General features: G+C 43.3%; 1 protein-coding gene and 1 pseudogene across 1 annotated transcript in view; both read right to left on the bottom strand.

Moving 5' to 3' along the window:
* Positions 1-15767: 15767 nt before the first annotated feature.
* On the bottom strand, positions 15768-51318 carry LOC135527166 (RNA helicase aquarius-like; annotated as a pseudogene).
* An 18850-nt stretch (positions 51319-70168) lies between these two features.
* LOC135525722 (zinc finger protein 770-like) overlaps positions 70169-72089 on the bottom strand; it is a 4496-nt gene continuing 2575 nt past the window's right edge. Inside the window, exon 2 of the mRNA XM_064953522.1 lies at positions 70169-72089. This exon is cut by the window's right edge and continues 1967 nt beyond it. Within this exon, the coding sequence (XP_064809594.1) occupies positions 70475-72089 (1615 nt within the window). The 3' untranslated portion in view covers positions 70169-70474.

Genomic DNA, 72089 nt, shown 5'->3' with positions numbered 1-72089 from the left:
CCAATCGAGAATCTGTGGAAAGAACTGAAAACTGCTGTTCACAAATGCTCTCCATCCAACCTCACTGAGCTCGAGCTGTTTTGCAAGGAGGAATGGGAAAAATTTTCAGTCTCTCAATGTGCAAAACTGATAGAGACATACCCCAAGCGACTTACAGCTGTAATCGCAGCAAAAGGTGGCGCTACAAAGTATTAACTTAAGGGGGCTGAATAATTTTGCACGCCCAATTTTTCAGTTTTTGATTTGTTAAAAAAGTTTGAAATATCCAATAAATGTCGTTCCACTTCATGATTGTGTCCCACTTGTTGTTGATTCTTCACAAAAAAATACAGTTTTATATCTTTATGTTTGAAGCCTGAAATGTGGTAAAAGGTTGCAAAGTTCAAGGGGGCCGAATACTTTCGCAAGGCACTGTAAATTGCACGACAACGCCAAATGGGATTTTCTGGGTGTGATTAGAAAGGAAAAGATGACCTATTTTAACTGAGTGTATCCTCCAGGTCCCCTTCCCATAGCTGTGTATAAATTATATGACTGGGACAATGATCAGAAACCAAGTCCACTTGTGTATGTCTACCTTTACAATAAAGTCCTTAAACAAGTCAAATATATACAGTACCAGTCAAAAGTTTGGACACACCTACTCATTCCAAGGTTTTACTTTATTTTTAATATTTGCAACATTGTAGAATAATAGTGAACTATGAGCGTACAAAGCTGTCATCAAGGCAAAGGGTGGCTACTTTGAAGAATCAAATATAAAATATATTTTGACTTGTTTCACACTTTTTTGGATACTACATGATTCCATGTGTGTTATTTCATAGTTTGATGTCTTCCCTATTATTATACAATGTAGAAAATAGTACAAATAAAGAAAAAGTAGGTGTGTCCAAAAATGTTTGACTGGTACTGTTTTTACACAAGATAAAATGTACAAATAATTGTGCTCTATATATCTGCCTGGTACACTGAATGTAGGAGAGTAGGATAGAGACTGATGAGTTCTCAGCTGCTGCTGATTAGGAGGGAGAGTTTAATAAGTACTTGCCCAAGACAAACTTCATCTTACCAAGGCTTGTAAGTCAACCCTGATTCAATCACTGATAGGGATGCAATGGAAAGAAAACGAGGGGGGATATGGGGAAGGTGGATTCTCGTTACCATGCGTAGCGGATACTACAACAGAAGGCATCATGGGCTGGATGTTATAACATTGGTTAGAGCGAGAGGAGACTAAGAGGTCATTGGTCAGGTTGATGTAGCTTAATGGTCTCCTCTAAACAGACCCTTGTGTAATCTGAGGATATTATGCCCCAGAATTGACATCCCAATAGAGTACCCCAGTATGAGTCATAATACCCATAAAACATAGAGGTCAAACAGGGAAATGGTGGCAATCTTTTTCCCCCCATTCATTTTTCCCATAGGGTTTGTAGAAACACATAAAATAAGGGCTGTGTTTTGTGTTTTGATAACCGTGTACATCTCTAGGACAAGGTGACTGATCAACATATTTGCCTGTATTAACCCCCCAAAAATTAAATGCTAATGTGGCTATCAAAAATAACTACAAATACCATGATGATCTGGACAAGACAGCCGAATCGAGGCAAAGGTAAGATTCTCTGGATTAACTATCTAATGTTAGCTAAATGTAGTAATGTCCTTTAGTAGAAGTTTCTATAAATAGACTAGAATTCTTTAATCAAATCTAATTTTATTTGTCACATGCACATGGTTAGCAGATGTTAATGCGAGTGTAGCGAAATGCTTGTGCTTCTAGATCCGACTATGTAGTAACATCTAACACGTAATCTAACAATTTCACAACAACTACCTTATATACACAAGTGTATAGGAATGAATAAGAATATGTACATAAAAACATACATGGATGAGTGATGGTCGAACGGCATAGGCAAGATGGTATAGAGTACAGTATATACATATGAGATGAGTAGTGTAGGGTATGTAAACATTATATAAAGTGGCATAGTTTAAAGTGACTAGCGATACATTTATTACATCCACATTTGAATTATTAAAGTGTCTAGAGATTGAGTCAGTATGTTGGCAGCAGCCACTCAATGTTAGTGATGGCTGTTAGTGATGGCCTTGAGATAGAAGCTGTTTTTCAGTCTCTCGGTCCCAACTTTGATGCACCTGTACTGACCTTGCATTCTGACCTTGCATTGTGCAGACCTCACTACCCTCTGGAGAGCCTTATGGTTATAGGCAGAGCAGTTGCCGTACCAGGCGGTGATACAGCCTGACAGGATGCATCTCGATTGTGCAACTGTAAAAGTTTGTGAGTGTTTTTGGTGACAAGCCGAATTTCTTCAGCCTCCTGAGGTTGAAGAGGCACTGTTGCACCTTCTTCACCACACTGTCTGTGTGGATGGACCATTTCAGTTTGTCCGGGATGTGTACGCAGAGGAACCTAAAACTTTCCACCTTCTCCACTACTGTCCCATCGAGGTGGATAGGGGGGTGCTTCCTCTGTTGTTTCCTGAAGTCCACGATCATCTCCTTTGTTTTGTTGACGTTGACGTTGAGTGTGAGGTTATTTTCCTGACATCACACTCCGAAGGTCCTCACCTCCTCCCTGTAGGCTGTCTCGTCATTGTTGGTAATCAAGTCTACCACTGTAGTGTGGTCTGCAAAATTGATGATTGAGTTGGAGGCGTGCATGGCCACGCACTCATGGGTGAACAGGGAGTACAGGAGAGGGCTGAGGAAGCACCCTTGTGGGGCTCCAGTGTTGAGGATCAGTGGGGTGGAGATGTTGTTTCCTACTCTCACCACCTGGGGGCAGCCCGTCAGGAAGTCCAGGACCCAGTTGCACAGGGCGGGGTCGAGACCCAGAGTCTCGAGCTTAATGATGTGTTTGGAGAGTACTATGGTGTTAAATGTTGAGCTGTAGTCGATGAACAGCATTCTTACATAGGTATTCCTCTTGTCCAGATGGGTTAGGGCAGTTTGCAGTGTGATTGCGTCGTCTGTGGATCTATTGGGGCGGCAAGCAAATTGGAGTGGGTCTAGGGTGTCAGGTAGGGTGGAGATGATATGATCCTTGACTAATCTCTCAAAGCCCCTCATGACGACGGAGGTGAGTGCTACGGGGCGATAGTCATTTAGCTCAGCTGCCTTAGCTTTCTTTGGAGCTGAAACAATGGTGGCCCTCTTGAAGCATGTGGCAACAGCAGACTGGGATAAGGATTGACAAACCAGCTGGTTTGCGCATGCTCTCAGGACGCGACTCAGGATGCTGTCTGGGCCAGCAGCTTTACGAGGATTAACACGTTTAAATGCTTTTCTCACTTTGGCTGCGGTGTAGGTTTTGGTAGCAGACCGTGTCGTTGGCACTGTATTGTCCTCAAAGCGAGCAAAGAAGTTGTTTAGTTTGTCTGGGAGCAGGACATCGTGGTCCGTGATGGGGCCGGTTTTCTTTTTGTAGTCCGTGATTGACTGTAGACCCTGCCACATACCTCTCATGTCTGAGCCGTTGAATTGCGACTCTACCTTGCCTCTATACTGATGTTTAGCTTGTTTGATTGCCTTGATGAGGGAATAGCTACACTGTTTGTATTTGTTCATGTTTCCGGTTGCCTTGCCCTGATTAAAAGCAGTGGTTCGCGCTTTCAGTTTCGCACGAATGCTGCCATCAATCCACGGTTTCTGGTTGGGGAAGGTTTTAATAGTTGCTGTGGGTACAACATCACCTATGCACTTGCTAATAAACTCGCTCACCAAATCAGCGTATTCATCAATGTAATTGTCCGACGCTATGTGGAACATATCCCAGTACAAGTGATCGAAGCAATCTTGAAGCGTGGAACCAGATTTGTCGGACCAGCGTTGAACAGACCTGATCATGGGCGTTTCCTGTTTTAGTTTCTGTCTATAGGCTGGGAGCAACAAAATGGAGTCGTGGTCAGATTTTCCGAAAGATGGGCGGAGCAGGTCTTTGTATGCGTCGCGGAAGTTCGAGTAACAATGGTCCAGGATTCTTTACGCCCGGGTAGCGCATTTGACATGCTGATAAAATGTTGGGAGTCTTGTTTTCAGATTAGCCTTGTTAAAATCCCCAGCAACAATGAATGCAGCCTCAGGATATGTGGTTTCCAGTTTACATAGAGTTCAATGAAGTTCATTCAGGGCCATCGATGTGTCTGCTTATAGACGGTTGTGATTATAATTGAAGAGAATTCTCTTGGTAGATAATGCGATCAACATTTGATTGTAAGTGATTCTAGGTCAGGTGAGCACGTTCCTGAGTTCCTGTATGCTGTTATGATCATACCAAGTCTCGTTAATCATAAGGCATACCCCCCCACCCTTCTTACCAGAGAGATGATTGTTTCTGTTGGCGCGATACGTGAAGAAACCAGGTGGCTGTACAGACTCCGATAGCATGTCTCGAGTGAGCCATGTTTCCGTGAAACGAAGTGAAACGAAGAAGGTTACAATCTCTGATGTCTCTCTGGAAGGCAACACTTGCTCAGATTACGTCTACCTTGTTGTCAAGAGACTGGACATTGGCGAGTAGTAAACTTGGGAGCAGATGCGCGATGTGCCCGCCGCCCAACAACCTGCCCGCTTGACCCTATCCCCTCCTCTCTTCTCCAGACCATTTCCGGAGACCTTCTCCCTTACCTCACCTCGCTCATCAACTCATCCCTGACCGCTGGCTACGTCCCTTCCGTCTTCAAGAGAGCGAGAGTTGCACCCCTTCTGAAAAAACCTACACTCGATCCCTCCGATGTCAACAACTACAGACCAGTATCCCTTCTTTCTTTTCTCTCCAAAACTCTTGAACGTGCCGTCCTTGGCCAGCTCTCCCGCTATCTCTCTCAGAATGACCTTCTTGATCCAAATCAGTCAGGTTTCAAGACTAGTCATTCAACTGAGACTGCTCTTCTCTGTATCACGGAGGCGCTCCGCACTGCTAAAGCTAACTCTCTCTCCTCTGCTCTCATCCTTCTAGACCTATCGGCTGCCTTCGATACTGTGAACCATCAGATCCTCCTCTCCACCCTCTCCGAGTTGGGCATCTCCGGCGCGGCCCACGCTTGGATTGCGTCCTACCTGACAAGTCGCTCCTACCAGGTGGCGTGGCGAGAATCTGTCTCCTCGCCACGCGCTCTCACCACTGGTGTCCCCCAGGGCTCTGTTCTAGGCCCTCTCCTATTCTCGCTATACACCAAGTCACTTGGCTCTGTCATAACCTCACATGGTCTCTCCAATCATTGCTTTGCAGACGACACACAATTAATCTTCTCCTTTCCCCCTTCTGATGACCAGGTGGCGAATCGCATCTCTGCATGTCTGGCAGACATATCAGTGTGGATGACGGATCACCACCTCAAGCTGAACCTCGGCAAGACGGAGCTGCTCTTCCTCCCGGGGAAGGACTGCCCGTTCCATGATCTCGCCATCACGGTTGACAACTCCATTGTGTCCTCCTCCCAGAGCGCTAAGAACCTTGGCGTGATCCTGGACAACACCCTGTCGTTCTCAACTAACATCAAGGCGGTGGCCCGTTCCTGTAGGTTCATGCTCTACAACACATATGTCAGAGTCAAGGCCCGCGGGCCACATCCGGCCCGCGAGAAGGTTTTTTACGGCCCCTGGGATGATCTTGATTTATTATTAGAACCGGCCCGCAGACCGCAGCAAGCCGGCAGCCCGCAGATCTTTTACACGCACCAATACTACATTTCCCACAATGCAACGGTGACGCACCGAGCAGTAGGCTGCTTCATTTCAATATTTATTGGCACAGCAGTCGTCAGCATCACAGTAAAATTAACTTTCAGATACCCATCAAAAATGGCAAAACGGAAGGTGGACACTGAGAACCGGGGTTTCAAACAAGGTGGGAGTCGGAGTATATGTTCACGGAGGTAGCTGGAAAACCTGTGTGTCTTCTGTGTGGAGAAAGTGTGGCGGTACTGAAAGAGTATAATCTGAGACGACATTATGAAACGAAACACGCGGACAAAAACAAGAATATGGACATGGAACAAAGGCTACAAAAGGCAGAGGAATTAAAACGAGGCCTCAAATCTCGACAGGCTCTGTTCAAAAAAGCCAAATCACAAGGCCAGGCTGCTGTCAAGGCCAGTTTTATTTTGGCAGAAGAGATCGCTAAATCAGCCCGGCCATTTACGGAGGGGGATTTCATCAAAAACTGCATGATTAAAGTTTGTGACGAAGTTTGCCCAGAAAAAAGGCAACTCTTTTTAAATGTGAGTCTGAGCAGAAACACCATTGCCGAGAGAGTAGACCAGTTGTCCATCAATCTAAAAGAGCAGCTTGTGAAAAAGGGAAAAGATTTCATTGCATATTCCTTGGCTGTGGATGAGAGCACCGACATTTCTGACATTGCCCAGTTGTCAATTTTCAAATTTGTCTTTTGTGTCTGTTGAAAATTAAAGATTACTGACAGAGCCATAAGAAAATATTGCTTTATTTATCTGATCATATTGGAATATATTTGTTAGGTTTTCAGTAGGTTCAATTAGGTTCACTAGACTATATGCGTCATTTAAAAATTTTTCAATGAACATTCGAACAGTCCGGCCCTCGGCTTGTAGCTAAATTTTTTATTTGGCCCTCCGTCCATTTGACTTTGACACCCCTGCTCTACAACATCCGCAGAGTACGACCCTGCCTCACACAGGAAGCGGCGCAGGTCCTAATCCAGGCACTTGTCATCTCCCGTCTGGATTACTGCAACTCGCTGTTGGCTGGGCTCCCTGCCTGTGCCATTAAACCCCTACAACTCATCCAGAACGCCGCAGCCCGTCTGGTGTTCAACCTTCCCAAGTTCTCTCACGTCACCCCGCTCCTCCGCTCTCTCCACTGGCTTCCAGTTGAAGCTCGCATCCGCTACAAGACCATGGTGCTTGCCTACGGAGCTGTGAGGGGAACGGCACCGCAGTACCTCCAGGCTCTGATCAGGCCCTACACCCAAACAAGGGCACTGCGTTCATCCACCTCTGGCCTGCTCGCCTCCCTACCACTGAGGAAGTACAGTTCCCGCTCAGCCCAGTCAAAACTGTTCGCTGCTCTGGCCCCCCAATGGTGGAACAAACTCCCTCACGACACCAGGACAGCGGAGTCAATCACCACCTTCCCGGAGACACCTGAAACCCCACCTCTTTAAGGAATACCTAGGATAGGATAAAGTAATCCTTCTCACCCCCCCTTAAATGATTTATATGCACTATTGTAAAGTGGCTGTTCCACTGGATTTCATAAGGTGAATTCACTAATTTGTAAGTCGCTCTGGATAAGAGCGTCTGCCAAATGACTTAAATGTAAATGTAAATGTCTATGGAGCCTGACCAGAAGACCGCTTCTTCTGTCCCTCTTGCGGCGCCGCTGTTTTGGGTCGCCGGCTGGGATCTGATCCATTGTCCTGGGTGGTGGACCAAACAGAGGATCCGCTTCGGGAAAGGCGTATTCCTGGTCGTAATGTTGGTCAAATTGACGTTGCTCTTATATCTGATAGTTCCTCCCGGCTGTATGTAATAAAACATAAGATTTCCCGGGGTAACAATGTAGGAAATAATGCATAAAAAACTAAATACTGCATAGTTTCCTGAGAACGCGAAGCGAGGCGGCTATCTCTGTCGGCGCCAGAAACATGGACAATTCTGTGAACTGTCTAGTGCAAGTTTTAAATGGACGCAATACCTGTTAGCAAAGGTATCAGCTAGAGCTGATGTGCAGGAGTTTGAAGGGATTTGTAGTTTTTCATGTCTACTTTGATGCCAATTAGCATTTACGAATCTGAGGATAAATAGAGCAGAATACAGTGCATTCGAAAGTATTCAGACCCCTTCCCTTTATGCACATTTTGGTCCGTTCCAGCCTTCTTTTAAAATGGATTATAAAAAAATGTTCCTCATCAATCTACACACACAATACACCATAATGACAAATGTATTAAAAATTACAAACAGAAAAACCTTATTTACATAAGTATTCAGAGCCTTTGCTATGACACTCGAAATTGAGCTCGGGTGCATTCTGTTTCTATTGATCATCCTTGAGATGTTTCCACAACTTGATTGGAGTCCACCTGTGGTAAATTCAATGGATTGGACATGAATTGGAAAAGCACACACTTGTCTATATAAGGTCCCACAGTTAACAGTGCATGTCAGAGCAAAATCCAAGCCATGAGATCGGAGAAATTGTTCATAGAGCACCGAGACAGGATTGTGTTGAGGAACAGACCAGGGGAAGAGTACCAAAAATGTCTGAAGCATTGAAGGTCCCCAAGTACAGTGGCCTCTATCATTCTTAAATAGAGGAAGTTTGGAACCACCAAGACTCTTCCTAGAGCTGGCTGCCCGGCCAATCTGAGAAATCAGGGGACAAGGGCTTTGGTCAGAGAGACGACCAAGAACCCAATTGTCACTCTGACAGAGCTCCAGAGTTCCTCTGTGGAGATGGGAGAACCTTCCAGAAGGACATCCATCTCCGCAGTACTCCACCAATTAGGCCTTTATGGTAGAGTGGCCAGACGGAAGCCACAGCTCAGTAAAATGCATGACAGCCCGCTTGGAGTTTGCCAAAAGGCACCTAAAGTACTCTCACACCGTGAGAAACAAGATTCTCCGGTCTGCTGAAACCAATACTTAACTATTTGGCCTGAATGCCAAGCGTCACATCTGGAAGAAACCTGGCATCATCCCTAAGGTGAAGTATGGTGGTGGCAGCATCATGCTTTGGGGATGTTTTTCAGTGGCAGCGACTGGGAGACTAGTCAGGATCAAGGGAAAGCTGAACGGAGAGATCCTTGATGAAAACCTGCTCCAGAGTACTCAGACTAGGTCAAAGGCTCACCTTCTAACAGGACAATGACCCTAAGCACACAGCCAAGACAACGCAGGAGTGGCGTCAGGACAAGTCTCTGAATGTCCTTGAGTGGCCAAGTCAGATCCCGGACTTGAACCCAATCTAACATCTCTGAAAAAAGACCTGAAAAAAGCTGTGCAGCGACGCTCCCCATCCAACAGAGAACGGACAGAGAATGAGAGGATCTGCAGAGAAGAATGGGAGAAACATGTCAGATACAGGTTTGCCAAGCTTGTAGCATCATACCCAGGAAGACTCGAGGCCGTAATCATTGCCAAAGGTGCTTCAACAAAGTACTGAGTAAAGGGTCTGGATACTTATGTAAATGTAACGTCAGTTTCTTAATTTTAATACATTTTCAAACATTTCTAAAAAACAGTTTTTGCTTTGTCAATATGTGTAAATTGATGAGGGGAAATGTTTTAGAATAAGGCTGGAACAAAATATGGAAAAAGTCAAGGGGTCTGAATACTTTCCGAATGCACTGTATTTTGGTAAAAGTCCCATTGTCCGAGAGAGATTTACAAGGTTATCAAAACGTCACACCAGAGTAAGCCTACAAAAAACACAGCCCTTATTTTAAGTGTTTCTAATATCCCCCATGGGAAGAATGAATGGAACCATTTCCCTGTTTAACCGTAAGGTTTTATGGCTATTACGACACCTCCACTGTGGGGCTCTATAAAGACTGGATGGACATATTCATCCTGAGTGACAGGGAATTCTCTTTTCAGGTATGAACCTGAAGATGGGTTTTAGACCTGAATAAAGGGGTTTAGCTCTGTAGGGTTTTCAGGTCTGGCTGTAGTAATTTACCTGTAGCAGGAGGGATGAAGGTCTCAATCACCAGGATCTGAACTGTTTCCTCCATCAGGATGTTGTCATATTGAAAACAGAAGATAAGAAGTGTACCTGTCGAGTTGCCTCTGACTCGATTTATTCTGGATCAAAAAGGGTGTTAGTGGGGGTGGCAGGGGGCGTATCTGCATTTTAAATAACATTTTAGAGGCCCCACCTCCTACAACAGCAGGTACTTGGAACAGTCCAGTCCGCTCATCAACAGCTCAAAGGCACAGAACTCCTGATTGGGGGACGGGAAGTGACCAACCACCCACACACGCACAGTAGTAAGATGACTGCTCAGAGGTCTGGGGTTAGGTTTAGAGGTTAAATTGTCAGCATGGACAGGTAGTGACAACTGGTTCTAAGGGCTGCACCACAGTGAGCAAATGTTTGTCATTAGATGATACATGATGGAAGACAATCATCCTTGGATGTAAAAGTGAAGAGTAGTATAATTAAGCAATAAGGCCCGAGTGGGTGCCTCAGAGGCAGGCTGGGTGAGAATTTAAAGGGTATGGGTTAGTGTTCAATAGAAGCTTAGTGAGCAGCGAAGCACTTCACAACAGATTCCCTTCCAAGGCCTGGTCTGAATAGGAAAAGCACGATTGGGGGTGTTTTACCGGAATAAAAAAGCGGAGCCTTTGAGTGCACTAGAGAATACTCATATTAGATGCTATTTTAACATTAATATTAAACCCAATCAAAACATGCAATATTAATTAGCTCTAGTTTAAATGCCTGTGGCTCCTCAGCGGTTGAAGGGTGAAATGAAGCCGGATTTCTTCCCTCCCTGGGCAGATTCACTCAGACTGAAACGAGCGAAAGAGTGGAGGAAAAAAATATAGGATAAACGGCATAGGGATGGATGTCGAGCAATCCAAGCGGTCGATGTCTGTACATGCTGAGTTCATTCAGGGAAACTGACCGTGTGCGTGTGTATGCGTGGGTTCGTGCGTATGATGGCATCGTCTGCTTAGATGGCATCTCATAAACACAACCTTAATCTTTAAAACACTCCTTGTAGGCAACAGACACCGAGGCGGATCACTTTCCTTCTCCTGTGATTCTAGAGGGAGAGTCTAACATCTCTGAGCGGGGGGAGACAGACATATCTCTGCAGCACAATAATGGAAGAGGCTGAGCTGAGGTAACACAGTAAAGTGCTCCAGTCTGATGTGATGCAGCCAGTGATACGGGGGATGCCAGATAAATCAAGACCACACATGTTAGGATATTACCTCCATACAATAACTTCTTTAATGCATCTATAAGGCCTTCGTGTGGCTCCCATAAATCTCTAATGTTATTGTTATCTCTATATAAAGACTGGATGCAACCAGGAGGGGCTGAATACGAGTGTGCTTATATGTCAGCGTTTCCGTTAGCCTGTAATAGCCGACTTTTGGCCGCTAAAAAATGTAAAAGCTGATAAATAAAATCACAGCCGGCCAATTGTCCTGGAGAATAAGAAAAAATACCATTGCGAAATAATGCTTTTAAGCCTATTCATTAATGGAAACACCAATCGATGTAAATACATTTGACGGGTCATGCTCATCGGTCTATTAGTTAATTTGCATAATTATGTTGAATTAAATTAGCAAATGTACACTATATTCATTATGCATATCATTTATTACATGCTTATAGCATATAGAAACAGAGCCATTGAGTGGAAAATCTGCCAGACAGTGTGAGAGCTGCTGCTACAGAATCTCAAACAGAAAATGTATAGGCAATGGAAGGCAGGCCTCATCAGCACATCACACACCACTTTGAAATGAGCTGGAGGCAGTATGCATTTTGAAAACATATACTTGTGATTGTTTTGATCACGAGTACTGGAATATGTTCCGGTCAGCCTCAGGGAACAACATTGACTTATTCGCTGACTCGGTGAGTGCGTTTATCAAGAAGATGTTGTACCCACTGTGACTGTTAAAACCTACATTAACCAGAAACCGTGGATGGATGGTGCTATTCGTGCAAATCTGAAAGCGCGATCCACCGTAATTTAACCATGGAAAGAGGTCTGGGAATATGTCTGAATATAAACAGTGTAGTTATTCCCGCCCAAAGGCAATCAAACAAGCGAAATGCCAGTACAGGGACAAGGTGGAGTCGCAATTCAACGGCTCAGACACAAGATTTATGTGGCAGGATCTACAGAAAATCACGGACTACAAAAATAAATCCAGCCATGTCACGGACACCAACGTCACGCATCCAGACAAACTAAACAGCTTCTTTGCCCGCTTTGAGGATAATACCCAGCCACCATCATGGCTCGCTAACAAGGACTGCGCCCCCCCCCCCTTCTCCGTGGCTGATGTGAGTAAAACATTTAAAGATGTTAACCCTCACAATGCTGCTGGAACAGAAGGCATCCCTAGCCACGTCCTCAAAGCATGTGCAGACCAGCTGTCTGGTGTGTTTAAGGACATATTCAATTGCTCCCTATCCCAGTCTGTTGTCCCCACATGCTTCAAGATGGCTACCATCTTTCCTATACCCAAGAAGGCAAGGATAACTGAACTAAATGACTACAGTTGCACTCACTTCTGTCATCATGAAGTGCTTTGAGAGACCTCCACTGTACCGGCCACCCTAGACCCACTTCAGTTTGCATACCGCAACACAATCACCATCACACTGCCCTATACCATCTGGACAAAAGGAAGACCTATGTAAGAATGCTGTTCATTGACTACTTTATTTTATTTTTATTTTATTTCACCTTTATTTAACCAGGTAGGCAAGTTGAGAACAAGTTCTCATTTACAATTGCGACCTGGCCAGGATAAAGCAAAGCAGTTCGACACATACAACGACACAGAGTTACACATGGAGTAAAACAAACATACAGTCAATAATACAGTATAAACAAGTCTATATACGATGTGAGCAAATGAGGTGAGATAAGGGAGGTAAAGGCAAAAAAAGGCCATGGTGGCAAAGTAAATACAATATAGCAAGTAAAACACTGGAATGGTAGATTTGCAATGGAAGAATGTGCAAAGTAGGAGCAAAATAAATAAATAAATTAAATACAGTAGGGAAAGAGGTAGTTGTACAGCTCAGCATTCAACGCCATAGTACCATCCGAGCTCATCATCAAGCTGGAGGCCCTGGGTCTCAACCCCGCCCTGTGCAATTGGGTCCTGGACTTTGACGGGCCGCCCCCAGGTGGTGAAGGTAGGAAACAACATCTCCACTTCGCTGACGCTCAACACTGGGGCCCCACAAGGGTTCATGCTCAGCCCCCTCCTGTACTCCCTGCTCACTCACGACTGCATGGCCATGCAAGCCTCCAACTTAATCATCAAGTTTGCAGATGACAACAATAATGAGCTTGATTACCAACAATGACAAAACAGCCTACAGGGAGGTAGGAGTGCAGTGTCAGGAAAACAATCTCTCCCTCAACGTCAACAAAACAAAGGAGATGATCGTGGACTTCAGGAAACAGCAGAGGGAGCACTCCTATATCCACATCGAAGGGACATCAGTGGAGAAGGTGGAAAGTTTTAAGTTCTTCGGTGTACACATCATTGACAAACTGAAATGGTCCACACACACAGACAATGCGGTGAAGGCGGCGCAATAGCGCCTCTTCTAACTCAGGAGGCTGAAAAAATTGGCTTGTCACCCAAAACCCTGACAAACTTTTACAGATGCACAATCAAGAGCATCCTGTCGGGGTGCATCACCGCCTGGTACAGTAGCTGCACCACCCTCAACCGCAAGGCTCTCCAGAGGGTGGTGCGCTCTGCATAACGCATCACCGGCGACAAACTATCTGCCCTCCATGACACCTACAGCACCTGATGTCACAGGAAGGTCAAAAAGGTCATCAAGGACATCAACCACCCGAGCCACTGCCTGTTCACACCGTTACCATCCAGAAGGCAAGGTCAGTACAGGTGCATCAAAGCTGGGACCGAGAGACTGAAAAACAGCTTCTATCTCAAGGCCATCAGACTGCTAAACAGCAATCACTAACTCAGAGAGGCTGCTGCCTACATTGAGAACCAATCACTGGCCACTTTAATAAATGGATGTTGTTGGGGAACTGTTCAATTACTTGTTAGATATTACTGCACTGTCGGAATTAGAAGCACAAGTACTTCGCTACACTTGCATTAACATCTGCTAAGCATGTGTATGTGACAAAAAACATTTGATTTGATTTACTTAATTGTTTGAAACCTGAACATTTACTACATATTATGAGGCATGTCTTATGAGGCATAGCCTAGCCAAAATTAGACCATTACCGTGGTGGCAATTATTTTATATAAAAATTATTCAATTGTCCAGTAGCCAAAGGCATAATCCTAGTCATATTAGCAACCCATGCTAGTTGTTGCATATATTTATTTCCCGTCTTTCAAAAAAATGTACCCCTTTTTTCTCCCGAATTTTGTCATATCCAATTACGATCTTGTATCATCACTGCAACTCCCCAACGGGCCTGGGAGAGGCTGTCAGGTTCTTAATAGAGAGAGTAAAAAATGAACGGACGACTATGAAAAGCTCCAACCAAGTTTATTCACCCACTGGGTCAAACAGCTGCAAAGACAAAGACATAATTACACAAGCACATATATTTATACCTTCCTCCTAATGCTGAGTCTCCTCCTTACACATCTGGACAGCCAATACATCTCTGTCCTAGACAGGACTTTAGTGATGCCTGTTCTTTCTCACTTTATCTTACAACTCCCCAATTCACAGCTGGCCTATTGACTTGAACCAGACTGTCGCCCTTCTCCTCTCCATAGAATAGCTGATGTCTAACAATAACATTTTCTGACAGAATGTAAACTTTCTCACTCAGAAGATTTCAATACCCTCAGTTCTGATATGATGAATAAGGATATTTCATATTTCAAGTTAAGAACTCAGTACCCATCATGCGTTCTCCAAAACATGACCCGCCAAACCGCGCTCCTTAACACCCGGCCACTGTTTTAAAAGTGTTTTTTATTTTTTATTTTACCCCTTTTTCGTGGTATCCAATTGTTTTTAGTAGCTACTATCTTGTCTCATTGCTACAACTCCCGTACGGGCTCGGGAGAGACGAAGGTTGAAAGTCATGCGTCCTCCGATACACAACCCAACCAAGCCGCACTGCTTCTTAACACAGCACGCAATCCAACCCGAAAGCCAGCCGCACATGTTCTTTTAATATGAATTAGCATAATCTAAATGTGATTTCTGTCATTCTGAGCTCGGTGGGTGGACACCCAGATCAGGTTACGTACCCAATGCATATGGGTCCGGTAAATTTCTCAAATGTCCGGTAAATTATGTGTAGGATATGTATGTGTAGGGAGTGCAGGGTGAGTGAAAGGCCCTATAACCTTCCATCTGCATCTGGGGAGACAGACCGCAGGTCCTGTGTCACTGCCAATGGGGTCAGGGGAGGAGGGGGAGGGGGCACGGGGTGACATGTCACCAAATCACCATGTAATTCCAACCAATGTCTCACAGAACACACTCAAACAGAGGGAATGAGTGAGTGACAAAGAGGGTGGAAAAGAATGAAAAGGAAGAATCTCACTATATCCCCATCACATTACAAACTCCTAAAATCACAACAGAAACACAAAAAAACTGTTGAAATATGATGCAGTGCGATGTCACAGTGGATACTTCTCCAGTAGGAGTCAGAATCTAAACAATCACGTGAGCCTGGGCAGACCTGTCATGGCATCAGTTGTGGAAAGAGAATCACATGTGTTCAGCGTTCCAACTCCCACTTCACCACACACACAAAGATGGCTAACGACCCGTGAGCAACATCCGAACTGCTGACATGGTGTGTGTGTGTGTGTGTGACATAATTAACCTCTGACTGGGATGAATATGGTATGTGTGTGTTTGTTCAAGAGCCTGTTTGTTTGTGACATGTTTATCTCTGACAGAGTGAGGATCTTCATGGTGTATGTCCCTTTAGCTAGGTAAACATGTGATGTATGTGTGTGTGTGTGTGTGTGTGTGTGTGTGTGTGTGTGTGTGTGTGTGTGTGTGTGTGTGTGTGTGTGTGTGTGTGTGTGTGTGTGTGTGTGGCCTGCCTCCAGCTGGGTAAATCTCTTCTTGATGTGTTGGTAGCAACCCTCAGCGAAGTCCATGTCTTCATCATAGGAGCAACCGTGGAACACAGGCTCGGGGGCGTTGGAGAAGTACTTGTGGAAGGGGAAGTGTGTGGCCATGGCTTCGGCCTTCACCCTGCTTAGACCTGACCTTGGAAATGTACTCTTCCCAGTGAGACATCACCTGCAGCAGGGAGAGAGAGGACAGCAGCAGACAGCCCCCCTGGATGTTACAGGTCTGGTTCTTTTTGGTATGCCGCACACGTGCATTCTCACTCAAAGACAAACACAGTTGCGTCACATACAAAGTAGGACTGGATGATATATTTAATTAATTTGTTTTAGCTCGATATTCCAAATGCATTAAACAATTATATAAGATATTGAACTTGATTTAAACATCTGAACAAGTTGACAGGCTAGCATGCCAGCAGCATACCACTGCTGGCTTGCTTCTGAAGCTAAGCAGGGTTGGTCCTGGTCAGTTCCTGGATGGGAGACCAGTAGCTGCTGGAAGTGGTGTTGGAGGACCAGGAGGCAATCTTTCCTCTGGTCTAAAAAAAAAATGTCCCAATGCCCCATGGCAATGATTGGGGACTCTACCCTATGTAGGGTGCTGTCTTTCGGATGGGACATTAAACGGGTGTCCTGACTCTCTGAGGTCATTAAAGATCCCATGGCACTTATTGTAAGAGTAGGGGTGTTAACCTCAGTGTCCTGGCTAAATTCCCATTCTGGCCCTTAAACCATCATAATCCCCAGTTTACAATTGGCTCATTCATCCCCCTCCTCTCCCCTGTAACTATTCTCCACTATTCAACTGTTCTACCTTGTAAGCTAGCAAATATATCCAAGTTGGCTAAACAAAGATATTTGTAAAGTGTTGATATTTTGGTTCAGTATACACTGAAATGCAATAAAATCAAATTAATTACTTAAAAATCATACAATGTGATTTTCTGGAATTTTGTTTTAGATTCCATCTCTCACAGTTGAAGTGTACCTATGATAAAAATTTCAGACCTCTACATGCTTTGTAAGTAGGAAAACCTGCAAAATCGGCATTGTATCAAATACTTGTTCTCTCCACTGTATATGCACACACACACACACACACACACACACACAAAACATTAGGAACACCTTCCTAATATTGAGTTGCACCCCTCCTCCTTTTGCCCTCAGAACATCCTCAATTCGTCAGGACATGGACTCTACAAGGTGTCGAAAGCGTTCCACAGGGATGCTGGCCCATATTGACTCCAATGCTTCCCACAGTTGTGTCAAGTTGCCTGGATGTCCTTTGGGTTGTGGACCATTCTTGATACACAGGGGAAACTGTTGAGCATGAAAAACCCAACAGCGGTGCAATTCTTGACACCAACTACCATACCCCGTTCAAAGGCACTTAAAATCTTGTCTTGCTCATTCACCCTGAGAATGGCATATATACACAATACATGTCTCAAGGCTTAAAAATCCTTATTTAACCGGTCTCCTCCCCTTCATCTACATTGATTGAAGTGAATTTAACAAGTGACACAATAAGGGATCATTGCTTTCACCTGGATTCACCTTGTCAGTCTATGTCATGGAAAGAGCAGGTTTCCTTAATGTTTTGTACACTGATGTGTAGATAGATGTCCTAGCCTACCTCTTTCAGGTAATGCATTCAATGCAGTATTAGTCTTATATTTAGCTGAATGAATGATGGGTTATGCATTAGCCTCTACTTATAGCCTCTGTCTCTTGCGCAATACACACTTGCGCTCCGCTGACCTCTCTCCTTAAATACCTTTCCTTAGCTCGTGTAGTCCCATGAAAGAAATACTAGAATAGCATGCTCTACATTTTTGTTGTTTCTTATACTAATAGATCATTCGAAGAGGGATGCAAGCTCTTGTGTGCAGCATGTTAAATGCAGCATGTTAAATACAGCAGCCAATTGAACTCACAGGGAGTTTGAAAGAGAACTCGATGGCGGTAAGCTATAGCAGTTATTTGTTCATAACCATTCAATAGCCGTGAAGAGAAATGACAGCCGTCTGCATCTTATTCTAGTCCTATATTATTCAAGCATGTCATTACAATGATGAACATGAGGACAACTAAACTTATTTCATGTAAACTCAAATTCGCAAGTCTATAATTGTAACTTTGTAGGCCGCATGTCCTGCACTAGCATCACGTTCTTTCCCAGCTTCATGGTTTGAATGAGGTGTGTAATTCCAGTCCATATAATACAGTATAATACAATAAAGGACAGTAATACAGTCCATACAAAAAGATTAGCCTACTGGAGCTAGTTTAATTTATTTACCCAAGAGAGCATAGCTACATCTATGGGCGTTTATGTTTTCTGTCGTGTGTAATGTGCGGTAGCTTATATATGATAGGCTATGTATTGGATAACGGCGCAATCATTTGGGCTTTTTTGGGCTTGGGCTCGGGCTCATTCAATGGGGCGGCAGGGTAGCCTAGTGGTTAGAGTGTTGGACTAGTAACCGGAAGGTTGCGAGTTCAAACCCCCGAGCTGACAAGGTAGAAATCTGTCGTTCTGCCCCTGAACAGGCAGTTAACCCATTGTTCCCAGGCCGTCATTGAAAATAAGAACTTGTTCTTAACTGACTTGCCTGGTTAAATAAAGGTGAAATAAATAAAAAATAAAAAAAATTAAAGGTCTTTAATGTAGGGCTCATAAAATGTCTTCAATGTATAGGTCATCAGGCTCAGGTAGCATCAGGCTTGAATTTTAATGACAATTAAAGCTCTTACCAAATACAGACATATTTCTATATGTTTTAAACTGAACATTTGTCAAATACAATATTCAACCCTACTCTCCCCTCTACACCCTACTGCCAGCCTCCCTGCTGTGTCTTCCAGTCTCCTCTTACTGACAGGATGCCGCCTCAGTGAGATATCCACTCCACTCTTCTTGATTTTAGATCTGGGCTATTTTATGAGCTCTCTCAGGTCCTCTTAAGATGACAGTTGCCTTGGGTTGTCTCTTCTTTGTTAAAAAGGCTCTGTTGTCTATTCTGGGCCTTTCTGCTGATGCATGCTGCCACAATCGAGATGCATCCTGTCGGGCTGTATCACCGCCTGGTACTGCAACTGCTCCACCCACAACCGTAAGGCTTGCCAGAGGGTAGTGAGGTCTGCACAACGCATCACTGGGGGCAAACTACCTGCCCTCCAGGCCACCTACACCACCCGATGTCACAGGAAGGCCAAAAAGATCATCACGGTCATCAACCACCTTGAGCCACTGCCTGTTCATCCCGCTATCATCCAGAAGGCGAGGTCAGTACAGGTGCATCAAAGCTGGGACCAAGAAACTAAAAAACAGCTTCTATCTCAAGGCCATCAGACTGTTAAACATCCATCCCTAAAATTGAGTGGCTGCTGCCAACATACTGACTCAAATCTCTAGCCACTAGCTCTCACTAGTCACTTTAAACAATGCCACTTTATATCATGTTTACATACCCTACATTACTCATCTTATATGTATATACTGTACTCCATACCATCTACTGCATCTTGCCTATGCCGCAAGGCCATCGCGCATCCATATATTTATATGTACATATTCTTATTCATTCCTTTTTCCTTTACACTTGTGTGTAAAAGGTAGTTGTTGTGAAATTGTTAAATTACTTGTTAGATATTACTGCATGGTCGGAACTAGAAGCACAAGCATTTCACTACACTAGCATTAACATCTGCTAACCATGTGTATGTGACCAATAACATTTGACTTGATCCAGAACTGTCTGTTGTGGCATTTATTTTGGTAATTAGGTGACACAAATAAATGGAGGATATGGTATAATATTTTGGTATTTGATATCGAAGCGGATTTGAAGTGGAAGGAAGATACTGACACTTATTGCACTGGGATGAGATCGGCAGCATCTCACCCCCTTTCATTTTTATTTTAGTGACACATTTTATTACCAACTTTTGCAGGTCGGGATATCAGAAATGACTAATTAATCTGGAAAATGCCTTACCTTTAGTCTAATGTCACACACATTCACATCTATTATCCCCAAACACACCCCCCTCCTGTACTGACCTGGTAGAGGTAGAAGTGTCTGTCGGTCTCACAGGTGTAGGTCCAGACTCTCTTGCAGACTGCCCACCTCTCTGAGCAGCTCCAGCCTCCTGGCCAGTACGTCGTTCACACGCCCATACCAGAACACAGCATATACCACATTCATCCATAGTTTACCTTGAGAAAGCAAACAGTATCAGGTCCATTTCAGTCAGTTGAATTGAACCATAGAAGAGTGGTTATATTCCTGGAACTCATTCCAACAACCAACCATTCTCTCATCGTACCTGGAGGCCTGGTACAGTATCAAACTAGTAACAACCACCCTTTACAAACACTGTTATGCCATATTCCTAGGATGATAATAGCCTCAACCTTCCCTGAACATTGCCTGCCTGTCCATAGCCAGATAAGATCAGTGTCGTGATCTGAGGGTCATATCAAGTCATTCCGAGGAGAAGTGTTAATGTTGCGAGGAGAACTGAAGCCTAAACCTGTGACATCACAGCCTAGGGAAAATAGTTCCAAACCCTTCATGCACAAATCAGTATCAGCTGCAAGCAACAAGCCAGTAGGCTTGAAGTGAATAATCAAATCTAAAGTTTAAGAACCCTGTAACGACGTTCTTCGTTTGTCGAAAGAGAGTCGGACCGAAATGCAGCGTGTTGGTTACTCATGTTTTTAATGAAACAAATGACGATACAAATACAAAACAACAAAACGGAACGTGAAACCTAATTACAGCCTATCTGGTGAAACTACACAGAAACAGGAACAATCACCCACGAAATACACAGTGAAACCCAGGCTACCTAAATACGGTTCCCAATCAGAGACAACGAGAATCACCTGACTCGGATTGAGAACCGCCTCAGGCAGCCAAACCTATACAACACCCCTACTCAGCCGCAATCCCAATAACTAAAAAACCCCACTACGAAATACAACAACATAAACCCATGTCACACCCTGGCCTGACCAACTAATTAACGAAAACACAAAATACTAAGACCAAGGCGTGACAAACCCAAACTCAAAGCTGGCTATTAATAGTTTTGGTTGCTGAGACGATGGAAGCTAATAGCCAGAAGGACCAAATTGCAGTCTTCTCTAATACATGTAATAATATTGACAAGGTATAACAGGAATAGGAGCTGCATTGGTCAATATGAAGTTGTCAGTTTCAAGGGCTTAAAATATTCACATACAAAAAAATATTTAATTTCCATATTTTTAAACAAGACATAAGTTACCTACACGTGTTACAATGTTTGATATTGAATAAATACAAAGCTCACAAATTACATTGTCAAACAAAGAGTGTGAAATAAATACAATAGTTTGCTTTTCAAAAAAAAGAGACAAAAATACAGAAAACCGAGCCATCTTTTGTCTAGTCAGGCATCCCGGTGTGCCACCACAACAAACCAGAAAGACGATTTGTGGGTGGCAGTGGCACCTGGCCATGCTATCTTCTATGTCACCCAGACACTGTTGTGATGTGTGCGCGTGTGTCAGAGTGAAACTTTAACTCTTAAATAGGTCTCTTGCTAAGCCTCAGCAGATGATTCGTAAACAGAACTACACCTGTTGATGACGATCAAATTAAAAAGTGGTGAACTTGTTTCCCTCATCACAAAAGCAGCCCTCTGCTCTCCCGTCCCAGGAGACTGCCAAAGAGACAGAGACTGAGACAGAACTGACCCATTTAGTCATAAAGTGCTTTCAACTTCCACAAAAGCGCTCTATATACACCTCTGTCGTTCATATACACAGTATTTCAATATCTAATTAAGGGGGAGGTTTATAGAATTATTTATTTATTAAAAGGCAATGTAATGTATATTAATGTCACTGTAAACTACCCTTGGTTGACCATTGAGAAAAGATAATAATTGTTCATCCTATTGCCTATACAGTACAGTGTTAATTAGTTTCCCCAGGTTTCTCCTTCCTCGTCATTGGACCGGAAGGAAGGAAGAAAGGGGAGAATGTTGATTCAGTCAGCGTGCATGTTGTAGACAGCCTCTTGTCCTGGTACTGTAGCTAGCTTTAGCTGATCTGCAGAATGCAATTGTGCTATTCCAGAGTCGTCACATCCACTCCTCATACTTCAAACTCACGCCATTCTCAATGGCTCTGCTCTACGCAACAAGGGCCTGTGTTCAGTCGGCACGAAACAGGAGAAAACTGGTCTGTTTTTAAACAGAAGATGACCATATCTGCATCCTTCAGTGAGCTAAGGGTAGGTAGGGCCAGAATCAAGGTTTTTACAGCAATATCTGCCCATTTAATCAACACAACTGAATCTACCCATGTACTGTATATTTTGTATCACTAGGCCTATTTGTTGTGGTTTCCATTGACATTCTTTGAGCTACGATGGTTACCAGTGTAAAGAATACATATCTGCTGACTCCTTGAGGCTCCTGCTCTGACATATGGCCTGAGGCTATTCATACTGATATAATCTCTCATTGACAGACTTCATAAATGGTACAGTAGATGCGGGATGCGTGAGATAATGGGCGGCATTAGCTCCGGTTCTTGGGTTTTTCCATCACTGGTTATATGCACAAACCATGATTTTGCACGTATTTTTAGAATTGCGGATGGGAGGGGAAATTTGGCCCATAGACCGTAACTTGCAAAGAGAAAGTGTGGAGTTCTTTGTTTCGTTTCCGATCCTCGTTCTCTCTCTTCTCTTAACACTTATGGACCAAGAACTTAATCAAGCATCTGACCACTTACGCAAGCCTTTGGTTCTGTGTTAACTGAGATTTGTACTTATATAGCCTGGGTCTCAAAGCTATAGTTAGTTATTCTGACAGCAAGATCAGAGCTAGTGAAAACGGCTGCTGCATGAGCACTGAATAAATATTTAATGAAGTTGGAACTATTTTAGACCAAGGGGTCTATTTTGGTCTTTAACGCAGACTGACAATAATAAATAACATATTTGATGTGGTTCATAAAGTCATGAAAAAAAATAGCACAAGTTCTATTATATAATAGCACAAGTTATATTTTTAACATATCATTCCAAAATAATGGGCAATACAATTTGGAGTTAGTCCCCCTTTGCTGCTATAACAGCCTCCACTCCTCTGGAAAGGCTTACCCCTAGATGTTGGAACTTTGTTGCGTGGACTTGCCTCCATTCAGCACCAACAGCATTAGTGAGATCGGGCAAAGATGTTGGGTGATTATGCCTGGCTTGCAGTCGGCGTTCCAATTCAAAGATTTCCCTTCACTGGAACTAAGGGGCCTAGCCCGAACCATGAAAAACAGCACCAGACCATTATTACTCATCCACCAAACTTTACAGTTGGCACTATGCATTGGGGCAGGTAGTGTTATCCTGGCATCTGCCAAACACAGATTCGTCCATCGGACTACCAAATGGTGAAAAATGATTCATCACTCCAGAGAACGCATTTCCACTACTTCAGAGTCCAATGGCGGCGAGCTTCATACCACTCCAGCCGACGCCTGTCATTGCGCATGGCGATCTTAGGCTTGTGCGCAGATGCTTGGCCATGGAAACCCATTTCATGAAGCTACCAACGTACAGTTCTTGTGCTGACGTTGCTTCCAGAGGCATTTTGGAACTCGGTAGTGAGTGTTACAACCGAGGACAATATTTGTGCTATGTGCATCAGCACCCGGCGGTCCCATTCTGTGAGCTTGCTACTACTTCCCGGCTGAGCCATCGTTGCTCCTAGACGTTTTCACTTCACAATATCATCACTTACAGTTGACCGTGGCAGCTCTAGCGAGGCAGAAATTTGACGCACTGACTTGTTGGAAAGATGTGCCACAATGAAAGTCACTGAGATCTTCAGTAAGGCCATTCTACTGCCAATGTTTGGCTACAGAGTTATACGCCTGTCAGCGACGGGAGTGGCTGAAAAAGCCGAACCCACTAATTTGAAGGGGTGTCCACATACCTTTGTATATAGAGTTCCAGTCAAAGGTTTCGGACATACCTAGTCATTCAAGGGGTTTTCTTTGTTTTACTATTTTCTACAAGACATCAGAACTATGAAATAAAAAACATGGAATAATGCAGTAACCAAAAAAGTGTAAGAATATATTTTAGATTTTTCAAAGTAGCCACCCTTTGCCTTAATGACAACTTTGCACACTCTTGGTATTCTCTCAACCAGCTTCTCCTGGAATGCTTTTCCAAAAGCCTTGAAGGAGTTCCCACATATGCTGAGCACTTGTTGGCTGCTTTTCCTTCACTCTGCGGTCCAACTCATCCCAAACCATCTCAATTGGGTTGAGATCGGGTGATTGTAGAGGCCAGATCATCTGATAAAGCATACTCCTTCTTGGTCAAATAGCGTTACACAGCCTGAAGGTGTGTTGGGTCAAAAAAAATGATAGTTCCACTAAGCGCAAACCAGATGGGATGGTGTATTGCTGCGAATGCTGTGGTAGCCATGCTGGTTAAGTGTGACTTGAATTCTAAATAAATCACAGACAGTGTCACCAGCAATTAATGTTGGAGAGATCATTGGGGTCTAGTTAAGGGTGAGGGGTCATTGGGTCTAGTTAAGGCTGTAGGGGTCATTGGGTCTAGTTAAGGCTGTAGGGGTCATTGGGTCTAGTTAAGGCTGTAGGGGTCATTGGGTCTAGTTAAGGCTGTAGGGGTCATTGGGTCTAGTTAAGGCTGTAGGAGTCACTGGGTCTAGTTAAGGCTGTAGGGGTCATTGGATCTAGTTAAGGCTGTAGGGGTCATTGGGTCTAGTTAAGGCTGTAGGGGTCTTTGGGTCTAGTTAAGGCTGTAGGGGTCATTGGGTCTAGTTAAGGCTGTAGGGGTCATTGGGTCTAGTTAAGGCTGTAGGGGTCATTGGGTCTAGTTAAGGCTGTAGGGGTCATTGGGTCTAGTTAAGGCTGTAGGGGTCATTGGGTCTAGTTAAGGCTGTGTGAGTCATTGGGTCTAGTAAGGCTGAGGGGTCATTGGGTCTGGTTAAGACTGAGGGAGTCATTGGGTCAAGTTAAGACTGAGGGGTCATTGGGTCTAGTTAAGGCTGTAGGGGTCATTGGGTCTGGTTAAGGCTGTAGGGGTCATTGGGTCTAGTTAAGGCTGAGGGGTCATTGGGTCTAGTTAAGGCTGTAGGGGTCATTGGGTCTAGTTAAGGCTGTAGGGGTCATTGGGTCTAGTTAAGGCTGTAGGGGTCATTGGGTCCAGTTAAGGCTGAGGGGTCATTGGGTCTAGTTAAGGCTGAGGGGTCATTGGGTATGGTCTAGAAAAAACACCACTACACAAGTTGGAAAGACTCAAACTATTTTTATTTCCATTTTCATCAGTGCTTTTCCAAGGCAGAAGTTGCTCAAAAACTAGTGGAGGCTAAAACTCGGAATGGAGTTTACTTGATGGTATATTCATTTAGCCACGTCACACCTCAGGTAAGTCTCAAAAGCCAGTCCACTTTATACACTACAGACCCAAACACAGAATAACACATATAAACAGCTCAAGACGATAGGAGAAGCCTGGGACTGGGAGGCTGCCTTGGCTGCTAACGATTGTCCCGACACATGCCAGTGAGTGGTTTGTGTGTGTGTGTGTAGAGTTGTTTTACGACTGTGCTGATAGCCATGCTGCCATATTTACTCCTCAGCAGTCACCCAATAAATAACAGACAGATCACTCTGCCAGCTACGAGTCACCAGGCCAGGAATGAGCTTCATCAAAGCAAGGCAGCTGTGTGTGTTAGTGAATGTGTGTGTTTCTGTGGATGAGAGGCTTTGTGTTTGCGAGGCAGTTGTGTGTGTGTGTGTGCGCGCTCCATCGTCACCATTTAATTTCGTGGAGGGGCTTTCAGGGCAGTAATTCACAAAGAGGGCCTGACTGAGATCTGCAGGAGTGAGGAGGAATGGAATGCTAAATAACTGCAGATTACTAGTGTCTGAGGGAAGGTCCTAGCCAGTCCCCTGCGTCAGAAAGAGTAGTTACAAATCCTCAGCTCTTCTAAGAGGCCAGGGCCAATAATACACCTGTCATAGGTAGCCAACAACCCACTCTGGGCTATGAGTGATTGAAAAGCACAGTATAACTAACGAGCCAATGGATAGGAGACTTCAGCTGTGGCTCAAACTTTTAATGCTGTCCGTCTAGTGCCTTGGTTTACTCAAGTGGCTAGATATGAGTAGTCAAAAAACATTTAAATGTTTTTTTACCAGACAAGATGTTTGATCTTGACCACATCTTAAATTATGAAAATCAATATCGTCAATGGTTCTATGGCCAGTATGAGTTCAGTTTATTGTATTAGTATAAAAATGTAAGTAGCAAACAAGAGATAAACATAAGACAGTAAATGTTCTTACCATAGTGGGTTCAGGCTGCATCCCAGCATGGTTGGCGTAAACTGGATGGTATTTCTGTTCAAACACACAAAGTTATCACTCAAGGTTAGAGAATTTTAAGGAACATGTTGAAAGCTTGAGAAGCAAAACAAGAGCTGTTTTCAACAATATTTCGATACTTTGACTCCAAGTATCAATCTGTATTTGTTTATTTACATATATATGGGAAATAAAACACTGAAGCTAAGTGATCAGGGCTAGTAGGAAACAACATGTCTACAGACAGACACAAGGCTAGGGGGGGGGGGGGTTCACAGGTCAAGGTATAGCAGGTTTGGACAGATGGTCTGGATCGACAGACTTCATGGAGACATACAGTGGGGCAAAAAAGTATTTAGTCAGTATTTAGTTAGTTAAGTTCTCCCACTTAAAAATATGAGAGAGGCCTGCAATTTTCATCATAGGTACACTTCAACTGTGACAGACAAAATTAGGGGGAAAAAATCCGGAAAATCACATTGTATGATTTTTTATGAATTTATTTGCAAATTATGGTGGAAAATAAGTATTTGGTCACCTACAAACAAGCAAGATTTCTGGCTCTCACAGACCTGTAACTTCTTCTTTAAGAGGCTCCTCTGTCCTTCACTCGTTACCTGTATTAATGGCACCTGTTTGAACTTGTTATCAGTATAAAAGACACATGTCCACAACCTCAAACAGTCACACTCCAAACTCCACTATGGCCAAGACCAAAGAGCTGTCAAAGGACACCAGAAACAAAATTGAAGACCTGCACCAGGCTGGAAAGAATGAATCTGCAATAGGTAAACAGCTTGGTTTGAAGAAATCAACTGTGGGAGCAATTATTAGGAAATGGAAGACATACAAGACCACTGATAATCTATCTCGATCTGGGGCTCCACGCAAGATCTCACCCCGTGGGGTCAAAATGATCACAAGAATGGTGAGCAAAAATCCCAGAACCACACGGGGGGACCTAGTGAATGACCTGCAGAGAGCTGGGACCAAAGTAACAAAGCCTACCATCAGCAAGGGCATTGAGGATGAAACGTGGCTGGGTCTTTCAGCATGACAATGATCCCAAACACACCGCCCGGGCAACAAAGGAGTGGCTTCATCAGAAGCATTAAGGTCCTGGAGTGGCCTAGCCAGTCTCCAGATCTCAACCCCATAGACAATCTTTGGAGGGAGTTGAAAGTCTGTGTTGCCCAGCAACAGCCCCAAAACATCACTGCTCTAGAGGAGATCTGCATGGAGGAATGGGCCAAAATACCAGCAACAGTGTGTGAAAACCTTGTGAAGACTTACAGAAAACGTTTGACCTCTGTCATTGCCAACAAAGGGTATATAACAAAGTATTGAGATAAACTTTTGTTATTGACCAAATACTTATTTTCCACCATAATTTGCAAATAAATTCATAAAAAATCCTACAATGTGATTGTCTGGATTTCTTTTTCTCATTTTGTCATTCATAGTTGAAGTGTACCTATGACGAAATTACAGGCCTCTCATCTTTTTAAGTGGGAGAACTTGCACAATTGGTGGCTGACTAAATACTTTTTTGCCCCACTGTGTGTGTGTGTATGTGTGTGTATGTGTGTGTATGTGTGTGTATATATATATATTGGAAGCCCTAGGAACTGCAATCTGGGAGGTATTGCTTTCATATTAAAAATGACAGCCATAGGAATCAATGGTGTGCTGAACATTTTTAGAAACTTTCGAGTGTTTTCTATCCAATACTACCATGCATATCCTAGCTTCTGGGCCTGAGAAACAGGCAGTTTACTTTGGGCACCTCAGTCACTCAAACTTCTGAATACTGCCCCCTAGTCTTAAGTTTTAATATGTACCAAAATCTGATCAAATGTGAAAAGAGGGACTTGCCTACATGTCAATCACATTTTAATGAGTGTTGAACTATGTGATATCCTTCCTGTGTGTCAAATTCTTGAGCAACATCTTCCTTTTCATTAAATTTTTTGAAATGTCAAACATATTTCTTCAAGCATTGATGTAATTTTGAAATGACAGTAAGGAGCTTGTGTTAGGACTGCACAATATGGGAAAACATCTAATTGTGTGTTTTTTTACTGCGATTGTGATTTGATTTGCAATATTTTCAAACCACTTGGGTGATCTGTGGAAAAGAAGAAATAGAATGATTATTCTAATGATATAGTTGAAATACAGTGTTTGGCATAACAGATTAAAAAGCCAGGGAGGAGTTTGTTGTGACAGAGTAGGAACCAAAATGTTGGTCTGTGTTTCCCGGGGCACAACAGCTAGAATTGAATAGGTGTTATATTAGGACAACAACTTTAGAATATGCTTAGTTATTCTTTTCTGATTCAGAACATGCCATAGTACAAACATGATGATATATACAGTGCATTCGGAAAGTATTCAGACCCCTTGACTTTTTCCACATTTTGTTACGTTACAGCCTTATTTTAAAATTGATTAAATAGTCCCCCCCCCCCCCCCCCATCAACCTACACAGTTTGCTAGCCAGATTTGCCCACTCAGTTAGCATTAGTGGCTAATGCTAACATTCTTGGACATGTGCAGCTTGCTAAGACTAACATGAATTTTGCAGATAGCAAGATAAAATAATAGTATAATAAAGAAAACCTTGATTTATATTAGGAAGCAAAGTGGAAAGTAGAATTGTTCTTGTTTACAGTTGACTGTACATGTATTGTATGCAGAGTGAATTTACAGTGATAACCGCTGCCATGCTTGAATGAGTGACAGGGGGCGGGACTTGGTGTGCGTGGGGAAGCAGCCTGTAGGAGAAAGGCAGAGAGACGGCAAGAGGAGTAAACTATGAAAACGGAAGTTACACATGTTTGTAAGTCGCTCTGGATAAGAGCGTCTGCTAAATGACTTAAATGTAAATGTAAATGTTTTAAAATATCGCAAAAATATGGATCTTGCGGTATGGATATTTCACATAGAGCAAATGTACAAAACATTAGGAAAACCTGCTTTTCCATGACAGACTGACAAGGTGAAAGATATGATCCCATACTGATGTAACCTGTTAAATCCACTTCAATCAGTGTAGATGAAGGGGAGGAGACAGGTTAAAGAAGGATTTTTAAGCCTTGAGACAATTGAGACATGGATTGTGTGTGTGTGTGTGCCATTCGGAGGGTGAATGGGCAAAACAAAAGATTGAAGTGCCTTTGAACGGGGTATGGTAGTAGGTGCCAGGTGCACTGGTTTGAGTGTGTCAAGAATGCTGCAGGGGGTTTTCCATTTTCAACAGTTCCCCATGTGTATCAAGAATGGTCCACCAACCAAGGGACATCCAGCCAACATGACAACTGTGGGAAGCAATGGAGTCAGCCTTGTGGAACTTGTAGAGTCCACGCCCTGATGAATTGAGGCTGTTCTGAAAGCAACAAAAAGAAAGTGTTCCTAATGTTTTGTACACTCAATGTATATGTTTTGTACACTCAACGCAATTCCAATGTACATTCAATAAATTGTGCAGCCCTAGCTTGTTTGCACATGAAATCGACGGCAAGGGTCTGAAATTACACTCAACATGTAAAACACACATTCTTTCAAGCTCTTTAAAGGGGTTAAAACACTTGAGAAACAAAAAATAAAACCAAGATAGTTAGTGGCTACATTTAAATTTCCACGATAACTGGCGCTCTTAGCCATCTCTGCCAGCAGCAGCCTCCTCTGGTAGCGCAACCAGATCTAACAGAATGTGCATCGTACTACAGGCATGCCTCCAGAGATGGATGCCTAGAGAGACGAAGGGAAGGTCACACTCAGCCACAAGGGCCTCTGTCTGGGGTCAGTGGGGGGGGGGACGACCATTGGGCGATGCGAGCATGGGACTTGAACAGGGAAGGGCCAAAGTTGGAATAAGCTGAACTTAACTCAATACTCTGCGACATCATGTTGTGATTGACCAAATCGAAGCACACTGTAGTTTTCAGCCCCTACTGGATTGGCTGTTGATACACTTCCGGCGCCGACAGAGATGGCCCCCTCGCTTCGCGTTCTCAGGAAACTATGCAGTATTTCGTTTTTTTTAATGTATTATTACTTACACTGTTACCCCAGAAAGTTTTATTACATACAGCCGGGAGGAACTATTGGATATAAGAGCAATGTCAACTCACCAACATTTCGACCAGGAATATGACTTTCCCGAAGCGGATCCTCTGTTTGGTCCATCACCCAGGACAATGGATCGGATCCCAGCCGGCGACCCAAAACAACGGCGCCGCAGAAGGGGTCTGTGGGTCATGCTCCGTAGACGGGCATATCGCGCAGCGCTCCTGAGCATACTACTTGCCAATGTCGAGTCTCGTGACAACAAGGTAGACGAAATCCGAGCAAGGGTTGCCTTCCAAAAAGACATCAGAGATTGTAACATTCTGTGTTTCATGGAAACATGGCTCACTCGGGATACGTATCAGAGTCAGTACAGCCACCTGGTTCTTCACGCATCGCGGCAACAGAAACAAACATTTATCTGGTAAGAAGTGCGGGGGTGTATGCCTTATGATTAACGAGACGTGGTGTGTTCATAACAACATAAAGGAACTCAAGTCTTTTGTTCATCTGACCTAGAATTCCTTACAATCAAATGCCGACCAAATTATCTACCAAGAGAATTATCTTCGATATAATCAGAGTTGTGTATATCCCACCATAAGCAGACACATCGACGGCCCTGAAATAACTTCATTGGACTCTATGTAAACTGGAAACCACATATCCTGAGGCTGCATTTATTGTAGCTGGGGATTTTAACAAGGCTAATCTGAAAACAAGGATCCCTAAATGTTATCAGCATATTGAATGCACGACCCGGACTGGCAAAACTTTGGATCATTGTTATTCTAACTTCCGCGATGCATACAAAGCCCTCCCACACCCTCCTTTCGGAAAATCTGACCACGACTCCATTCTGTTGCTCCCAGCCTATAGACAGAAACTAAAACAGGAAACGCCCGTGCTCAGGTCTGTTCAACGCTGGTCCGACCAATCGGATTCCCTGTTTCAAGATTGCTTCAATCATGTGGACTGGGATCTGCTCCGCATAGCGTTGGACAATAACATTGATGAATACGCTGATTCGGTGAGCGAGTTTATTAGCAAATGCATCAGTGATGTTGTACCCACAGCAACTATTAAAACCTTCCAACCAGAAACCGTGCATTGATGGCAGCATTCACGCAAAACTGAAAGCGCGAACCACTGCTTTTAAATCAGGGCAAGGCGACCGGGAACAGGACCAAATACAAACAGTGTAGCTATTCCCTCAGCAAGGCAATCAAACAAGCTAAGCGTCAGTATAGAGACAAAGTAGAGTCGCAAAACAACGGCTAAAGTCAATCAGGGATTACAAAAAGAAAACCAGCCCCATCGCGGACCACAAAGTTTTGCTCACAGACAAACTAAGCTTCTTTGCTCGTTTTGAGGACAATACAGTGCCACCGACACGGTCCGCTACCAAAACATGCAGGCTCTCTTTCACTGCAGCCGACGTGAGTAAAACATTTAAACGTGTTAACCCTCGCATGGCTGCAGGCCCAGGCGGCATCCCGAGCCGCATCCTCAGAGCATGCACACACCAGCTGGCTGGAGTGTTCACGGACATATTCAATCAATCCTTATCCCAGTCTGCTGTTCCCACATGCTTCAAGATGGCCACCATTGTTCCTGTAACCAGGAAAGCTAAGGTAACTAAGCTAAATGACTATCGCCCTGTAGCAATCAATTCAGTCATCATAAAAGTGCTTTTAGAGACAAGTAAAGGACCATATCACCTCCACCCTACCTGACACCCTAGACTCACTCCAATTTGCATACCGCCCCAATAGGTCCACAGACGATGCAATGGTTAGCACTGTTGGACTAGTAACCGAAAGGTTGCAAGTTCAAATCCCCGAGCTGACAAGGTACAAATCTGTCGTTCTGCCCCTTAACAGGCAGTTAACCCACTGTTCCTAGGCAGACATTGAAAATAAGAATTAGTTCTTAAACCTCTTGAAACTCCCCATCCCGGATCCGGGATTGTGACTAAGCCTCAGGCTCATTAGCATAACGCAACGTTAACGATTTCTGAAAATCGCAAATAAAATTAAAATAATGCGTTTGCTCTCAAGCTTAGCCTTTTCTTAACAACACTGTCATCTCAGATTTTCAAAATATGCTTTTGAACCATAGAAATTGACTAATTTGTGTAAGAGTATGCAAAGCTAGCATAGCATTTTGTGTAGCATGTAGCACGCAACATTTTCACAAAAACCAAATAAATAAAATCATTTACCTTTGAAGAGCTTCTGATGTTTTCAATGAGGAGACTCCCAGCCACATACCAAATGCGCAGTGTTTCCTGAAAGCGTCTGTGTGTAGGAGAAATCGTTCCGTTTTCTACATTGCGCCTGGCTACCGAAACGAACCGAAAATGCAGTCACCTACAACGTGAAACTTTTTCCGGATTAACTACATAATATCGACCGAAACATGGCAAACGTTGTTTGGAATCAATCCTCAAGGTGTTTTTTCACATATCTCTTCATTGACATGCAGTTCATGGAAGCTTGCTTCTCTCTCTGTGCCCCATGGAAAAATACTGGCAGGTGACTTTTGCGCACCAATTTCGGCGCAGGACACCGGGCGGACACGTGGTAAATGTGGTCTCTTATGGTCAATCTTCCAACGATCTGCCTACAAATACGTCACAATGCTGCAGACACCTTGGGGAAACGACAGAAAGGGCAGACTCATTCCTCTTGCGTTCACAGCCATATAAGGAGATCATGAAAGACAGAGCCTCAAAAATCCTTGTCATTTCCTGGATGCCAAGTCATCTTGGTTTTGCCTGAAGCTCACGTTAAAGGGCACGCACAGAGAAGATATTTGTATTTCTGGACACGTCAGAGTGTTTTCTTTCGAACAGTAGCAATTATATGCATAGTCGAGCATCTTTTTGTGACAAAATATCTTGTTTAAAACGGGAACGTTTTTCTTCCAAAAATGAAATAGCGCCACCATAAGTGTAAGAGGTTAACTGACTTGCCTAGTGAAATAAAGGTAAATTAAAATAAATAAAAAATCACACTGCCCTGGACTGGGATATGGACAAAAGGAATACCTATGTAAGAATGCTGTTCATCAACTGCAGCTCAGCATTTAACACCATAGTACCCTCCACACTCATCATTAAGCTCGAGACCCTGGATCTCGACCCTGCCCTGTGCAACTGGGTTCTGGACTTCCTGACGGGCTGTCCCTAAATGGTGAGGGTAGGAAACAACATCTCCACCCCGCTGATCCTCAACACTGGGGCCCCACAAGGGTGTGTTCTCAGCCCTCTCCTGTATTCCCTGTTCACCCAGGACTGAGTGGCCATGCACGCCTCCAACTCAATCATGAAGTTTGCAGACGACACTACAGTGGTAGGCTTGATTACCAACAACGACGAGACGGCCTACAGGGAGGAGGTGAGGGCCCTCGGAGTGTGGTGTCAGGACAATAACCTCCCACTCAATGCCAACAAATCAAAGGAGATGATCGTGGACTTCAGGAAACAGCAGAGGGAGCACCCCCTATCCACATCGATGGGACAGTAGTGGAGAAGGTGGAAAGTTTTAAGTTCCTTGGCTTACACATCACAGAAAATCTGAAATGGTCCACCCACACAGACAGCGTGGTGAAGAAGGCGCAGCAGCACCCCGTCAACCTCAGGAGGCTGAAGAAATTTGGCTTGTCACCTAAAACACCCACAAACCTTTAAAGTTGCACAATCGAGAGCATCCTGTCGGGCTGCATCACCGCCTGGTACGGCAACTGCTCCGCCCATAACCGTAAGGCTCTCCAGAGGGTAGTGAGGTCTGCACAACACATCACCGGGGGCAAACTACCTGCCCTCCGGGACAACCTACACCACCCGATGTCACAGGAAGGCCAAAAAGATCATCAAGGACAACAACCACCCGAGCCACTGCCTGTTCACCCCGCTATCTCCATAGCGCATCAAAGCGGGACTGAGAGACTGAAAAACAGCTTCTATCTCAAGGCCATGAGACTGTTAAACAGCCATCACTAACATTGAGTTGCTGCTGCCAACATACTGACTCAAATCTCTAGCCACTTTAATAATTAAAAATTGGATGTAATAAATGATTCACTTGCCACTTTAAACAATGCCACTTTATATAATGTTTACATACCCTACATTACTCATCTCATATGTATATACTGTAGTCTATATCATCTACTGCATCTTGCCTATGCCATTCTGCCATCGCTCATCCATATATATTTGTATGTACATATTCATATTCATTCCTTTATACTTGTGTGTATAAGGTAGTTGTGGTGAAATTGTTTGATTACTTGTTAGATATTACTGTATGGTCGGAACTAGAAGCACAAGCATTTCACTACCCTTGCATTAACATCTGCTAACCATGTGTATGTGACAAATAAAATTGTATTTGATATATAGCACTACCTAGCCTGCTTGCTAGCACCAACATGAAGCAAGTGTGCTTATCCAAATGTACATGTCAAAAGGATTATGTCCGTTAGTGATCGTGTGACATGCAACTCAACTAACGGCATAATATAAATACAATGAGGTTGAAGTCATTCTCAAGAATAGTGTATACTACCCAATAGACCACTAGTAGATACTAAAGATGTGTGGTGGGTATATGAGCCCGGGAATGTTCGTGTCCTTGGTTGTTACAAAAGCAATGAACATACAGAGAGTGATAGAGGAGTGCAAAAGAGGGAGCAAGAGAGACAAAATAAATGAGAGAAACATTAGCTACATTGGTCAGATCCCCCCCCAAAAAAGCCAGCCCATTTTAGAAGACATTTTATGCTTCTAATTTCATAAATCCTAGGGCATCTTCCCTGGTCCCCAAGACAGCTAAGCTCTCAAATCCTGGTCCAGACAACGCATCTCCCATCTCAGCACCAAGACGCATTACATTCTCATGCCTCTCACACACACAGGCCAGAGGCTTTAGACTGATTCCCATTGGAAGCCTCTGATGCACCTGTGTGTGAGTCTCACGTTTCACAAACATTTAAAATGGGGTTCTCGCATGATGCCATTGTGCAGTGCCCTGGTGGTGAAACTCAAGCCAGGTGGCTCCTGTCACAATCTGCTCTACTAAAACGAGTGTGGTGCGATTGACGGATGGGTGGGTTGAAGAAGGGCACTAAACCCACTGGGATAAAGGGCTGAGGACAGCTGTCTGTGAAGAGCCAAGCAGGCAGGCAAGTAGGCAGGTAGCGAGGCAGATAGTCAGGCATGCAGGTAGCCTGGCAGGTAACCAGTAGAGAAAAGTAGCCAAAATCAGATTGAGATGTTTGTTTATTTGAGCTCATTCTAGCTTTACTTTATCTAGTTTCACAGCTTATAACAGGTTTGGCCAAAAGAAAACCTTATATAATAGCTTTTAAATCTCAATGGGGTTGCTGAGTAAATGGAGGATGAATAAATACATCGAAATGATGGTGCCACTTCACACAAAGCGCCCGGCGATACAGGTGACATGATCGTCTCTGGCTCGGCCCTGTGGGCATCAAAGTTTAAACAGCGCTAGACAACAGAGTTAGATTCATTACTACATACACCCTGGTCCAGTTAGCACCACTCGCTACATTTTTAATAAAGTGGGAATATGGAGAGGAGAAGCGAGGGGACATAGTGCTTTGGTAGAGGTACACACTGCCACATGTTCACACAGGGGGAAGGAACACGTAGTATACCATGTCTGGAGGTTAACCTGATATTATATCCATACCAATAAACGTCTCTGAGCTCTGATGGTGGAAGAGGAATATTCTGGGTACAAGTTGCCTGCGCAGATCTAGGACCAGCTAGCCCCCTAAAAATGTAGGACCAGCTGACCCACTTACAGATGTAGAACCCACCTACAGATCCAGGACCAGCTAACCCACCAACATATCTAGGACCAGCTAACCCACCTACAAATCAAGGACCAGCTAACCCACCTACAAATCAAGGACCAGCTAACCCACCTACAGATCTAGGACCAGCTAACCCACCTACAGATCTAGGGCCAGCTGACCCCCCTATGGATCTAAGACTTGTTAACCCACCTACCAATATAGGACCAGCTGACCCCCCTACAGATCTAAGACTTGCTAACCCACCTACCGATCTAGGACCAGCTAACCCATACAGATCTAGGACCAGCTGACCCCCCCTACAGATCTAAGACTTGCTAACCCACCTACCGATCTAGGACCAGCTAACCCATACAGATCTAGGACCAGCTGACCCCCCCTACCAGCTAACCCATACATACAGTATCTACAGTAGGACCAGCTAACCCATACAGATCTAGGACCAGCTGACCCATACAGATCTAGGACCAGCTAACCCATACAGATCTAGGACCAGCTGACCCCCCCTACCAGCTAACCCATACATATCTACAGTAGGACCAGCTAACCCATACAGATCTAGGACCAGCTAACCCATACAGATCTAGGACCAGCTAACCCATACAGATCTAGGACCAGCTAACCCATACAGATCTAGGACCAGCTGACCCCCCTACCAGCTAACCCATACATATCTACAGTAGGACCAGCTAACCCATACAGATCTAGGACCAGCTAACCCACCTACAGATTTAGGACCAGCTAACCCACCTACAATGACAGGGGAAATGCTAAACTGACCTTGGGATCCACATTGAGCGGTATCATGACTGAAAGTCTCATTTGAAAGCCAAACCACAGGGGATATTATTTTTTTATTTGACCTTTATTTAACTAGGTAGGCCAGTTGAGACCAAGTTCTCAAATTTCGAACTGCGAAATGGCCAAGATAAAGCAAAGCAGTGAGACACAAACACAGAGTTACACATGGGATAAACAAACGTACAGTCAATAACACAATAGAAAAGTCTAAATACAGTGTGTGCAAATGTAGTGGGGGGTAAGGCAATAAATAGGCCATAGTGGTGAAATAATTACAATTTAGCATTAACACTGGAGTGATATATGTGTAAGTAGAGATACTGGGGTGCAAAGGAGCAAAATAAATAAATAACAATATGGGAATGAGGTATTTGGGTGGGCTATTTACAGATAAGCTGTGGAGAGTTGACAGTCTAACCAGACACCTAGGTATTTGTAGCTGTCCACATATTCTAAGTCAGAACCGTCCAGAGTAGTGGTGCTAGACGGGCGGGCGGGCACTGGCAGCGATTGGTTGAAAAGCATGCATTTAGTTTTACTTGCATTTAAGAGCAGTTGGAGGCAACGGAAGGAGAGTTGTATGGCATTGAAGGGCCAGAAGTATACAGAATGGTGTCGTCTGCGTAGAGGTGGATCAGAGAATCACCAGCAGCAAGAGCAACATCATTGATATATACAGAGAAAAGAGTCGGCCCGAGAATTGAACCCTGTGGCACCCCCATAGAGACTGCAAGAGGTCCAGACAACAGGCCCTCCGATTTGACACACTGAACTCTATCTGAGAAGTAGTTGGTGAACCAGACGAGGCAGTCATTTGAGAAACAAGGCTGTTGAGTCTGCCGATAAGAATGCGGTGATTGACAGAGTCGAAAGCCTTGGCCAGGTCAATGAATACGGCTGCACAGTACTTTTATCGGTGGCAGTTATGATATCATTTAGGATATTGAGCATGGCTGAGGTGCACCCATGACCAGCTCGGAAACCAGATTACATAGCGGAGAAGGTACGGTGGGATTTGCCATAACCATGGCAAGCCCAGTCACAGCTTCAATAGGATGAATTTGAGACTATGGGTGTCAAGTTATTCTGGAGTCTAGAGATGCCCGTCATGCCCTTCTACCACAGTAAAATCAAATAAATAAAACACTGAGAGCATTCAGGTGTAATGAGTTTCCCTAAGGTTAATGGAACGTTAACGAGAACAGGTCAGGTCTCTGATTGTCACCATGACAACCCCACTAGACCTCAAGGGCTGGAGGTTAAGGGGTCGGAGAAGGATGAGGAGAATGGTGTGTGACATGAGTTGGTGAGTGTGTATAGGTGGGGTGTGGGTGTCTGTGTGTGACGGTGGGAAATGTATGTATATGCATGCACTTCTTTGTGTGTGTGTGTACGCCTGTGTGTGTACAGATGTCCACGTGTGTACCAGCCTACCTTCCTCGATGACGCGGTCCTTGTCGTCCAGCATGCCCTGCACCTCGCAGCCACTCACGTAGGCCAGGCCTGTCTGCTCCACAAAGGGCTGGCGCCGGTTGAGGCGCGTGCCGAAGGGCAGATTGGGCCACACCGTGACCAGAAAGCAAACGTCGTGCTTCCGCAGCCCTGGGAGAAGGAGAGCGAAAACTCCCTGTCAGCGCTCGGCTGATCTTTAAAACATGAAGCTCTAATTATACAATGGGGAGGGGTGATGAGGGAGGCAGACAGGGAGAATCACATCACACACCTCTCAACTGAAAGACAAAAAGAAGGAGAATGTGAACCGGTAAAAGAGGTGTGGAGGTGGGAGAGAAAGGGAGGGTGATTCTGGTAGCACTAGACTATCCTGACATCCTCCTGCACTCGGAGGTTCGCTATGTTTTGAAGAGGAGACTCCTTTAGTAAATCTACAGATTTAAAAAATAATCAATCCACTAATTGATGAGCAAAGCATTTTCCACATCTCTTACTAGCTTATTTTTTGCTACAACTTACACTGAGTGTAAGTTTCTATGACAGACTGACCAGGTGAAAGCTATGATCTGTTATTGATGTCACCTGTTAAATCCACTTCAATCAGTGTAGATGAAGGGGAGGAGACAGGTAAAAGAAGGATTTTTAAGTCTTGAGACATGGATTGTGTATGTATACCATTTAAATGGTGAAAGGGAAGACAAACAATTGAAGTGCCTTTGAATGGGGTATGGAAGTAGGTGTCAGGCGCACCGGTTTGAGTGTGTCAAGAAGTGCAACACTGCAGGGGTTTTCATACTCAACAGTTTCCATGTGTATCAAGAATGGTCCACCACCCCAAGGACATCCAGACAACTTGACAACTGGAGGAAGCACTGGTCAACATGCCTATCTGAGGAATGTTTATGACACCTTGTAGTCCATGCCCTGACGAATTGAGGCTGTTCTGAGGGAAGAAGGGGGTGCAACTAATTATTAGGAAGATGTTCCTAATGTTTGGACACTCCGTGTATACAATCTCTTGGTAGCTACAGTCAGCCAGTGTTATATGGTTTGATATGTCCATGGTAAAACAGTAAATCAATGCCAAGGAGGATGACACCACATGGTTAACATTATCTACAGCAGCCCTGCTGCACCCATTGGGAGAAGAAGATGAGGAAATAAAACACTGAAGCTAAGTGATCAGGGCTAGTAGGAAACAACATGTCTACAGACAGACACAAGGCTAGAGGGGGGGGGATCACAGGTCAAAGTATAGCAGGTTTGGACAGATGGTCTGGATCGACAGACTTCATGGAGACATACAGTGGGGCAAAAAAGTATTTAGTCAGCCACCAATTGTGCAAGTTCTCCCACTTAAAAAGATGAGAGTCCAAAATTAGAAAAAAAATCCAGAAAATCACATTGTAGGATTTTTCATGAATTTATTTGCAAATTATGGTGGAAAATATGTATTTGGTCACCTACAAACAAGCAAGATTTCTGGCTCTCACAGACCTGTAACTACTTTAAGAGGCTCCTCTGTCCTCCACTTGTTACCTGTATTAATGGCACCTGTTTGAACTTGTTATCAGTATAAAAGACACCTGTCCACAACCTCAAACAGTCACACTCCAAACTCCACTATGGCCAAGACCAAAGAGCTGTCAAAGGACACCAGAAACAAAATTGTAGACCTGCACCAGGATGGGAAGACTAAATCTGCAATAGGTAAGCAGCTTGGTTTGAAGAAATCAACTGTGGGAGCAATTATTAGGAAATGGAAGACATACAAGACCACTGATAATCTCCCTCTATCTGGGGCTCCACGCAAGATCTCACCCCGTGGGGTCAAAATGATCATAAGAATGGTGAGCAAAAATCCCAGAACCACACGGGGGGACCTAGTGAATGACCTGCAGAGAGCTGGGACCAAAGTAACAAAGCCAACCATCAGTAACACACTACGCCGCCAGGGACACCCCTGCTTAAGCCAGTACATGTCCAGGCCCATCTGAAGTTTGCTAGAGAGCATTTGGATGATCCAGAAGAAGATTGGGAGAATGTCATATGGTCAGATGAAACCAAAATAGAACTTTTTGGTAAAAACTCAACTTGTCGTGTTTGGAGGACAAAGAATGCTGAGTTGCATCCAAAGAACACCATACCTACTGTGAAGCATGGGGGTGAAAACATCATGCTTTGGGGCTGTTTTTCTGCAAAGGGACCAGGACGACTGATCCGTGTAAAGGAAAGAATGAATGAGGCCATGTATCGTGAGATTTTGAGTGAAAACCTCCTTCCATCAGCAAGGGTATTGAAGATGAAACGTGGCTGGGTCTTTCAGCATGACAATGATCCCAAACACACCGCCCGGGCAACAAAGGAGTGGCTTCGTAAGAAGCATTTCAAGGTCCTGGAGTTGGCTAGCCAGTCTCCAGATCTCAACCCCGTAGAAAATCTTTGGAGGGAGTTGAAAGTCCATGTTGCACAGCAACAGCCCCAAAACATCACTGCTCTAGAGCAGATCTGCATGGAGGAATGAGCCAAAATACCAGCAACAGTGTGTGAAAACCTTGTGAAGACTTACAGAAAACGTTTGACCTCTGTCATTACCAACAAAGGGTATATAACAAAGTATTGAGATAAACTTTTGTTATTGACCAAATACTTATTTTCCACCATAATTTGCAAATCAATTCATTAAAAATCCTACAATGTGATTGTCTGGATTTTATTTCTCATTTTGTCTGTCATAGTTGAAGTTTACCTATGATGAAAATTACAGGCCTCTCTCATCTTTTTAAGTAGGAGAACTTGCACAATTGGTGGCTGACTAAATACTTTTTTGCCCCACTGAAAAGGCTTTATTACTGGGAGGGAGTGGGATCCACGAAGACAGAGGGAGGGAGACAGAGTGCATGAGAAAGGAGAACGAAAGACAGAAAACTAGACAGTATATAGAGGGAATGCTGAAAGGTAGAGAAGAGAGAGGGAGAGCAGGGGATTGAGAGATGGCACAGCCATGCGCCTTCCCACTCGTGTTTGATGTGGTCTCGTACGTTGAGGTTGACAGCGATGGCTTAGCCACCTCCACGATGGAGAAGGCTGTGATGTCTGAAACTTCCTGGCTGGCCCCCAAACACCACACTCTGACTGCCTAACGGAAGACAAGACAGCAGGTCAACCCACAAACACCACACTATCATACTTCGAGCGCCTGAAAATGTCATAGAAATTGAGGTATGAGTGAGACAAAAATGATAAATTCTAAGTAAACAGAAATGTGGGAACATTTTCTTACCATCAGTTATAGGTGTGTGTTCTCTGCTCACCATGGTTTCATGCGAGTCACAACATCCTCCACGTCATGTCTAATCTCGTAGGTGGACTCCAGACGGAACAGGTTGGAGTTTCTCAGCAGGCAGTCGTGGAGGGTCAGGAACTGCAGGTTCTGTTTAGGGAGAGCCAGACAAACTGGAACACAAGGATTAAACAGAGAGACATGACAAAAAAATCCTCTGTAATTGATGTCATTGGTATTGATCTATTACCTACCTATTTCATTGTAACATAAACAGGACCTCGAGTTTTCCCTGACCAGGAACAACTCGGTAGCTATGTGACAGGGACAATCCCTTCGATATAACAGCTGCAGAGTAGACTAGAATGCTAATTTACACCTGTAATCTCTTGGAAGGCTAAAACAGTTAAGATAGCCTTATAGACGTCGATAGGCTCATGGATTTCAATGGGATTACAGGGCTTGTAGGCATTTTAGCCTGTGAAGGTGCCCCTGCTAGCCTAAAGAGGATTGGCCATTAAGAGGGTGCCAGCTCACTGCCTCTGTGGTGTGGGATAACACAGCAGGGTGTGTGTGCGAGACGAGTTTGCGCAGAGACGCAGTAGACAGACACACACCTTCACCAGAATAGTACTCATTCAGGACTATGTTCTCATCCAGATAATCTCCTCCGTTGGCTAAAGAGGCATCTGGTTAAGTTGCTCGATCTGGGAGATTCGTCTCTCATGACACCTGTTAGTGTGAGAGATGGAAGAAAGAGAGACAAAAAGAGAGCTGGAGAGAGAGAAAGAAAGACATGGGGTGAATGCACCATCCCCCCACTCTTACCCTCCCCTCACTCACTTGACAGTGGTATTAAAAACAAAGTTTTGTAAAAATAATCATGTCAGATGCATCACACTACTTCACCGTCTGTCATGACAACCCCTTCATTAGAGACCATCTCTCTCATACAGTTTGGCTTGTATCTCTTCAGTGAGCCTGCAGGCTGTTTTTTTTTAGGTCAGGGGCCTAAATGTCGTAGCATCCCTGATGGTTGTGTGCCAAATATGATGCAGAAGTCTATATAATCCCTGTGTTGAATATGTGATCAGTCAGTCACTAGCCACCATGCTAAACTAATCCTGTTATACTGCGTGTTCCCTGCCAGTTACTACCTAACCCAGGGTTTTGTCACAGTCGTCCATCTTGTTACACCGCCGTGTTCCCTGCCAGTTACTATCTAAACCCAGGGTTTTGTCACAGTCGTCCATCTTGTTACACCACCGTGTTCCCTGCCTGTTACTACCTAACCCAGGGTTTTGTCACAGTCGTCCATCTTGTTACACCACCGTGTTCCCTGCCAGTTACTATCTAACCCAGGGTTTTGTCACAGTCGTCCATCTTGTTACACCACCGTGTTCCCTGCCAGTTACTATCTAACCCAGGGCTTTGTCACAGTCGTCTATCTTGTTACACCGCCGTGTTCCCTGCCAGTTACTATCTAACCCAGGGTTTTGTCACAGTCGTCCATCTTGTTACACCGCTGTGTTCCCTGCCAGTTACTATCTAACCCAGGGTTTTGTCACAGTCGTCCATCTTGTTACACCGCCGTGTTCCCTGCCAGTTACTATCTAACCCAGGGTTTTGTCACAGTCGTCCATCTTGTTACACCGCCGTGTTCCCTGCCAGTTACTATCTAACCCAGGGTTTTGTCACAGTCGTCTATCTTGTTACACCGCCGTGTTCCCTGCCAGTTACTATCTAACCCAGGGCTTTGTCACAGTCGTCTATCTTGTTACACCGCCGTGTTCCCTGGCTGTTACTATCTAACCCAGGGTTTTGTCTTCGTCATCCATCCGGGACTGGTAGAGAGGTACATAGATCTAAAGACTGTAGAACCCTGATTGAGACTAATACCCACGAGCCCATCTCGGACAGTTATTGCAAAACGAAGCAAAAATTCCATAATGATGGATAAAAAAATCCACTGCAAATGTCGGTAATCTAAATAGGAAATTATTATTTCAAGAGTGGGTGGCTCATGGCTTTGAGGAATTATGTAAATAACCCCAAGAACAGTGATAGCTAGAAGCTCAGTAGCACTCTGACCAGCTCATCCTCTCATTCCCCAGGTTTAATTACAGACTTTCTCTGCAGTGAGTCTGTGGGACCTGCTCTGCTCCATCCTGCACAGCTCAGCTCTACACAGCACATCTCTACACAGAACATCTCTACACAGCACATCTCTACAAGCCTCTGGCACCGGCGACCAAACAAATAATGCATAATAAAGTGGAATCTGGAGATTTTCGGTTGCTCAGGGCAACCCGGGGCCACGCAAATGAGTCCCCTGACAATGGCTCTGGGAACAATCTAATCAGCTAATTATTGAAAAGCTTCTCTTCAGTGGCGGGCAGAGGAGAGGAGGACTAGAGAAGACTTGAAGTGGGTAATTACAGCAGTAGGGACAGAGCAGGTCAGTGGATGGACTGGTCGCATGGTGATGGAGGGTTATGGGGATGAGACTTATATGCCTGTTTAAAGGAGGGACTAAGGGTGGGTGGGTTTGGAGAGCAAATCAGATCAACAGTGGTATTTTTTCCTAGGATAAGAGAAACCTTAGTGCTCTTTCCTCATTAGTCTCTTTCTACCTCCCTCTCCTCCACTTCACCCACTCCATCTCTATCATCAATGTTGAGCCCTAATTGGATTCAAAGGCAAATTCAAGGGCGGAGAGGAGTGTGTGTGGGGGGTTGCATACTGTATGTACTCCAAAAGCATAAATGAATGTATTTTAAACGAGCCACACCAACCCTATTATGATGCTATGCTCTCTGGGCGGTTATTGTTCCGCAAGCCAACATATAAGTCGTTTTGGTTTAGCCAAGCCGTAAATAGAGGAGGGGTTCTCTCATTCTTAAGCGCATCTTGGGGGGCATGTAAATATTCATTATCTTAGCATCCTCTCCTTGTCTCCTTCCCATCATCCCTAACCATAGATCTAGGATCAGATGAAACTTCCCCAATTCCCACATTTTAAGCATTAGAACGATGAAATACATATCTGATCCCCTATCAGCGGTTAGGGACAACATCTCCCCATTTCGAAACAGCACCTACCAGCAGCTACAGGAGGACATCTTTCTCAATGTTGGTGTCCTGTCCCTCTGCCAGCTCTGGTAACAGACATAGGTACGAGGCCACCCGGTGGAGAGTGTTGGGACTGTAGGGAGAAAAAACAACTTCAGCATATTTTACATTATGAACTATGAACTTCCAATTCATGTGTATTTTCTTTGAGCATCATGATTATATTTTTTGCAACGCTTTTCTATTGACATAAATATATGAAATGAAGACCCAAGGGTAGAAACGCACATTCAAGAGAATATATTACCATGCAGATTATGTTTTTCTGAGGAAAATTATCCTATTTCAAAGTCGCTACCTTTCATCTGACAATATGAAAAGTGTCCCATTCACCTAAGACACAGATATATTCTTAAGTCCTGTGCTTGTAAGCATTGCGATGTACTGTAAGCTAGTCCTCGTGTTTTCCTACTCTGCCCTGCTAACTAAGGCCACTGCAGTCCTGCACTGTCAGCATGGTGTGTACAGGGGCTGGGGCCGCATCAATGCGACGGGATTATGAAAATCCAACCGCATCTCTATTTCTCAGAGCTGAAGCAGAGGGTTGAGAGGCTGCTGTCTGAATAGAAGGCTGTTTTAATCAGACAGATGTGACATGTGCCACCATGACACAGACAGGGGTTGGTATAGAGAGAGACACTGTCTGTGACAGAGTCCTATTCAGACAGACCGGGACATGTGTCATTGTAGGCAGCAGTGTGGCCAGAACCGTGATGCCATGTTTAGTTTGACCACATGGGTCTGGGGTTTTGCTGACCATGCAGTTGGTCTGTCTAGGGACTGGCATGGGTCACGTTGCTGTACAGTACTCCATGACAAAGCTAAAATAGCTGCTTCCGTTGAGTCATTAGGGAGATGAGGCTGGACGCAGGACAGATCTGAGAGCTGTTACTTTTTGTTAGGGCCATGAGCCCACTAGCCTGCCTAATTGTAATTTTATCTCCACCAAATCTCTAGCCAGACGACACGCAATGAGGAGTTCTTAAAAATGAAAGAGTGTGTGTGTGTGTACGTGTACGTGTACGTGTGTGTGTAACGCCCTGCCTGTGAGGGTTTCTCTGGAGAGACCTGAAAATAGCTGTGCAGCGACGCTCCCCATCCAACCTGACAGAGCCTGAGAGTATTTGCTGAGAAAAATGGGAGAAACTCCTCAAACACAGGTGTGCCAAGCTCGTAGCGTCATACCCAAGAAGACCCGAGGCTGTAATCACTGCCAAAAGGTGCTTCAACAAAGTACTGAGTAAAGGGTTTGAATGCTTATGTAATTGTGATATCAGTTTTTTATTTGTAATAAATTTGCTAACATTTCTAAAAACCTTTGTCATTATGGGGTATTATGGGTTATTGTGTGTAGATCGATGAAGGAAAAAAACTATTGAATTAATTTTAGAATAATGCTGTAATGTCACAAAATGTAGAAAGAGTCAAGAGGTCTGAATACTTTCCGAAGGCACTGTAAATGCAGCAATGTGCACAAAGCTGTAGGCTAGGCACGAAAGTTTGTCCCATAATGCAATTAACGGGAAAACACCATTGTCAAAGCACATGCGAGCGGTTTCATTTGACAGATGAAAATATCAGCTAGAAATTTAGGAAGAGGGGAGATCTAATATGCAACAACTAGCATTGGTTGCTAATATGACTAGGATTGTGCTTTTGGCTACTGGACTATGAAAGAAAGTTGATATAAAATAATTGCCTCCTAGGCTGTGGTCTGACTTTGGCTAGGCTACTTTGAAGCAAGGTAAGACATGCCTCATAATAAAAGTTGTAAAAGTTCAGGTTTCAAACAATTTAAGTATGTTTTCAAAATGCATACTGCCTCCAGCTCATTGCAAAGTGGTGTGTGATGTGCTGATGAGTCCTGCCTTCCGTTGTCTATACATTTGCTGTTTGAGATGCTGTAGAAGCAGTTCTCACACTGTCTTTGACAGATTTTCCGCTCAAAGGCTCTGTATGCTGTACACATGTGATAAGATACATAACGAATAAGCTGTAAGATATATTCCACAGAATTATGCAAATTAACCTATAGACCGATAAGCGTTACCAGAAAAATATATTTCCATCAACTGGTATTTCCATCAATAAATGAGCTAAAAACCATTATTTCGCAAAGGGATTTTTTTCCAAGACAATTGGTTGGTGGCAATTTTATTTATCGGCTTTGTTCTTTGTTCTTTTTTCGGCTAAAAGCTGGTTATTACCGGCTAACGGAAACCTTGATGCCCATGTGTGTTTTGGGGACTTAACGAATCTATCTGGAATAATGGATGAGGTGCAGTTTAGCTTCTGGGTAGCACAGCTGGAATAGCTGGCAATAAGAGGGTTTTGTGGGTAAAAAGCGCCTTGTTAAAAGTGATGGAAGCCTTTAAAGCCGGGGGGGGGGCTCGGTGACAATGCAGAGCCTGGCTTTATCCATGAGACAATAACACAGAGTGGAAAGAGAGTCTCAGCAGCACCTAGGACCAGGGTCAGAAGGAAAGGAGAAATGGATAGGAAGCACACACACACTAACAAGGCCCAGCCCCATGAAAGCGATGGAGGAAGGGGAGGGAGGGGGGGGGTTGGCAAGGCCACTTGCTAATATGATCTGACAAATACAGCTGTTCAAAGAGTTTATTCTCAAGCCCCTGCAAATTGCTGAAATTAATGAGGCGAGTCTCTCTCTTGCTGGTACCACACTACTCTGCACATTCAAGGACTCACATGCTGCCTGCCATCTGCGGTCAGGGGGGCAGCGGTTGGGATGTTAGCGATACGACAGTGACAATTCAGCATTTGTCATCATGGTAGCATAAAGGTTAGGAGGTGTATGGATGTTTTTTGGGGTTCACAATCCCAGATATGACTCCCCTCCCCACCCACACACTACCTGAGATGGCCAAACTGTTTGGCCAGGGATTCCTGTGTGTCCACGGCTCCCACATTGGACAGGGCAAAGTCCTGCAGCTCTGGGAAATGGGCAAAGGCTGCCTTCTGAAAGGCAAGACACAGCAAACATTTAGAGATCATAAGGAAACAACTCCTTACCCACACACCCCAGAGACCGTGTGATGTCAGACACCTTTTTCCTTTCCCTAATGTACTAATCCAACATCTGTGTGGGGCTAGAGAGAGGTAGGGGAAAGAGCGAGAGATGGACAAATGGAGAGAATATTAGGATGAACAGATGAACCAGCCTGCATATTTCCCTTTAAATTAATTTGATCATATCAAGTTGAGAGGTAAAAATGCATGTAAGACTGAAATCTAAAATATTGAGAATTCTCTCTAGGACTGACTTTGACTTGATATTCTTTCTTGTAAATGACATATGGAAGCTGTCAGTAAATTATGAATGTTCCATATTCATACATGTACAACTCACAGCATGGGTTATGTCTCCCAGGTGCACACAGTACACTTAGGTAAACTTTTTCCAATCTTTAACGCTTAAATGTGCAAATGATGTTCAAAACTGATGCCTATCAACGATTTAAAAAATCTAGAATCATTTGTGATGTGGACAAGTCAAGTAAACAACCAAACAAAACAGAGTAACTCATCCATCCATCCTGGGTAGTACTGTATACAAGTACCTGCAGTGATGTGATTCTGTCGTAGTTGAGCGTGGTCATCTCCTTCTCTGTCAGGGCGTTGCCTGTCTGGTCGTTGATCCCAAAGCCGGTGTAGAACAGCATGTCCAGTAACTGGCAGAAGAGGAGTCCCTCCTCCTCTCTCTGCATGAGGCTGGACACCCGGTGGGAGTCATCACCACCAGGTGGGAGTAATCCAGCACCGTGTTGAACCAGCAATGTGTTAGGAGCAGGGCCTGGGGACAGACATAGAAGGGAACCATACATTACACATCATGGTAAAACAATGAAACCGCTGCCCTTATACAAGACTATAGGCTCAATAAATATGATCTTAAAATGTTGTTTTTTAAATAAATATTCACGCATCTACCTATAACTAGAAAAAGCATAATTTGGGTTCAATTGGGGTCAATCAGATCAATCCATCTACAAACCAGAATTCCCAGCATTGAGGCCCAGAGAATAAATAGGGCCCTATTGATTCAGAGTCTATTTCAGCAGGATGGTTTGGACTATTTTTTACATTTCATAGATGAGGGTTGGAAGTCAAATTTCAAAAAGTGGAAAGGAGAAAAACAATGACAACATCCTACACAGTGACCTCTACTCACAAAAATAACAGCAAAAATGAATAGAAAAAATGCCATGTCTTCTACTGAGTTCACCTCTCTGCAGATGATACTACTCCCGCAACAAGACAGACAAGCTTTATCTACGGCCACAGCTTTGATCTCCACAGACCTCCACAGACCTGTCACAGACGGCTCAATCTAACAGGACACACAAAATGTAGGATCTCTTTTTCCATACAGAGATTCACAGGGTCTTATCACATCATCCCAGAGGGAAGCATGAGACTTCAGCCATCCCTTTGTAAAAGGATACTGCTGAGGGGGAAAGGACTTCTCCGGAGGCAGCTTGCCTTGCCAGTGCCAGGACAAGGACAGCATGTCATCGGATAGGGGGAAAATCAATCCATCCGATCCTCCCTCGGGGGGAACAGGAGAACCGTGGCCACGCAGCCCAGAGAGGGAAGGAAACATCTTGACTATGTGACATCCTCTCTGCGTGTCATGATGAAACCGAACCAGACCACAGAGAAGAAAGCACACTACACCATGACGTTAAAACTCAACTTTTCTACGCTAGAAATAACCTCTATTTTCTCAACGTCATCAAAAAACAATCATTCAAGGTTGCATACTCTACACATATCAAGATATAAATAGGTGTACAGGTATAGGTAGGTACTGCAACCTCAAACGTGTCTTTGCATGCTCAGTGAATGCAGATATTCAGTTGATTCTATATAAATGGATGCCTAGCACACTTCGTACATATGCTACACAACACCACCATAGATTCCCTTATAAATAGTGTGTTTCTTACCTCCAGGTGAATCATGAGCTCGATGAACCTCGCGCTGAGTGGACCTTCCCCCAAGGGCCTGAGAGAGACAACACAGGGAGACATTCAGTTCAGGTAATAACATACACAACACGCATGACCACCATCACACACACTCAAACACAGAGGGGGATATGGGAGATGAACGAGGGTTTTCAGCAAACAACTAAGGACGACACCATGGCGTGTGTGTGTGTGTGTGAGAGAGAGAGAGGGAGGGAGAGGGAGAGAGAGAAAGAGAGAGTGCTGGGGCCAGGAAGTGGTCTGGCCGTGCACGAAGACCCCGGTATGTTTGTCTCTCCTCTGGGGCACTGCAATGTATGCTGGGAGATCAGCCCTCATTAGGGGAGGTAGGTGTGTGTGTGTGTGCAGTAGCACATGTCCATTGTGCTACATACCACCGTGTGTGTGTACATCCCTGTGCTGTGTACCAATGCTCTGACAGGGAGGATTAGAGTCTGGGTCTCAGCAGGACTACCACCACCCAGCTACATGTTGGGAGAGATGCTATTCTGAGCACACAGGTTGGGCGTGTGGGGTGGGGGGAGAGGGATCTGTGTGTCGCCTTACATTATATCACCACACAGACTGTCACTGTGGGCGTGGCGGGGGGCAGCTGGACAGGGCTGCTCTTTCAGAGTGGGGGTCAAGTCAGGAGGAAAGGATGAACTTTGGGACTGATAAAAGGTTGGAAATGGTGCATCTCACACCGGTAATTAGGGACTTTTGGACTGTAGAAATGTCACGTATAATGACTAGGTGTCACGCCCTGGTCTAAGTATTTTGTGTTTCCTTCATTCATTTGGTCAGGCCAGGGTGTGGCATGGGTTTGTGTATGTGGTGTGTTTTGTATTGGGATTGTAGCTTAGTGGGGTGTTCTAGATAAGTCTATGGCTGTCTGAAGTGGTTCTCAATCAGAGGCAGGTGTTTATCGTTGTCTCTGATTGGGAACCATATTTAGGCAGCCATATTCTTTGAGTGTTTCGTGGGTGATTGTCCTTATTCTGTGTTAGTTTACACAAGTATAGGCTGGTTCGGTTTTCATTACGTTTATTGTTTTGTAGTGTTTGTGTTTAGTGTGTTTGTCATTAAACATGAATCGTAATCTACACGCCGCATTTTGGTCCGACTCTCCTTCCCACAACGAAAGCCGTAAAACTAGGAGGTAAAGGTATGTGCATGGGGTGTCCTAGTTTGCCTCTGGTACCCAAGTAAGATGTCTGTCTCTCTGCTAAAGCTTAAAATAAACAGCAGAGTATTTTTAAATTGGCACAATAAGTGAGGAAAATATCGTTGAGCACCATTTTAAGCCTTGAAAATCTCATCTTTCTCCTCCAGTAAATGTGGCCTCCCCGCTGCGGTGTCCAGCTGCTTACGGGAATACAACAAAGCTGCATAGTTCATAAATCACAGCTGTGTTGCTAAATGTTTACCTGCTGGGGAGACGGACGTCAGAACCACCAAAAACTTCTTAATGAACTCAGAAAGGAATGTCCTCTCCATCTTGCCTCTGGAAATAAAAGGCAGGAAATAATCATTAGCGACACGCAACACAATGCTGTGCCTTTCATGGAACTATTCTAATTTCTGAGGGGACTATTATACTTTTGATGGGACTATGGACAAAAAAAAATGTTGATTTTGGATGGGACTATTATATTTTTTTGATAGAACTACTATATTTTGGATGGGACTACTATATTTCGAATGAGACTACTATATTTCGGATGGGACTACTATATTTCGGATGGGACTACAATATTTCGGATGGGACTGCTATATTTCGGATGGGACTGCTATATTTCGGATGGGACTGCTATAATTCGGATGGGACTGCTATATTTCGGATGGGACTGCTATATTTCGGATGAGACTGCTATATTTCGGATGAGACTGCTATATTTCGGATGAGACTGCTATATTTCGGATGAGACTGCTATATTTCGGATGAGACTGCTATATTTCGGATGAGACTGCTATATTTCGGATGAGACTGCTATATTTCGGATGAGACTACTATATTTCGAATGAGACTACTATATTTCGGATGAGACTACTATATTTCGGATGAGACTACTATATTTCGGATGAGACTACTATATTTCGGATGAGACTACTATATTTCGAATGAGACTACTATATTTCCGATGAGTATTATATTTAGAATGAGACTACTATATTTCGGATGAGACTACTATATTTCGGATGAGTACTATATTTCGGATGAGTATTATATTTCGAATGAGACTACTATATTTCGGATGAGACTACTATATTTCGGATGAGACTACTATATTTCCGATGAGTACTATATTTTTAATGAGACTACTATAATTCGGGTGAGACTGCTATATTTCGGATGAGACTTCTGTATTTCCGATGAGTACTATATTTCGAATGAGACTACTATATTTCGGATGAGACTTCTGTATTTCCTATGAGTACTATATTTCGGATGAGACTACTATATTTCGGATGAGACTTCTGTATTTCCGATGAGTACTATATTTCGGATGAGACTACTATATTTCGGATGAGACTACTATATTTCCGATGAGTACTATATTTCGAATGAGACTACTATATTTCGGATGGGACTACTATATTTCGGGTGAGACTACTATATTTCGGATGAGTACTATATTTTGGATGAGACTACTATAATTCGGATGAGACTACTATATTTCGGATGAGACTACTATATTTCGGATGAGACTACTATATTTCAGATGAGTACTATATTTCGGATGAGCCTACTATATTTCGGATGAGACTACTATATTTCGGATGAGTACTATATTTTGAATGAGACTACTATAATTCGGATGAGACTACTATATTTCGGATGAGACTACTATATTTCCGATGAGTACTATATTTCGGATGAGACTACTATATTTCAGATGGGACTATTATAATTTGGACAGGACTATTATACTTTGGAGGGACCATTAGATTTTGGATAGAACTGTTTCTACAGCTGGTGAAGGCACATGGCAGAAGCTTTACCATCCAGAAGCTTTGAAGCTTTGCCATCCAGCTTGTCAAAATTTTCTTGATCAGATTGAAAAACATTTGGAGCTTGCGAACAGTCGTCAACTCATGTTGGAGTCAAGACTGTACAGATGACAGACAGTGAGTCTAAAGACGCTATAAAAAAAATAGCAAAACATTGAGACAGTTTGTCTTTGGTTGACCGACCCTTTTCTACATAATAAATCCCTATTCAGTAATGTAAAAAATATTTTGGCATAATCTTAAACATTATGCATATCTCACAGTGTGACAGTTCTAAAGAAAGGAGCACTGCAGGATAAGGGAGAGAGGAGCTCTTACTGGTAAGAGACACATCCACCTGGGCAGTAAGATGAGCTGCTGCACCTGCTCTCATCAAATCCACCTCCTGAGAGACAGACAAACAGAAAGGAGCAGAGGGAGAGCAGAGAGAAAGACAGAGAGAAAATGGGAGAGGGGGTCAGAGAGGGACATAAGGATATTTGAGAGTTGGTAGAATAATTGCATTGCACCAAATACATTCTAACCATTGCATATGCTTCAGTAGAATCAGAGGGATAACAATCGAATTTCAGAGTGAGACTGGTGCAGTGGCTACCCATTGTTTTGAGCAGTAGTGGGGAATACAGATATGCTTGGGTGGCACCTGAGTATAAAGTGTTTTGAAGTGTAATACAGCCACCTAGTGGAAGCTAAACCAAACTACTTTCATGGAAATCACATCCAGGACTTCTGCTCTTGTCCGCTCAGCTTTGTGGATCTGAGACTAGGGCTGTGGCGGTCATGGAATTTTGTCAGCCGCTGATTGTCAAGCAAATAACTGCTGGTCTCACTGTAATTGACCGTACATGAACACAAACATTTAACATCTCCTCGCATCCACACTTGGCCTACAAGGCACTGATGCAGCCCTTTGGAATGTCTACATTTTAAAAAGTCTAATAAATCCATGTAATATAGCCTACACCTTCACAACAAATCCATTATTTATTTTAGACAGGTCTAAAGAAACATGATATGAAGAAAATGTAGTCTATTTCAGAATAACATATTCTGAAGAGTCCTTATGTTAGGTCCTGATCTGGCTATGACATACAAGTATGGCTGTGGGCTACACTAGTTGCCTTAGCAGACAAGATTTGATTAGAATTCTATGGCATTATTTTATAATATGAATTTCACAGCGGCACCCCTTGTGTGAATGTAATGCCCCCTAAAAAAACTGCTTTATTAGAAAGGTGCATTTTTAAATGGTGAAAATGACCTTCCCCAATCTTGAAACTAACACGCCGACTATTTATGCCAGTTAGGCTCCACACCATTTGTAAAGCAGATGAATGTGCTGAATTTTAAGAAGTTGTTTGGCCACTTCAGTTGCAAAAGAAATATAGACCTATGGGCTAGGATACATGAGGTGTGCGACTATGATAAATTGCATGTGCTGTTTCTTGCCTTACTGCACAAGCTGAGCATCATTCACAAGTGATTGGTTAATATTGTCACCCATCAGACTATTCTTCATCTAATCTTGTCGTTACATATACTATATATATATATATATGTGAAATGTGTTTTTATTTAGAATGATGAACCTGTCTCAGAACAAGCTGGGGAAAGACATATGTAATCTATGCACTTAAATAGCTAACGGAGAATCCTTTCCCGTGGTTCATTTTATTGCTAGCCAGGTAGGCTATACTCCTGTTGTAAAGCAAAGCAATGTGCTTACTATTAGGAAAGTATAGAAATACATTTAAAAGGCCTAACTGACACAAAGCTGATAGGATCCTCTTTTAATTAGAGGCCATTAAAACTCTGTTTTCTAACATAACTGCATAGCCTATAGAAATGTTGCTGCAACATGAGCTCATGGGCTCATGAAGTGTTTGATTTTCGATAACATTTGCATTTATGTCAGAGTGATTAGACGGACAATAGAGTACTGAGTAGCAGGCAGTTAGCAAGTTTGGTAGGCTATTAATGACCATCAGCAGCATCAGAGCTTGGAGAAGCCTAATTACTGTGACTAAACAGTCACGTGGAATTTGACTGCAGTCGTGACCGCCGGTGTGGTAGTAATACGGTCACCGTAACAGCCCTATCTGAGACAACTGAGACTACTGGGTAGGCCTGACTAGTAGGGTTAGGGTTAGGGTTAGGTAGGCATGACTAGTAGCTCTATCTACAGTACCTGTAACAAGTTTGGACACACCTACTCATTCAAGGGTTTTTCTTAATTTTTTTTCTACATTGTAGAATAATGGTGAAGACATCATAACTATGAAATAACACACATGGAATCATGTAGTAACCAAAAAAGTGTTAAACAAAGCAAAATATATTTTATATTCTTCAAAGTAGCAACACTTTGCCTTGACAGCTTTACACACCCTTGGCATTCTCTCAACCTGCTTCACCTGGAATGCTTTTCCAACATTCTTGAAGGAGTTCCCACATATGTTGAGCACTTGTTGCTTTTCCTTCACTCTGCGGTCCAACTCATCACAAACCATCTCAATTGGGTTGAAGTTGGGTGATTGTTGAGGCCAGGTTATCTGATTCAGCACTCCATCACTCTTCTTCTTGGTCAAATAGCCCTTACACAGCTTGGAGGTGTGTTGGTCATTGTCCTGTTGAAAAACAAATGATAGCCCACTACGCGCAAACTAGATGGGATGGCAAATCGCTGCAGAATGCTATGGTAGCCATGCTGGTTAGTGTGCATTGAATTCTAAATAAATCACTGACAGTGTCACCAGCAAAGCGCCCTCACACAATCACATCTCCTCCTCCATGCTTCACGGTGGGAACGACACATGCGGAGAACATCCGTTCACCTATTGCGTCTTACAAAGACAAGGAGGTTGATAACAAAAATCTCAAATAAGGACAGATTTCCACCGGTCTAATGTCCATTGCTCATGTTTCTTGGCCCAAGTAAGTCTCTTCTTATTGTTGTCCTTTAGTAGTGGTTTCTTTGCAGCAATCCGACAATGAAGGCCTGATTAACACAGTCTCAACACAGTTGAGATGTGTCTGTTACTTGAACTCTGAAGCATTTATTTGGGCTGCAATTTCTGAGGTGCAGTTAACTCTAATGAACTTATCCTCTGCAGCAGAGGTAACCCTAGGTCTTCCTTTCCTGTGGGGGTCCTCATGAGAGCCAGTTTCATCATAGCACTTGATGTTTTTTGCGGCTCCACTTGAAGAAACTTTCAAAGTTCTTGAATTCCACAAATGAACATTTAAGGCACACCTGTTAATTGAAATGCATTCCAGGTGACTACCTCATGAAGCTGGTTGAGAGAATGACAAGATTGTGCAAAGCTGTGACTACTTTGGGTGGCTACTCTGAAGAATCAATATAACCAATCTAAAATATATTTTGATTTGTTTAACACTTTTTTGGTTACTACATGATTACATGTGTGTTATGTCATAGTTGTGATGTCTTCACTATTATTCTATAATGTAGAGAAAAGTACAAATAATGAAAAACCCTGGAATGGGTAGGTGTGTCCACACTTGACTGGTACTGTATACTTCAGCTATATTGCTTCCACCCACACAGTTCGATCAGGCCCAAGAAGGGGAGTGAACAAGGGAAGAGGGAAGGGACTCTTCATTCATGGTTTTTACCAACATACTTTCTGCTATAAAACAACCTCCTATACCCAAGATGCTTATATAATATGTGGTGATTCAGCCAATAACAAATTCCCCATTTCCAGAGAGGTAGAAATTGGTTGGTGTGTGACATACCAGGCTGTACCAAGCAGTGGTGGAGGAAGACAAACAGTACAGTCTGTTCCTTCAGAGACACGTCCTCCATCACACACTTAAATAAGTAGGGGAAGTCGCTTGGCACCTTCTTAAACACCTGAATACACATAATAAACCAAGGGTTAAAAACAACATTTGAGGACATTGATATAGAAGACATTGATCAATGCTCGCTGGAGACATTTGCCCCAAGTAGATGTATTGCTGGGGCTGTCCGTGTTCAGCCAACACGCAACACCCACATTCACAACAATATAGCATGTTCAACAACACACTCACTGATTGTTAACACAGCTAAGCATTTGCTATGTGAACCAAAAATCTACAACCAAGGATGAACATTTCTGTTTGACAGGCCAGGGTATTCATTCTTACCTCACAGGCAGGGACGTTCTCTGATGATAAATTATTATCATTGATAATGTATTGAGGCCACATTAAAAGGGTCAAAAATCCACCTGAACTCCAGTAACATGATCTTCCTAATGGCGAACCTGAAGATAAAATAGCAGACATGGAGGACTTGGTTAAACCATTTATTCGACTTGTGGTAAGAAGATTTAACATGACAAAATACTGATGCTATTCAAGAGTTGAGTTCACTCACACGGACTTTAGAATCACTTTCTCATAGACATCCTCAAAGACCTGAGTGGGTGACAAATACCGTTTGTTAGAGCAAGCAGACCGTCTACACTATATTCATAAATCAATTATATATCTAAGTAGGAGGCTAACCTTTGGGTCGAATGGTAGTTTATTCTTGGGGCACCCAGTATCTATTAGCCAACTTGAAAAAGAAAGTGAGAGAGGTTATTATAACAAAAACTATAATCTCTGCATCCCATAAGCAAATGTTGTGTGAGCGCACTGGATTTGTTTCTGGGAGTGATGGTAAGATGTCTGGCCCAGAGTGAGTGGAGGAACCAGGAGGGATTTGCTTTGGTAGAGAACACCAGCTCCTCTGAAATCATCTTGGCCAAGTCAAATGTGGGAAATGAACCCCTCCCGGAATTCAGAAGATGCCAGCCAGGGTTGCATTCAGTACAATAGAACGGTGTGCAATGTGGAATTCAACAGAAATGGAACTCAAATCAAATCAAAGTTCACTGGTCGCATACACATATCTGCAGAGGTTATCGCAAGTGCAGCAAAATGCTTGTTTCTAGCTCCAACAGCGAAAAAAAACTGTACTGAAAAACCAGTTGGAAAACTTTGTGATTCTGGTGGCCCAGAGGGCGATGACCTGGTGTGCTGCACAAGTTTTGCGATTTCAGATGGTCACATCCATATTGATCAGGCCACACCCACCAAATGTACCTCTAGCCAGCAGATCCGACCCGCTTGCTAACAGCTGCACTAGGGTCGGACAGTCTTCAATTTGTAGATTTAGACACTGCATAGCTGGCGCGAGATATGGCTCAGAAAATATACCTCAATCCAGAAATGACAAATGCAATATACTTCCTATGAATTGTCCCATTATCCCAACTGTTACACCAGGAGGATTGTTTCTCCGGAAAACTGACCTTTTTGTCCTCATGCTCGGTCGCAAAAGCCACAGCAGCCATTTTGGGATGGCAGTGTCAGCTAATCACCTCCTTAGTTGTTCAACACTGCGTGCCATTCCATAATGGCTGCTGTGGCTACTGCTAGCTAGCATGAGGACGAAAATGGCAGTTAACTTAAACGAGCAGTCTATAAAACTTATTGGTGTAACAGTTGGGATAATGGGACAATTTGGGTACAACGCATGTCTCATCCTGGGATTGCAGGACAATTTCCAAGCCATATCTCACAACACCTCTGCTGTGTGTTAATCAACACAGGAAGCCTTCCTATCCCATTGCAACTGTAAGCAAGCGGGTCGGACCTGCTGGCTAACGTACCTCAAAGGCTGTTTAAGAACCGTGTGCACCAAAAACGTGTTGTTCAGCACAAACCGTCACGCAACCTTGCAAACGCACCACAGGTATACCCCGGTGACTGGACACCCCACCAAATTGTGAATTCATTCAACTAATCAGTGATGTAAAAAACGCACACCTGTAGATTAGAGTACCACAGTATGAGCCATAACACCTAGCAGTTAAACAAGGAAATAGTTCCAATCGATTTTTTTAAACACTTCAAATAAGGGCTGTGTTTGGTGTAGGCTTACCCTGGCATGACGTCTTGATAACCATGTAATTCTCTCTAGGACTAGGTGACTTATCAATATATATATATATATATATATATATATATATTGTATTTACACCAGTTTTCGATCTTGTGTCATCGCTACAACTCCCCAACGGGCTCGGGAGAGGCGAAGGTGGAGTCATACATCCTCTGAAACATGACCCGCATAACCACACTCCTTAACACCCGCCAGCCTAACCCGGAAACCAGCAGCACCAATGTGTCAGAGGAAACACAGTCCAACTGGGACAGCCTGCAGGCACCTGGCCCGCCACAAGGAATCGCTAGACCGCAATGAGCCAAGTGAAGCCCCACCGGCCTAACCCTCCCCTAACTGGGCGACGCTGGGCCAATTGTGCGCCTTCCTATGGGCCTCCCGGCCATGGCCGTTTGTGATACAGCCTAGGAGTGAACCCGGGTCTGTAGTAACGCCTCTAACACTGCGAGGCAGTACCTTACACCACTGCGCCGATCGGGAAGCCAGGAAAATATTTAATTTAATAAATTGTAAATTGTAGAATAAGGCTGTAACGTAACAAAATGTTGACAAAGTCAAACGAGCTACCCTCGTGTAGGTTTTCACTCCAACCCCAGTTGTAACTAACCTGGTGTAACAGTATAGCTTCCGTCCCTCTCCTCACCCCAACCTGGGCTCGAACCAGGGACCCTTTGCACACATCGACAACAGCCACCCTCGAAGCATCGTTACCCACCGCTCCACAAACGTCGTGGCCCTTGCAGAGCAAGGGGAACAATTACTTTAAGGTCTCAGAGCGAGTGACGTCACCGATTGAAACGCTATTAGCGTGTAACCCCGCTAACTAGATAGTCATTTCACATCGGTTACACTGGTTCAGCTTATCAACATGCTAATTATTAGAATCAGGTGTTCTAGATTAGAGTTGTCATGAAAACCTAGAGGACGGTATTTCTTCATGAACCTGGTTCAATTGCCCTGATGTAGAACCACCAGAAAAAAATATGGATATTTTCTATCAATCTTTGAAATTTGTCTGCCCTTATGGATTCGCAGAAGATATTTATATAAACTGTACAGGGCTCTGTAGTTTCAAACAGATACTAAAAAAATACAGAGGAGTATACACTATTTAAAGCTAACTCAAGAGAACTGGGTATTCAACAAGAATGTTATAAAGGAACATTTTTTTAAGTTGAAACCGACCCCCTGCAACTGGGCATGGACATTTTATGAGACTCCTGTTTCCCCGAATCGAGAACGAAGACTGCATCGATAAGGTTGGTTAAATTCTCTGTGCTTGTTACGCCTGTACACTGTATCAGTTGCTGAAATGTTAGACAAAGGAATAACACCCTCCAAAATGAAGGACTGGGCTGCCCCAGTGTCTCGCATTATCTTCATTGGCTGCTTAACAGCATCGCCACTCTGCACAGACACAAACCTGTATGAAACAAAGGGTTCATACACATCTGATCTAAAATCTTGTTTGGGAGATGCGTCAATCCCAACCAGAGACTTAATGGGCTAATTGTCCCTAGAATTTCTAAGCAAACAGCTGGAGGCAGGGCTTTCTCCTATAGAGCTCCATTTTTATGGAATGGTCTGCCTACCCATGTGAGAGACGCAGACTCCGTCTCAACCTCTAAGTCTTTACTTAAGACTCATCTCTTCAGTAGGTCCTATGATTGAGTGTAGTCTGGCCCAGGAGTGTGAATGTGAACGGAAAGGCTCTAGAGCAACGAACCGCCTTTGCTGTCTCTGCCTGGCCGGTTCCCCTCTCTCCACTGGGATTCTCTGCCTGTAACCCTATTACGGGGGCTGAGTCACTGGCTTACTGGTGCTCTTTCATGCCGTCCCTAGGAGGGGTGCATGACTTGAGTCGGTTGAGTCACTGACATGATCTTCCTGTCTGGGTTGGCGCCCCCCCCTTGGGTTTTGCCGTGGCGGAGATCTTTGTGGGCTATACTCGGGCCTTGTCTCAGGATGGTAAGTTGGTGGTTGGAGATATCCCTCTAGTGGTGTGGGGGCTGTGCTTTGGCAAAGTGGGTGGGGTTATATCCTTCTTGTTTGGCCCTGTCCGGGTGTATCATTGGATGGGGCCACAGTGTCTCCTGAACCCTCCTGTCTCAGCCTCCAGTATTTATGCTGCAGTAGTTTATGTTTCAGGGGGCTGCGGCTATGGAACCCTGACCTGTTCACCGGACTTGCTACCTGTCCCAGACCTGCTGTTTTCAACTCTCTAGAGACAGCTGGGGCGGTAGAGATACTCTTAATGATCGGCTATGAAAAGCCAACTGACATTTACTCCTGAGGTGCTGACCTGTTGCACCCTCGACAACTACTGTGATTATTATTATTTGACCATGCTGGTCATTTATGAACATTTGAACATCTTGGCCATGTTCTGTTATAATCTCCACCAGAAGAGGACTGGCCACCCTTCATAGCCTGGTTCCTCTCTAGGTTTCTTCCTAGGTTCTGGCCTTTCTATGGAGTTTTTCCTAGCCACCGTGCTTCTACCCCTGCATTGCTTGCTCTTTGGGGCTTTAGGCTGGGTTTTGTTGGAGCGAACCATTGAGGAGAGAGCTGAGCATTACATAGGTCTGGTTGCAAGGCTGAAATAGCAAGGACATGCACGTTAAGAGAAGATCACACCCAGGCCTCATGACACCCAGGCTATACTCTATTTTTGAAAGAATACGTTAACCAAGACCATACGTGCATTCATGACAGCTGAACGTGCTATGGTCAGCAGAATACAGGAAGAAAGATGTAGGCAAGATAACTGATGACTAACACGTAAAACATAAGCGTGCAATACATACATTATTTTTAGAACATGGAAAGAGTTCTGCCATCGTTGTAACCAAAAGCCGATACTAAGGGGGAGTAACTTTATTTACATATGTGTTGTACACAAATACTATGTATGTATAAAAGCAGAGCCAGTGCTAAGAAGGGGCGGCTGTTCCGCGGACCAGCACAGCTCTTAATAACTTGTATTAAAGTCTACATTGAATTCACAAAGTTCTTCTGAGAGTATTATATTTCTGAAACAATTATCCACGACAGTTTCTGTACAGCACTTTACGATATCAGCTGACATAAGGGCTATATAAATAAATTTGATTTGAGTGCTCCCACACAAAACAACGTCCTTTTATCTCTCAAATGTTTGTTTCAATAGAGAAAATGTGTCCTTTCTCATGGCAGTAATGACAAGCTGACGGACATGAAAAATCTGTTCAGCCGATCTTTATCTTTGGGCACTGTAGAAATGGACAAACCTTGCAGTAGGTGGTGACTTTTTCATAGGGATAACTACTAGGTGCTATGTTTGTGAAGGTAGTTTTATGTGTCAACACAAACTCATCTGCAACAACTGCAGCCTTCTCAAGAGTGAGATCCATGTGCTCATAAATGTAGGTAGCAACCCTTTTGTGAAGGCAATTCTTGAACTGCACGAGAATTATTAGTGTAAAAATCCAAATAACTTCACAGATCTTCATTGTGAAGGGTTTAAACACTGTTTCCTATGCTTGTTCAATGAACCATAAACAATTACTGAACATGCACCTGTGGAACGGTCGTTAAGACACTAACAACTTACAGACGGTAGGCAATTAAGGTCACAGTTATGAAAACTTAGGACACTAAAGAGGCCTTTCCACTGACTCTGAAAAACTCCAAAAGAAAGATGCCCAGGATCCCTGCTCATCTGCGTGAATGTGCCTTAAGCATGAGGATTGCAGATGTGGCCAGGGCAATAAATTGTAATGTCCATACTGTGAGATGCCTAAGACAGCGCTAGAGGGAGACAGGATGGACAGCTGATCATCCTCACAGTGGCAGACCACGTGTAAAAACACCTGCACAGGATCGGTACATCCGAACATCACACCTGCGGGTCAGGTACAGGATGGCAACAACAACTGCCCGAGGTACACCAGGAACGCACAATCTCTCCATCAGTGCTCAGACTGTCCGCAATAGGCTGAGAGAGGCTGGACTGAGGGCTTGTAGGCCTGTTGTAAGGCAGATCCTCACCAGACATCAACGGCAGCAACGTCGCCTATGGGCACAAACCCACCGTGGACCAGACAAGACTAGCAAAATGCGCTCTTCACTGACGAGTCACGGTTTTGTCCCACCAGGGATGATGGTCGGATTCGCGTTTATCATAGAAGGAATGAGCGTTACACCGAGGCCTGTACTCTGGAGGGTCAGTCATGGTCTGGGGCGGTGTGTCACAGCATCATCGGACTGAGCTTGTTGTCATTGCAGGCAATCTCAACGCTGTGTTTTACAGGGGAGACATCCTCCTCCCTCATGTGGTACCCTTCCCGCTGGCTCATCCTGACATGACCCTCCAGCGAGACAATGCCACCAGCCATACTGCTCGTTCTGTGCATGATTTCCTGCAAGACAGGAATGTCCGTGTTCTGCCATAGCCAACAAAGAGCCCAGATCTCAATCCTATTGAGCACTTCTGGGACCTGTTGGATCAGAGGGTGAGAAATGTCCGGGAAGTTGCAGGTGCCTTGGTGGAAGAGTGGGGTAACATCTCACAGCAATAACTAGCAAATCTGACCCCCCCTTGTTCAGGGACACATTATTCCATTTCTGTTAGTCACATGTCTGTGGAACTTGTTCAGTTTATGAAAAATATTTTTCCCTTTATTGAACTAGGCAAGTCAGTTAAGAACACATTTTTATATTCAATGACAGCCTAGGAACAGTGGGTTAACTGCCTTGCTCAGGGGCAGAATGACAGATTTTTACCTTGTCAGCTCTGGGATTCGATCTTGCAACCTTTCGGTTACAAGTCCAATGCTCTAACCACTAGGCTACTTGTTATGTTCATACAAATATTTACACAAGTTTTCTGAAAATAAACGCAGTTGACAGTGTGATGACGTTTATTTTTTTCCCAGAGTTTAGTTAGCTGTGTGACATATTCTGCGTTGATTTGGGACACAATGGGCACAGACGCTTTCCTCGCATGGGTTTGATTCTCCATGTCTGTCTATAGTTGGCTAGCTTACTTTCCTAATTAAAAATGGTAGCAGTATGTTAACAATACGATGGAAAACTACGTATCCCACTAACATTGCTCTTTTTAACACACCAGCATGTTAGCTACATTGGCAAAGTGGCAACTGAAGTTGACTTCAAGGTACAGACAAGTAACGTCAGCTAGCTAGCTAGCAAATTGTGAGCCAATGCTAACGTTAGCTATAGTAGTAGCCAACTAGCTGGCTATGGTGTGGAAACCACACTTGGTGTTTGTGGAAACCAAACTTGGTGTTTCACATCTTTTATTTATTTTTTATTTCACCTTTATTTAACCAGGTAGGCTAGTTGAGAACAAGTTCTCATTTGCAACTGCGACCTGGCCAAGATAAAGCATAGCAGTGTGAACAGACCACACAGAGTTACACATGGAGTAAACAATTAACAAGTCAACAACACAGTAGAAAAAAAGAGAGTCTATATACATTGTGCGCAAAAGGCATGAGGAGGTAGGCAAATAATTACAATTTTGCAGATTAACACTGGAGTGATAAATGATCAGATGGTCATGCACAGGTAGAGATATTGGTGTGCAAAAGAGCAGAAAACTAAATAAATAAAAACAGTATGGGGATGAGGTAGGTAAAATTGGGTGGGCTATTTACCGATAAGACTATGTACAGCTGCAGCGATCGGTTAGCTGCTCAGATAGCAGATGTTTGAAGTTGGTGAGGGAGATAAAAGTCTCCAACTTCAGCGATTTTTGCAATTAGTTCCAGTCACAGGCAGCAGAGAACTGGAATGAAAGGCGGCCAAATGAGGTGTTGGCTTTAGGGATGATCAGTGAGATATACCTGCTGGAGCGCGTGCTACGGGTGGGTGTTGCCATCGTGACCAGTGAACTGAGATAAGGCGGAGCTTTACCTAGCATGGACTTGTAGATGACCTGGAACCAGTGGGTCTGTTGACGAATATGTAGCGAGGGCCAGCCGACTAGAGCATACAGGTCGCAGTGGTGGGTGGTATAAGGTGCTTTAGTGACAAAACGGATGGCACTGTGATAAACTGCATCCAGTTTGCTGAGTAGAGTGTTGGAAGCTATTTTGTAGATGACATCGCCGAAGTCGAGGATTGGTAGGATAGTCAGTTTTACTAGGGTAAGTTTGGAGGCGTGAGTGAAGGAGGCTTTGTTGTATCTGTGTGATACCCACTACGCATGTACACAAGGAAACACCTTATATGCGTTAGCCTAAATTGTAGGGCTTAACTGTACGCGCGCCAAATAGCATACACAAACAATCCGCAGGAAAAAATGTACATCAATACACGGAGGCAAAAGTGATATTGTCGAAGTTTAATTCAATAAGACAAAAGCTGAGAAGGAGAGTTGAAAATAAAGAGAAGGAAGGGTCAGAAAAGTAATGTTTGGAAAATATTTGTTGAAGTGGTAAAAGAGGATGATAGCAGTGCCGGACAGGTGTTGTGCAGAAAATCTCCCCCTGCCCAAATTTTTACCCCCCTTCTAATTTTCTTAATTTTGTGGCTAGAGTCAAATACTTTCTATAGAACAACCTTCGCCTCAGGATAGGAAACAGAAATTAATAATTCATGTATATGTATTATATTAAACATAGAGGAGGGAGTAAAATGTTGGCAAGCAATAAACATTTCAGAACAACTATGGCTGAATTTTTATCCGTACACTTTCAAAAATACTAGTCGAATAAGACATGGGAGAGACGACGAATTTTGGCAAAGAGATGTATTTATAGACTAATACAAATCAGTAGCGGATTTAGGTACAGGGCTGCACCTTTGAGGGTGCGGCACAGGGCGCCCACGAGTGTGGGCGGGCGCTGAAGGGGGGGTTCGCCCAGGGCGCCATATTGAAACAAATAGCCAAACCGAAAACTGCAGACAAAAATGCTTTCTGCTACTAAGATCAGTGAAATCTAGGCTAAACTGACAATGGAGTGAAAAGCAGAAATCTCCACTAGCATGCAAGCCGCAGCAATGAAGAACGCGAAGGGGAGGGGATAATTCTGTCGGTGGGAGATTGTGAGGCTCTATACAAATTCGACTGAGGTAAAGTTGGTTTTATATTCACACATAAGGACATTCAACAGACATTCATCAGACATTCGCCAAAAGCCATTTAAAAATGTAAAAATCAATAACTAATTCACCGTTTGTCACAGAATCAAGCTAGATATGATTTATTCTATAAATGTCTAGCATTTACAACCTTTTTTGAGTAGACATTCCAGTTTTGACTTCATAAAATCTATTAAATGCCATTTAAAGTGATATAAATCAAAAACTAATGCAGTTTGTCACAGAAACATCAAACTATGTATGATTTATTATATACATGTCTAGCATACCTTTACAACCTTTGTTTTGAGTTTTGATTTGATAGAGGGCATGTAGTCCATCTAGAGGGTGTGGTCAAAGTTCTAATGAGTCTGTTATAACCTATTAGAAGGGGCCTGGTAAAAATCTTGCATCTTCAGTTATATTAAATTAGATTACAGAAAAAAACTACGTGATGAAGGGGTCAGGCCTGACTAACAAAGAAGACAAGTGGATGGATCAAGAGGACCAAGGTAACCAAGAAGATCAACATGGAGAACATTCCACAGTGGAGATAAAGAAAACTAAGAGTGAACCATATCCATAACCATATATTAGCATGGGTATTGAACGATACCAGAGGGTGGATAACAGAAAAAAGCACTAACATAAGAAGTAGATGGTACATGTTTGGTTTTTGGGCTGAATGTATACATTATGATTTGCCTCTGAACTGTATGTGAACTCCTCTACAATCTACTGGCACTAACCATTACTAGGACAAACTAGGACTTCAACCAGGCTGTCCCTATGCTATTTGCTCTCTTAAACTGCTAGCACAAAGCCTATGTGAAAATTTGTTTTTTCACAAAAGATCATGAAAAGAAATCAGCTCTACATAATTCAGCAGGGAGGTGTGCAACTACCACACATTATACTCATTACACCAGTGTAGAAACTACGTCACCTACATAGGTATTACCAAATTCTTTTCAGTTCATATTCCTTGCAGAAAGAACCATTTGCAAACATTTTATAATGTCCAGAAAGACAGTTGTCTTAGAAGGGTATTTATACTTGAAAATACATATTTTATGTGAATGGATGTGAATGAAAGAATTCTGCCATTGTTTTAATGTCCTAGTTTCATATTTGTTTCTTTACCTCCAACTCTCTATATCCAAGTGAGCCTATGAGGACCTTGGGGATCAGATTGACCATTATACCAGTATAACAGACAGACACTGCTCAAAAGGAGTTGTTTGTGATGTCTACACTTAGTTGCCACTTTATTAGGTTCACCACCCTATTCACAAAAATAAATTGCTCCTACATACACCAAGTGCAGTGGTCTTGGCTTGCTAGACACTAAAGCATGCAGAGAAGTATTCAGGTATTCTGTTACTGTTTGTTTGAACTTTAGTGCAAAATGACAGCACAGTCTGTGATGGTCTTCTGTATCTCAGAAAAGTTCCAAAACAGTTTTTATTTATTTTTATAATTCCAACACTCAGCTTGTACTGACTATAATAAACTCCAACTGGACATAAAAACGTGAACAGTCCATCTCCTTTCCCAGTTTCATCAACTGTTATGAATTCACGTTGTTCCAGATGCAAAAGGGGTTGTACCTAATAAAGTAATGACTGAATCTATAGACTTTCCAGAATGTGTTGTGGGAATACCCGGGTATTAAATATTTGGCTGTAAGTGTTGAACAGTTACAGTCCTGTGTCATATCAACAGTAAAGCATCCTGAGACCATTCATGTGTGGGGTTGCTTCTCAGCCAAGGGAGTGGGCTCACTCACAATTTTTCCTAAGAACACAGCCATGAATAAAGAATGGTACCAACACATCCTCCGAGAACAACTTCTCACAACCATCCAGGAACAGTTTGGTAACAAACAATGCCTTTTCCAGCATGATGGAGCACCTTGCCATAAGGCAAAAGTGATAACTAAGTGGCTCGGGGAACAAAACATCAATATTTTGGATCCATGGCCAGGAAACTCCCCAGACCTTAATCCCATTAAGAACTTGTGGTCAATCCTCAGGCGGGTGGACAAACAAAAACCCACAAATTCTGACAACCTCCAAGCATTGATAATGCAATAATGGGCTGCCATCAGTCAGCATGTGGCCCAGACGTTAATTGACAGCATGTCAGGGCGGATTGCAGAGGTCTTGAAAAAGAAGGGTCAACACTGCAAATATTGACTCTGCATCAACTTCATGTAATTGTCAATAAAAGCCTTTGACACGTATGAAATGCTTGTAATTATACTTCAAAATTCCATAGTAACATCTGATAAAAATAGCTAGACACTGAAGCAGCAAACTTTGTGGAAATTAATATTTGTGTCATTCTCAAAACTTTTAGCTACGACTGTATGTAAACTTCCGACTTGAACTGTACATACTATGACAGCTATTCACTGTAATAGGTACACACGTATCTGGCACAAGTGACGATTAAACTGATTTGGATTTCAAAAACTGCCATTATTGTAATGTTTGACATAACAAAATTCATGTGTGATATAATTTTTTATCAACACATACGTTTTTTTGCAAATGCCTTTATTACTATACGATTTATATTGGCTGAATACTCAACGACGATGAACACCTCAGTTATGTGCTTCTGTCAGGGTTGTGGTCAAATGCATGTCATTTAAAGTCAATTTAGCAATTGAACAAAAATCCAGTTCAATTTGAAAATGTTCCTAATTGCAAAAGCTGTAACAGAATTTGGGTATTTCAGAACTGTAATTTACATGTAAATAAACATAACCCTGTTTTGTTTTTAATATTGTAGATAGAATGCTTTTTGTGCCAGAGATACCATTCAGCCTGTCTGGGGATGAAGGACAAAATAGAAAATGATTGGAAGGGGCCTCTTTGCTGTTAAATTAGAGGCGTATAAATAAATGACTGTTGTGCTTTGTAACTACTTTAAAATGTGGAACTGTTGCACAAAAAATGCAAACATTGATTTGGCAAACATTGTACAACTTCATGTAAACATTGTCTAACTTCATATAGAACAAATTGCATTTGAAATTAACATTTCTTTAATGTTATTGCAAATAAAAGCATATTTTCACTTTTTTATGAGACAATCACTGAATTAGATTTCTTTATCTTTAAATGCAATATTTGAAATTATGTATTTCTATCAAATCAAAACTGGAATTTCTACTCAAAACAAAGGTTGTAAAAGTATACTAGACATTTATAGAATAAATCACAACTAGTTTGATGATTCTGTTATTAGTGAAAACGTTAGATTTATATAGCTTTAAATTGAATTTTATAGATGTTATGTATTATCAAGTCAAAACTGGAATTTCTACTCAAAACAAAGGTTGTAAAGGTATGCTGAGTTCGTTTGCGGTTTGACAATAACTGATTAGGGCATATCGTCTGGCGTGTTGATGCTAATGTGTTGATGTTCTCTGTATCCATAGCAGAATGATTTTGCAGTGCATGGTGATCGAACAGGTTTCCTGTTATATTCATCAGCGGTATAGGGACGGGGAAGTCTGAATCCCAAAAATAGTAATTGTACAGATGGTTAACAAAACATGCACATGACGGTATTCGTACCTTGGTTTTTGTGGTGAATGTGAATGGAAAAAAAATGTTTTGATAATTGTTTTCATACACATACCTTGTCCATAATATAGAGGCCTATGGGATATTCATTGACGAGGTAATGTGATCTGCATAACATACCAATACCGATTGACATACCTTTGTATGCCTCCTTTTCTGTATACCTGCAGACACAAAAATGAGCAGTTCAGTCATCTGCACCTAAGCCTTCAACATATTCTAAACTCTTTGCTGATTGATATCCATTGAATTGTGTCCCTTTTCTGTTTTTAGAAAGATTTGCATAGATATGAAGAGATAGATCGTCATAAAACAACATCAATTTAGATCATACAAGGGACATACCTTCCCTTAAATTGAGATCTTTACATTTTTCAGTTAGGTGCCTGCACCTGCTACCCTTTCAAATCCAAATGTTTCAGTTGGGGAGTTAGGTTCCTGCACGAACCCCCACCAACTAAGGAGGTTCCTCGATAAACCCCACCTATGGGGTTCTTGGAAGAACCTTTTGGGTGCCATTTTAAGTGCCAAGAACCCTACGATTCTTCAAATAAGAACCCTTGTTGAACCCCTACTTTTTAGAGTGTATCAAGATAGCACGTTAATGATCAAGTAACCAGTTATGATGTCAAGCAGAATTTTTCATAACTCAATTGACTAATCAAGATAAAATCGCAGAGAAATACTTTATTTATACATTTATTTGTTCTGAATATGTCATCTAAAAATTGGATTAATAACAGCAAATGGTGGCAGGTATACAGGTGATAAATAACCAATAAATAACAAGCACACCGTTATACGATTCCACAAATGGCTTGGCTTCACAACAGTAATTTCACAATCATTTCAATTACAACACAAGGCAGTTTATTAAATCATTAATATGGTAATTTTGTCCTTTCTGAATAGTGATGTGGGAATATTAAACAGAGAAAAGATGAGTGAGAAATCATATTAGATATAGGTCAATAAAAACAGAAATATATGTTTAGTCCTTGTCTGATTTGTGTGTGCGCTGGTGGGTTTTTAGATGAGACGCTTGTGTGAAAGTCTTCTCACACACTTTACACTGGAATGGCCTCTCGCCTGTGTGGGTGACATAATGTCTCTGGAGTTTGGAAGGAGTCTTGAAATCCTTGAAACAAATTGCACACCGATATGTGCTTGACTGAGTAACCTCAATTTGATTTCTTGAGGCACATTTATGGAGCTGAAGATCCCTTTCTGTTTCAAAAGATGTGATGCATTTATCACACTGAAATGACATGTGAATTGGTTCACGCCAGTAATGATCAAGCCTCTCATTTTGGATAACATTATGACTGTCTGCATCTGCTATGACTTGATTGGTTTGAAATTCCATTTGCATAGAATGCATGTGACCCCCCATTTCCTGTTGCAATGAATTATGACCTGTCATCTCATTGTTTAGGGCATGTCTGTGAACAATAAGATGAGTAGCAAGTTCAGATGGGGACAAGAAATTACTGTGACACTCAGTGCACCAATAGTCCTCGCTTTGTCTACTCCCAGATTCCATATTATCATTTGGTAGGCTTATGTCTTGTATTGCCACAAAGCTTGGGTCTCTTGCCTCTGAAGAATGACCTAAACCCTCATCAGTGACTGAGCAGTGATCAGAACTGTCTTTGTAGGACTGTGGCATGTCTCTCAGTTTATTTCCGTGAGCAGAGGCAAGAGTTTCATGGTCAGGGTCCTGAAATGTGCTGTTATCCTGGACATCACTACATGTTTTAATCTCATGTGTTCGTCGTTCATGACTTCTCAAGTGGCAAGGCTGTCTGAAAGTTTTAGTGCATAAACTGCATTTGAATGGTCTTATCCCAGTGTGTATGAGAAAGTGTCTAGATAGTTTTGATGGCGTGTCAAAGCCCTTCTGACAAATCGTGCACAGGTGTGATTTTCTTTTAGCACAGGTCACCTTGTTTGGTATGGACTGTTTAGAAGTGCTGTTAATGTTGTTGTCCTGTTGTGCCTTTGGTTGATTACTACAGGTATCCTCAAAATTGTCCTGGAATGGTCTCCATTCATTCACACCATTTGAATGGAATGTCTCTGCTTTCATAGAACTCGTTACAGGAACTTGAACACAGACTTTAGGGTACTGAAGTTGTTGCGGCCTTCTTACTTTCATTCTATTTCCCTGTCGAGAGGCAGGTCTGAAGGGTCTCCACTTGTGAGTTCCCTCGTGGACTTTCAGGTGTGTGGCCTGTCTGAACGTTTTCCCACATGCCAGGCATTGGAATGGTCTCAAGCCAGTGTGTACAAGGTTATGTCTTTGTAGTTTAGAGGAAGATGGGAAATATTTGAAACATAGCAAACACTGGTGTTTCGTATGGCTTGTACTCCCCACAGAGATGGCGTCAGCGCCTTTCAAAGCCAATTCTGGACCTGTACTCAGGAAGGGGGCATCACTAACTTTTCCTGTTGAAGGCATTGCTTGATTTTTCAATTGCAAGTGGCCACTTTGATTCAGTGTTGTTTCTGGTGGCATTTGGAGAGGGAGCTGAGGCTTGGATAGGGAGGATGTTGAATGCTGAAACCAATGCATTTTCCTATTGCTTTCATTGTGTCCACAAGCA

This window comes from Oncorhynchus masou, chromosome 32 (genome assembly GCF_036934945.1).
Source record: "Oncorhynchus masou masou isolate Uvic2021 chromosome 32, UVic_Omas_1.1, whole genome shotgun sequence".
Taxonomy (NCBI): Eukaryota; Metazoa; Chordata; class Actinopteri; order Salmoniformes; family Salmonidae; genus Oncorhynchus; species Oncorhynchus masou.
This window is presented reverse-complemented; position numbering and strand designations above follow the sequence as displayed.